The sequence below is a fragment of the Metopolophium dirhodum genome, chromosome 9 (genome assembly GCF_019925205.1).
Source record: "Metopolophium dirhodum isolate CAU chromosome 9, ASM1992520v1, whole genome shotgun sequence".
In the NCBI taxonomy this organism is placed as follows: Eukaryota; Metazoa; Arthropoda; class Insecta; order Hemiptera; family Aphididae; genus Metopolophium; species Metopolophium dirhodum.
This window is the reverse complement of record NC_083568.1, coordinates 3,719,971-3,777,298: the sequence shown is the minus strand read 5'-3', so window position 1 is coordinate 3,777,298 and position 57,328 is coordinate 3,719,971. Positions and strand designations below refer to the sequence as shown.

Here is a 57,328-nt window from a genome sequence, read left to right as displayed (position 1 = left end):
TCTTTGCATAATATTTAATATTTTCAAGCTATAGTTAAATAAATTATTTTGCCATTTTAACCTGAGGTTTTTATCATTATAACCCTGCCAATGTACATTAACGCGTAAGTGCACAACTGTCAAAATCATTAGGTTTTTTTATACTCAATTATAATTATTAAATATAAATTATAACTTATAGGCAATAGAATTATATAAAGTTATAACGTGTATGGTACATAAATGAATACTACTATAGAGTAGGTATATAATATACCATTGTCAGTTGTTAGGTACATAGTTAAATTGGTTTTTTTAATGCTCAATAAATGTAGAACATAATATATACATTAAACATGTTTTATTATTTTTATTCCTAGCTTAACACAGCATTATAATTCAATAATTATATTATAAAATAATTATTATGTTGAAATCACAATGTATCAGAATATATCTTCTCTACATCGTGTATGAAATTTATAAATATAGTAAAATTAAAATAGACTTCTTATTCCAATAATAAAGAAACTTATTCTGCATTCAAATAATGTATAGGTACTAGGTATTAGGTTAAAGGTACTACGTATTATTTGTTTCGTATACATTTTTTCATTTAAAATTTCAAAGAATGCTATGGGTATAAATGGTATAATGTGTAAACACTTATACATTTTCTATTTAACGTAATGAAATATGTAGTTTCTTGGTTACCACCAGCATTTGGTTGGTCTTATCAATGACCAGAAAAAGTAAACTCATGCAAGTGCACGAATGTTTTTGTTCTATTTATCAACTTATTTATATCATCAAAGAATACATTTTGTATTGTGTATCGAAACGCATTGTACGGGTTTGGTTATATTTTAAGTTATAACCAATTACCTACTACGTTATAGTTATTACTTATAATTAAGTATTTCAGTATTTGTCATAATAATATTATTAACATTGTTTATAGTATAATGTTAGCAGAATGAAAAATACATATAAATTGGTATTGTAGGTACAATATGTAGGTATATGATTATGATTTATGATACATTTTTTTTATAAAAACTGTATAAAAATTAGTTTAAATTAATAAATAAAACATAATTCGATAGGATTAGTATATAAATGAATATTATTCGGCACTTATATAATACATAATCTGATAATCAATATTATGATATTTTTTTCACCAAATATATTTTTGTCCGTTTTCAATTTAATTTTAATTTCTAATCCAATTAATAAATATCAAATACTATTTCCAATTTATTATATTATTTAACCGAAAACCCGTTCTTGCAAATGTACCTATATAGGTACTAACATACTTTTTAGGTTTCCTAAACTGCTCAAATTGAACAAAAAAAAAATCTTCATAGATACATATTATAGGTATAGGTGCAATATTTTAGTTGTCTTATAGACTATAGTTGACATAGTTTCAAGATTTCAGTACCTATATTATTTCACAATAAATCACTGTGAAACTTACATTATGGTCGATTAAATAATTGATAGTAAAACACGTTTAAATTTTAATCAACCAACTTCCTAAACGCAGAAGACCAGAATATTTTGTATAAATTGTTAAATGTTCTAGCAAACAATGAATGTAAGACCAATCTTTTTATGCTCAATAAAACCGTTAATCCGATTTTGATAACTATAAAGATAACTGCTGAAATTCAAACATTCCTTTTTCCTAGGTTGTTGTTAAAAAACTAAAATGGTTTCATACATGGATGTAACATATACAGGATGATTCATTAAGCGTAAAACACTCATTATCCCAAAAAGTATTAATGTTTTTGAAAATACTTTTTTACATAGTTTCAAGTTGTTAAAAAACAACGTTTTTATTAAAAAATTATATTTTTAATTATTTTTATCATTATAAATTTTTAAGTTTTTCACTTTTTTTTTTATTGATCCTTAAGGGCCCGGCATCTATGGCCATTAGCTGTAAGTAGAGTTGTATGTGATGGTGGTAAGGTTTTGAAGTGGTGAGTATTTACATTTTACAAATTTTGTCAAAATTTGAACGTTAAATGCTTATAAAAAAAAATTGTGCCTATGTATTTCAGTATTTTTCAACTACTATTGTAACAATATATGAGGAGCCTTGCATACAATTTTCACGCTTTTCTACCTTACAAATAAAATTTTATTGATATTTATAGAAAAAAAAACTAAAAAAACTAAAAAAATTGAGAACTGACAATGTCCGTAAGCAGATCAAAAAGAGTCAAATTATTTTCAAAATTTTATCACGTATAGAAAATGCTGATATAAACATTCAGTCAACATTTCATGTACCTACGGTCATTTGTTTTGAAGTAACACCAAAAACCAAAATCGAATTTCTCAAAAACAGATTTTGCGTAAAAATTCCCGTTTTTCTTTTGTTTTTCTTGTCGTTTTTGAAAACTACTGGGAAATTTTTACTTTTGACCCCCCCAAAGTACCAACTAGATTCACTTTCCTATCAGAAAAATACTGTTGAAGAAAATCCAAGAACTTTTACTGTCCTAAAAGGTGATGACAGACACAAAAAAAAACACACATCATTGTAAAATCAATACATTCATCGCTTCGCTCAGAATCTAAAATCGAATTTAGGGCAAGTAGTTTATGAGTTATAAGTATTTAAAGTTTATAGATAGGCGGAGTGGAGTGGTATGGGGTTACCCCGCAAAATGTTTGTCCACTACTCCGCTTGTCTAAACTTCAAATACTTATAAGTTATAACTCATAAGCTACTCGTCCTAAATTCGATTTTTATGTATCAAAATACTTAGAATAATATTCTGCTTTTGAGTATGAAATTAAAACTCTATGCTGTCATTCAAAAAAGTAAAAAACTTAAAAAATTATAAGGATAAAAAATATAATTTCTTAATAAAAACGTTGTTTTTTAAAAACTTGAAACTATGCATAAAAATATTTTCAAAAACATTAATACTTTTTGAGATAATGAGTGTTTACGCTTAATGAATCACCCTGTATAATATGTCCCAAACCATACAAATAATATGATAGAGATGCAAAAAATTCTAAAACATTTATTTTATTAATATCTAAATACCGTTCAAAATTTATATTTTTAGTAAAAACGAAAATGTTCTTATTCTATGCTTTACTGATAATATATATTCATATAGGTATTAAGTTTTAATTTTCAACTACGTTGATTCATATCTATAGAAAAATGTAATAAAGAGAATTAATTACAACAAAGTAAATACCTACATGTATTGCAATGAATAATAATTAGTTTCAATAACAGTGTATATTATACAAATACAATAATTATTTTTTCAAAGGAAAACTTCGACTGATGGTAATAACTAATAATAAATACATTTTCCGTGACACCATTTTCAAATACACGAGATGGCGTTTGACATCGAGTAATTAATCAAATTATCGATTTTTATTGTTGAGGTTATAGTTAAAAACTAACGCGTTGGAAATTGATTGAATGTCAACATAACTTAGACCAATGTGTTCTGAACTCTGAGACTATTGTAAATATAAACCTAAATTCTGTCAAGACATCAGTTACTACGCAGAGACCTTTGAAAATTGGGGTTAATTGAAATGTTTTGTTTGTTAAAACGTATCCTAACAAACAATTCAAAGATACAATTAATCATTATTTAAGTGTTTATACTATGGTTAATCATATATTAATACTTTATATTTTCTTTTTACTTGACGCCATGTGGAAGTTTATGGGTAGTAAAATTTCATATTTATAATATATACTTATAGAATTGAATTGAAATAGTGAGTGTATAAGAATAAAGGTATAAAGGTATGTAGGTACGCACAATTACATAGAACAGAATATATCGAATCGGAAATTAAATTAAAACTTTAAATAATTAAGTATTTATAATACTTGGCAGCTGGAAAAAAAATAATATTGGGATAGTGGATCATTCGATATATGGTATTGTGTCCCGATGGGGTGGTTGTAACTTGTAACTATTATAAAAATTAAAAGGTGAGATTGGATGGGACGTTAAAACGTGAGTGGTTTCTTGTGGGATAGGCTGACATCAAAATACTTGTGTAGAGACTATGACAATTTATTATAATACAATTAGGGGCATACGAATTACGAATAAATAAAAATGGGCATCAAAAATTCATTTCTGACTTCAATTCCACTAGAAAAACGCATTAAAACATTATATAACGTTGTAGTTAAAATAAAATTACTTATAACACGTTGTCTCAATAGTCAATAACAAGAATGTTGTTTTATGATGATTGTAGTTTTAAGTGTCTTATTTTCAATTCCTATTCAACAAAAAATTATTATTACATCGTAAACAGACTGTCAAAGAAAGAAACTTTTTAAGTATTCGTATACAAATATATATATAAATAAAACAACGATGAGAATGATTTTTATTTTAAATTACTGTTCACTACGGAATAATGGAAATAATATAAAATGTTAGTTTATATTGTTTTTGATAGTTTTAACAACAGTACAAAATAGTATTACTTTTATAAGTACTTATATAGTACGAAAATAAAACAAAAACTTAAGAACAGACAAATAATATTGTTGTTCCCCAGTAAAATATTTATTCTTATTGAACAAAAAGCTTTATTTTGATCACAAAAAAACTTTAAAAAAAATACATATTCTATTTGGACATAATTACTATATATTTAAATAATATATTGTCTATCTACTCGAACAGTTTTATTATGAAATAAAATTATCCATAACAGTTAAATCAGTGTTATACCTTAACCTATACTATAGGTAAAGATTTATAAGTATGAAATTAAAAACAATCCTTGCGTTATACCTTGTAATGGATGATAAAAACTAAGAATTATTGTACTAAATATGAATTTTCCAAAAAAAAAATATGATGACCTACACTTTTAATCCAACGGTAAAAAAATAACATACTCACTAAGTACATGTAGTTATGTACTAGTATAGATGGATAATAAAACGTAAATTGTACATTTAACCGTAGAAAATAAAAACAATTTTATACTCATCATTAAATAGTCCATTTATGTTGTTAAGTGATATAAAAAAACGAATACCCAAAAATACTAACAACGTCAGAATGATAATAATTCCTAAAAACATTTACCTCAATTAAATACAATAAAAATGTATACAACGAAACTTGAACGAAAATTTCACGTTAATATAAATCATTGTTCTGATAAAATATGTAAGTTTTATTTTAAAAAAAAAATTGTTGTTGACCATATTGTTCTACGTGGTTCCGATACATATCAGTTAAGTATTTAAATAATTTTTATTAGGCAGTTTGTTTATTTTATTGATATTTTGATATATTTTTATCTTTTATATAGGTGTACAAATTGGGAGTTACAGGCCCTAACCACACCACTGTGCAATTTCCAAACTTATTTTCAATGAATTCATGGGCCTTTGTGTATTATATACGCATGTACAACTTATATAGCTGTACTATTTTAGTGAAATCGATTAAATTACTTATTTGGAATTCAATAAGTCTAATACAATAATATAACTAAATGACCACATCCACCCCACTTTAGTTTACTTCCCTCCGTACTACTATTTGTATTGTCCATTGTTCAATGTCAATTACTAGATTTATCTTTAAATTAAATATTATAGTTTATAACTATAGTTTATAAATGCGTGTTCAATGGGTAATTATATATTCATCATAAATAAATGTTCTTGTTAAATTTATCGTCTAGTAATGTATTATTTTGTATTTAGCTATTTAATTGTCACGTTTATGAATGTGTTCATATTTTATCACGATAAATCTGTATAATATTGTGGTAACATGTGTGATTAATAATTAATAATCATATTGATTTAACTATTTAAATTTTAAGGCATGAAATATTATTTTTTTATTTTTTTTAACTGTATTTTAAGTAAAATATATTATATATATTTCAATCTATTTGGCACTAGGAAATTAAACTATTAAATTATATTAAGTAACTAGCTGATCCCGCGCACTTCGTTGCCCATTAAAAATTACAACCTCTAAAAAATATTGTGATTGTTCAACTACTTTTGTTTGTAACACGCTGCAGTAACTCAGCCACCTTCAACCTTGGTAGAAAATGTGCGAAAATTCAATTTGATGCATACTTGAAACTGATGTGCCCGATTAACCAATGGCAACCAATCAATAATAAATATATACTTTTTCTACTATTTATTTCTCCTATGACCATAAGCAAATATTTATAAACAAACATTTCCATCGTACTTTTCAAAATTCCTGTTTGAGCACCTCCCTGGGCTCCCATTGGTTAAGTTAGGTTTGGGCTCTCATTGGTCGTAGCGTGATGTTATATAGCCCATAGCCTTCCTCGATAAATGGACTATCGAACACAAAAATCATTCTTAACCAGTAGTTTCTGAGATTAGCACGTCTAAACAAACAAACTTTTCAGCTTTATAATATTAATAATATAGATATAGATTTAATATTTTAATACATACTTAACTTACAACATGCAACATTTAATCAGGTCATCTTGATTATGAGTTGCTTATAACAAATATTTTAAACGTATTTAAATTCCCAAGTTTTTTAACATTTATCTATTATATAAATTATAGAATTAGCGTATTCTACATAGATCAGATCAGTAAACAACTGTAGTAGTCTTATCTCTTATAGCATAGATGGACAGACTTTCTTTGTATCGTAGAAGGCGATACAATAACTATAGTGGTGACTGTAGAGGGGTATATAACTGTCAATCACAGAAAGCGGAATCTAAATCTTTGAACAATATAAAACTGGTCTGCGATTATATATAGTCCCAAAAGTCCCCATGTATCAATATGTTAATCTTATTTCAACTATTACACTACTATACTTCAACAGAATGTCACAAATTAATGAATATATAACCATCTAATACATTTTGTCCTTGTTTTTATTTATAAATAATATATTTTAATAATTCGTGTGTTAAAACTTATGTTCAACTAGTAATAATTATTCTCGACAACAATATTATCTGCAACAAATCTGTAGTATTCTTATACTTCACATTATAATCAGTAGTGTCATTTTGTTTAGATATTGGTGGTAGAAACTAGAAGATTGAATAAAAAAATAAATAATTGTTTACATCAGTAATTCTTCTCTAAACTATATCTATACCCTGATTCAATGCACAAAACAGCACACTAGAACGGTCAAATTTTAAAATCTTGTCTTACAAGCAGTACACTTTTGACATTGTTCGTCTTATAGACATACGTGAATACAACGTATACAAAATAAATCTTTAATTTATTTAAAACAGAAAACATTTTATACGTTGCCTGCAATAGTTTAACAATAGCCAATGTTATTATCATTGAAAATATTTTAATACAGGTAATAATATAGTAACGTAATAATTACCAGTCTTTTGCGCCGAATTTATTAAGTGCATTGTACAATAGTAATGAGCTCAATAAAATGCATAAAAACTTCGTGCTACGGACATTTCCCATACAAATTGGAATATTATTTTTGTAAAGATTTGTAGATCCCAACCATTGAGTCGTCTATGTATATTTAGGAATAGAACAAATAACTAATAAGTACTGAAGTGCGTATTGGTGAACCGCAGTAAGATATACTTACTAACAAACCCAATTTATCAGTAAAAATAGATACAATCACAACAATTGGGTGCCAAAATAAAATATACACAAGCATTATACATGTTGTCATTATATACAGCTATGCACAATAATCACATATGAAAAACACAAGTTTCATACATTAACTTAATTAATATGAAATATTCTAATATCGGAATAAATGTATAATAATTAATTGTTAATATAAATATTTAAAACAATAATTTAAAATCATATAGATGTGCTCTGCTATAATATAAACAATATTTAAATACATTAGTGAAAACAATTAAATAATCATAATATTTGGGATTTAGGATTATGTTATTACTTATTTAGAACAAAATAGTATAATATTTATATACCTCGCATGAAAATTGAATTATTTGATTCTTCGGTTTGATATTTTTTGGCCATACGCCACATTCCACTATAATTATGGATGCAGTAGTCATGAAAAGTATAGACGATTCAAAAAAATGAACATCAAATGGGTAGATATTTCGACCAGCCATCAGCACTGGGCAAGATGGTACTAGTAACGAAAATATAGTATACAAATTTGCAGTTATAATGATCAAACATAATTTTTTTAAAACTTGAACCGGTCCTTTATTTAAATGAAACGCCATTTAAAAATAAACAAATCGACAGGACGATAATATTATGATCTTTAAGGATTTATTGTCTTGTATAATAAAGTGTATAGTATTAAACGTTAATAATTAGTTAAAAAAAAATTAATAAACATTCGTAGCCGAAACAGTAACAAATAGAATTGTGCTTCATAATAATATGATATTAAGTAACATAATTTATGTTACCTTGGTGAATAGGTATAAATAAATATAATAAAATAATATTTTTTCAAATACATTCTACAGAGTACAGTATAAATATTTTTTTATCATTATATTATATTCTGGATGATAATATTACCTACTCATATAATTTGTCAATAATTATTATCTACAATAATATTGTACTTTTAAATTTGATACGGCGCATTATATAGGCAATTTAGCATCATATTTTCATCGCAGATTAAATATTGTAATTAATAAAAATTAAAAATACAAAAGAAATAATTCTATGTTGAAATATTGTCGTACCGTGTTTTATTCAGAGCTTAAAAACGTTATAATGAGTATTAATGATTTACCTAAAAAGTGTTGAAAATTTTAAACGTAATTAAAGCGGAATACGAAAGATTTGGAGTATCATTAAATAAAACTTAGGCAATTACTTTAAAAATATTTCACTTTTTAATATGAAATAAATCAAATTGAAAAAAATCTTAAATTTATATCTCTAACCATAAAATATTTTTGGATCATACTCATACATACAGTGAAGTAGTCATTATGATACCGGGGGGGGGGGGAGGAGAGGGGAGGGAGTAAGTATAAATTAAACTACATTTTTCACAGTTTTATATATAAATAATACATTTATTAGGGAGGAATGTCAATGGGAAAATGAGGGGGGGGGTGGTTAATCAACAAAAACGCCACTGCATACATAATATAACTACATACGTAATTTATAGAATATTGTTATAATATTATATTATAATTAGATATATTATGTTCTATAGCATATTATAAATATTTATGATTGTTAATTTTAAGTCTAAAATATGTGAAAATATTAAAAATAGTAAACTTATTAAACTGATTATTATAATCATAAATCGGATTTTAAAGAATTAGATAGTTATTTTATCTTATCTAATAAATACAACTAAAAGGATCTAGTGATCTACATACATAATAATATACATATAATATTATATTATAACAGTTAATTTAACAAACCCAATATTGTTTTCTAAACATAATCAAATTTGTTTTTTAAAAACCTTGAATATTCTTATAAGGTATAAACTATTTTGTTACATAAAATATATTCTAATTAATGATGATAACATACCAAAATATTAAAATATTTTTCAATTTACTACACACATAGGCTTTTACTGCTTTTAGTGATTTAAAATAATTATAAAAGTTACTTCACTAACTCAGTTACAGGGTAAGTGATAAGGGGGGATTTTATGTGTTACAACCCCAACAGGTTTTTTTTTGCTATAGAAAACTGTCAAAGCCCAAAAGTAACAGTTAAATTAATAAGTGTGTCCCCTGAAATCAGATGTATTTTAGGCCCTGGTGTATTCCAATTTGGAAACTACGCCGTAGGATATATTATTATAAAAATGTAAAATCAAAATAATATAATGTTAATTTTTAATCGTTTCAATTTTGCATCAACCTGTTTGTCCCAAGAAAAAATAAAATCTTGTTCATACTTGGAGTGAGTCGGAAAATTGAAATATTATCCAAAGTCGAATATGACAGTGCCATCTGGTCAAGCTGCATCAAGCTGTAGCCGTGCACGGTTAATAAAAGTAGTTCAGTAACTTTGAGGCTTTGACTACTATGTAAGCATATCGTACAAACAGTATACAAATTGAAACATCTCAATCATCTCATTAAAAAAACGTTTTTAGTAATTGTAATATAAAGGATTTTCTGCCCTAGACCACGATCTTAGAAGATATCCTAAGACCGGTTTCAAAACTATGTGATAAACTGATAATGTTGTGATAAATGATAAAAACACCGCTAACAGATAAACAAGTTAAATAAGTTTCAAATATTTTGAAATAAAATTTCTGTAGAGTTAATAGTATTATTACTTATTATAAATTAATAGTTAAAATATGCTTAATTATTGACCATAGTTATTGACTACTGTATGAGATTGAAAAAAGAATTCCGGTTCTGTATCGTTCAGTTATTTTTGTTTACATTTTTCAAACCTATCCGTCAACATTGAAAACTTAGTGCTTATTACGTATCTGTTGTTTTGGTTAACTGTGTTTTCTAGTTTTGATCATTCGAGTAAAGATTTTACTCTTGCATCTGATAGGAAAATGTCTGTGAAGGTGATTGATGGCAGTGTTTTAGAAGGTGTAAGTGGTAAAATTAAAATACTTAGGACTGTTCTTACAATGTCCGGTTAAAATTAACTGGCACTTACACGGCCGAATTCTGCCGGTTCTAAAATCTGTTATCAGTCAGTTAGCGTTAACCAACACTTTACCAGACATTGTAAGAACGGCCCTTAATTATTTTATACTAAGTATTTATAATTAGGTTTTAAGTTACTATCATTGATTATAAATACTAGTTTAATACTTTATAATCAATGTTAAGTAGTATTGTAGAATTTAAATTTTGACTAATTCTATTTTTTTAAATACCTATTATATTTGTGATATTTTAATAGGGAGGCCAAATTTTACGATTGTCTGTAGCATTTTCATGTCTTTTGGAGCAACCTATACTAATAAACAAAATAAGAGCAGGCCGATCTAATCCTGGTTTGAAACCTCAACATTTGGCTGGTAAGTGTAAATAATTAATTATATTCCTAAATCAAGTATATTAAAAATGTTTATAGGTTTTTTGTAATTTAAATCAATATATAAAAATAATTCTACTGTAGGAATCCAATTAGTTAAGCAGATGTGCAATGCGATTACAAATGGAGACCGGCAAAACTCTTGTGAATTAACATTCCAACCAAAAACACTAAAATTGGGAAATTTCAATTTGAATGTCAATTCCCAAACTGCTGCGTATGGCTATATAAATATTTTGAAATCAATTTGTAATTTTAACTGTTAATTTCATAGGAGTATTCCTTTGATGATACAGTCTGCTTTGCCTGTAGCAATATTTAGTAACCATAATTCCAGCATAACTATGAAAGGAGGAACTGATGTCAGCTTTGCCCCTTCAATGGATTATGTCAAAAAAGTAATACACAGTATTAACTATAACTTTTAACATAACATATTTATATTATTTAATTTTAATGTTATACATTTTTCATAATAGGTTTTATTTCCTATTTACAAACTATTTGGTGTTCATTGTGAAGCACTTATAAACAAACGGTAATGGGTCTTTTAGTAATTTTATTTAATAACATTACTTCCATTTAATTAATTTTTGATTATAGAGGATTTTACCCTAAAGGACGCGGAGAAGTAGTATTGACAGTAAATCCTGTTACTGAATATTTAAAGCCTATTGAAATTATTAACTTTGGAGGTCAACCGGCTATTAAAGGATTTGTATTTATATCTGGACCAAAACATCAAAATAACAAACATAACCAAGTATACAATATTATCTTAACATGATAATAACATTGATTATAAATACTAGTATTTATAATCAATGTTAACACATATTATGTATACATGACAGTTATTATGGTGGCTTAATGCTAAGCATTATTTAAACAATTAAGTCGTGGGGGCATACATGTTTAAGGCGGTGTTGGAGCGGTGGTCCTATGTTGAATTTGTAGTGCATTGATCCTCTTGACTTCTGAATAGACTTGAAAAAGCTACCGTTTATGATGGTCTCTGATATGGAAGATGCAATTTTGAGGTCTTTGTGAATATTTTGGTTTCTTACAAACTATGGAGCAATTGTTATTGTTCTTAAGATTTTGTTTTGAAATATTAGAAGATTCCTTAAGTGACTAAATACACATTTTCCTCAAATGGGATAAGTGTAAGTAATCAAAGGGTACAATATTTGCTTGTAAATATGTAAAGAACATTTTTTTTCCAAGGTTGATTTTCTGGTTAAAATAGGAAACTGCATTGCTAGGCTTTGATAAGCTTGCTGATGTGTAATGTAAACATTGTATTTTAAAAACTCTTCACTTTCTAAATAATTAATTTACTATTATGGTCATGATAAACTGATAATCATTTTTTAAAAAAAAACTATAGTACATTATTTTTAATTACTAAAAACATTTTAAAATATATGATTAAAAACAAATGATTAAGTTATTAAATTTAAATATATTTTAAACCTAATGAATTCTATACATGATTTTCACTTTCTTTTGGACTTTCCTACAACTGTAAAAACATAATCGAACCTAACATGTATAATTAATTCAAATCATCCAGTAGGCATAGATTAGTGGCACAGTAGCTTAAACTATTTTGTTGATGGACAAAAATCATTAACGATTGAATTCACGTGTTTCATATGGAATTTTAATTTGAAACTTATATAGTAAATTATTACAGAGCATATTTTTAACCTATTAGTAATATTTAGATAGTTCAAGATATAGCAACAGCTGTAAAAAACAAATTAAACCTGTCCGGTTATCATAAAATTACAATTGAAACTGAAGTTGGAGATTCAGATGGTTCTGGTGGAAGTTTAGTGTAACTATGAATTATAATATTGTATTATCTTTTCATTTTATAAATGTTATCTAATATATTTTTAGGCTGGTTGCCGATACTGGAACCTGCTTGATTGGTTCATCTGCTCTTTATGATATGAGAAAATCAACTATAAACAGTCTCACTGATGAAGCTTGTGACAAACTTTTATTAGATTTGGAAGTAAAATCATGTATTGACCCTAATGCTTTGGATAATGTAAATAAAACTTTTAATATAATTTAAATAAGTATAATATTTAGGGTTAATTTTTTATAAAACTATTAAATAATGAATTTTATTATAGCTCATTATTTTTATGGCACTTGCTAATGGAAAATCAAAAGTGAAGTGCCGAGAAATCACCCTGCACACTAAAACTGCAATTTATATTGCTGAGCAATTTACTGATGTGAGTTAAATTGCTGAATCATAGTCCTTACACTTAATAAATTAGTATTTATTTTATATGTTAATTAATGTAGTAAATTTATTTTTCCAGGCTAAATTTAGTATCAAACAAATGGAAGATGGTTTAAATGAAATCATCTGTGAAGGCATTGGATTAAAAACTGTCTAGTTCTTGATTTCATGAGAAAATTATTTAATTTAATTTAAAATCTACAAAATCTTCTAGAATACTTTTATAATTAAATACTAAATACAAATAAATAATATTTAAAATCATTAGTTGTTTTTATTCATGATTCTGGCTCGGAACTTTATGCGTTAAAAAACCATGAAATATATGCATACATATGAACTAAAAAAAGTGCAGAATAATATGGTATTATTTTTTTTTATAAAATATGTATTTATATGGGAATAAATTTGGAAAAAACTTAGTTATTCATTAAGTTATCCCTATGGGTTATATTTGATTCTTGAGGTAAAGGATATCCGGTATTTAATTTTTGAAAATTTGAATGCGTGATGGTGATTTTTTTTGTAGGTATTTATTTTACATTAGCTACAATTTTATCCGCAGTAGGTTCCAAATTGTATTGATACTTCCTACGAAACTGTATGGAGGCTATGAACTCTTCAACTCTTGGTAAGAATAATTTTTATTGAATAAATATTAAATAAGACTTGGCCTACCAAAACAAATTTACAGTTAATACTCGGTATAATATCAAATATTTGTTTGTTGCTGATTTGTAATAAATTATAAGCATAATATGCATTAATATGCTCAAAACCTCTAAGTGTGCAAAATCATATAAATTAAGTAAAATATACAAAAATAGGCAACATATATTTTTGTACTTCGATTGTATCATGTAACAAATTTGTATCAAAATCAGATTTTGAATATGCAGGCATGCAGATGCAGCTACCTAATAAACCTAATATATAGGTATTCAAATACATAGAGACATAGAGTTCCGAGCACTGTTTATGATTATACAGACTGTACTTAAGCATTTTGGAATTTAACATAGTACTGAGTTATTGCAATATAAGTAGGTGCCTTTATACTTGGTAATTTGTACAAAAAACATTATCAAGCATGAAATAATTACTTCAAAATTAATTGGTTTTTAGTATAATTTTTACCAATGTTTTAGATATTCTTCCAATATAATTTTGTTATGTAATGTTTGGGACTTTGAGTACCAAACAGTGGTGCGTTTGAGAGTGGTAATGTGGTATACTAGCATGAAAATTTAAAAGGGGCAATTATTGCTCTTTGGGTAAAATATTTTAGTGGTAGAAGTATAATTAAAATAATTAATTATGTAATACATTATTAATGTCTATACTCCGGTCCACGAGAGTCCGACCGTAAAAACGCGTCCGTCGCTGCGCATCGGCACGTCAGTGACGGATCCAGGGCTTAATTTAGGGAGGGGCATGGGGGGGGGGGGGCAAAAGTACAAAAAGTTCCAAAATTGGCTAAACACAGTGTAAAACAAAGGAAAACTACAGCGATTGGGGGGGGGGGAGAAATGCCCCCTTTGCCCTTCCCCTGGATCAGCCACTGCGGCACGTTGCCGAATAGCGGGAATGGCACGATGGTGGGAGAAAACAAACGTCGCGTATTATTACATCGATGCGCGGTTTACGGACTCTTGTGGGACGGAGTCATAGCACTGTCCACTTAAATGTTTGGAACAAATGAACAATGTTATAAACTTGTCGATATTTCTGGAACAAATGTTAATGAAATGTTTTACATTTTGGAACAATTTGGTAAAGCACCATTACGTATATAATATACATCAGAATCTGTGGTTGGATTTTAAATATAAAAACTTTTTTATTTAATATTTAGGGAGATAATATTTACAAATACTGCAACAAAAAAAAATTGTATTTTAAATGACGCAGAAAAATAGAAACCCTTCGTATACCTACCGTAATAATTTATTTATTCATCTGATGAAATCGGACGAGAGATCAGACGCAATTGATTGTATTGGTATACCGTATTACCGTATACATTATTGTTCCTTTGTTACAGGGGTAGTGGTTTGTGGTAGGTGGGTAGGTACTATTACAGGCTCACCGACCACCACCATTATTACATATCTACGAAAATTCGTTTGTACCCCTATTCATGTTTGTCGTTTGTGTAAATGTGTTATGACCTACAGGCTAGTAGCTACAAGTTACAACCTATACTATAATAATTAATACTCGTGTATTTACTATTTACGCAAATTGGACATATATTGCATATAATAATATACGATGTCCTCCTATGAATTATGTAAAATAATTAATAATAATATACTTGTAACAGTTGTAACTTGTAGCCTGTAGGTAATAGGTATAGGGTTACAATGTTACATATTATAGGTAATCTGTATAAGTTATAAATTATAATGTCAAATTGTCAAATAATATAGGTACAAACGTATATAATACAACAACTAATAGGTTTATATACACGATTTTAGATAATAAACTTGTTTCGATTTTATGCTATCATAGGTTATTACTATAAAGCACGCGCAATGTAGAGAAGATACCTATTATCTTCTTTACACCGTGCTCTAAAGGTGTTATATAACGATCATATTACTGTAGATTATACTTATTATAGATATATTTATATGATATGTTGCAAAAAAATTGCTCAGTATTTTTTTGACACTATATTGGTTAGGTTAGTTTATTACATAGTGCGTCTTTAAAAATGGATTTAATCAATACAATCCAAGGGCATACAATTTCATAGGTATACCCATAGGTATATACAACAATGCTGTTGTATACATGATATATCTACGGGTAGGTATACCTAATGGTCATACATATTATATAAATACATAAAGTAGCGTACTATATAGCGTATCTAATATCTATGATATTTTTATGGTGTGGGGGGGGGGGTTGGTGCTATAAGGTATAGTATTCTTGTATTCTGTATACTGATGGCAAGACTTTTTTTGGTCCACAAAATGAATGTGCTTAATATTACAACTTTAAAAACAACACTATTTAATATATGGCATAAATTCACCTTAGCTATATATCTTGCATTTTTTTTATTTAGATTTTAGCAGTGTTATTCCCCCATAATTATTAATAATAATATATTTGAAACCTCTTTAGAATATTATATGGAGGCAAGTTAGATGATTTTTATTACCTAGTAATTTTATGATAACTGGTTGATATCGCATCAGTGTTTTTTATTTTCGTCTCAAAATGGCTTATTTTGTTAAAAGTTCTTCGTTATTTTAAGGCAAGAATAATTAATTAATTCTTAACGAAAACTATTCTAATATATTTATATATTTCTGTAGTTTAGTATTATATATTATTATTACATTGATTAAGTATTAAATAGTTTAGGTTCAATTGAACATAATTAGTCTATCTGGGACATAATGAGACAAGTCATGCGAGGTTCTGTTAAAGTATTACCAAAATCTGGCCATGAAATAAAATATGTTTATGTTTATTATTATGTGTTTTTTTGTGAAATTCTTATAAATAAGTTCCTATGTTGATAAATTTGAAAAAAAATATCTGTTTGGCCTTTATAGTTTATATGGCTCATCCATATGTCTCATATTACCCCAAGGTGTGGTAAGATGGGACAAATTCGGTTTTATTTTACATAATTTTTTTGATTTTAATAATATTTAAAAATATTTTTTTTAGAATATTTTTAAAAACATTTAGAAAATAGTGTATATTATTTGACTATTTGACTAATGTGTGTGCAGTATATTTTGTGATATTATTACTACTAACGTAATTTATATATTATATAATATATTTATATTTATATTATTATATATTAGGTATATTTTTATAATTAAACAATTTGATATTTGAGCTAATTTTATTAGAAAGTAAAGTGTAATGTACTTATTTTTGGAAAAACGGATACATTTGAATATTTTGTCCTAGATTCATATTATTGGTAGGTTGTCAGGGTGTTGATTTTAAAATGAAAATTCGGTTAAGTTGACATTAGACACAATGAATACGAACCCTTATCAAAGTATATCCAACGCTATTAATTTTCTTTATCATTTAACATAGCCTCAACAAACGTATTTTATAATATAGGTAGGTGGTGATAAAACTAGTGATGATCATGTTTTCATTTTTAAAAATGTAGTTTTTGTTTCTACAATATTAATTGATTTTAATTTCATTCATTAATAGATTAGGTTTAAGTAAATATTTGTAACATGAAATATATTGGTTATATTAGATTAATGAGAACCGTACTAACCATTTGAGGTTTGAAATCAGTTATCATTTCATTTGAGTATTTATTACAAATAAGTGAAACCAAATTGGTACTACCAAATATATTAAAATGTCAGAAGAAACACGAATAAAATCTGAAAAAATAATCAGTATGGAACCAAACGCACTGCTTGAAAAATTGAAGCACTTTTTCCATCATCCGACCTTCAAAAGTGATTTACAGAAGAATGCCATTATTGCAATATTAAAGCGTAAGTGTATGATAATTATTATTTTTTGCTATTTGCATTGTTGGGTGAATTAATTTCAAAATGTAATACAGTTATATTACTTATTAGTTATTAAAATGTAATAACTAATAATTCAATGAGATTAATTTCATGCCACTTTTACATATCTTATACCTATTAAGTTTGATGTAGACCTACTACTTTTTTTAAAATTAAAATTTTCCTACATTCTACTTTTATAGGTATGAGTGGTATGACATTATAAATATTATAAGTACCTATTATAAACAAAAATAGCATGTAGATATTAATTTAATTTATAATAAATAGTACCCAGTGGCAAATCTAGGATTTTTTTGAGTGTGCTATGTTTATAATAAAGCTCTTTAAGTACCTATCATGAAATTAATGTAAGCTCTCATGACGCTGTGGTCTATCTCTACCAGCGGTGCCGAGGAAAGTAGATCCCAGTATGCATATCTAAGTACATATTATTGATTTTTTAATAAACGATGCTTTATGGGGGTTTAGTCATGTGTAAAAACAGATTTGGTCCTAATGTAGTGATGCCTCAAAGAAAAAAAAGGTACTTATCATGAACAACACAACTTTGGGGTGAAAACAAATTTAACCTATTTTTTGGCAGTAGTCTACAATTAATTTGTTTAGTTCTACATAATACCTGATATATAAGTAATTTATTATAAAAAAATAGTTCAATATGTGGAACGGTAGGTGCTTCAGCTCCCAAGCACCCAAAACAGTCATTGATAGTACCCAATTATAAACAAATAATAAATAATAATAGAATATTATATTATAAGTACTACTTATTCAAATTATTACTCTTAATCTATGTCCCACTCATGTGGGATAACAATTTACCCCAGTCAAACTTAATGTCCTTAAAATTGTTTTCTGGTCTCTAACGTGTTCTTATCATTCCGTACTTCCCATTAACTGACTTTAATTTTATAAAAAAATTATATATATAGCAGGTTTATTATACTGGGCTAAATTGTATAAGTGGTATTGGAAAAATGGAAACCACACGAGGGATCATAGGTTAAGAAGTAAATTTAATTAAAAATGTATTAGTTTACTAATGGGAAAAATAATTAACCATATGTTATCATCCAACACTAGTTGATTTAAAGTTTGACAATATGTTTTTTAAAGGAAAATTTGATGTATTTGTTTCAATGCCAACTGGATCTGGAAAGTCATTATGTTATCAACTACCTGCTGTACTCCATTCACCTAAAGTTACAATAGTTTTTTCTCCTCTTATAGCTCTAATGAAGGTACATATTATCTATTTTCTTAAATAAGTTTTGAGTGAAATAATAATTTTCTAATTTTTTTATAGGACCAAGTTGATCATTTAACACGTTTAAAAATTCGTGCTGAAACTATTAATTCAAAAATGACTGAATCTGAACGGAAACGTGTTATTAATGATTTATATTCTATACAAGTGTCTACTTCATTACTTTATGTGACCCCGGAACAAGCAGCTACTGACTTCTTTAAGGTTGGTAAAATTAATTTTGTTACAATTTAGGTACAATAATATTTTATAATAAAACTAAAATGATCTCAATATAATTTAATTTTCAGGGTTTATTATCCTATTTAGTACGAAAAAATAAATTGGCTTATATAGTGGTAGATGAAGCACACTGTGTAAGTCAATGGGGTCATGACTTCAGACCTGACTATTTGAAACTGGGAATGCTAAGGGAACTCTATCTTCATATTCCATGGATTGCACTTACAGCTACAGCTAGTGCCGATGTAGATGATAAAATTAAATACTTAATGAATTATATTAACTATTTGAAGTAATCTAAAATGTGTTTGTTTAGGTTGTTAAAGACATAATGACTGTACTATGCCTTAAAACTCCAGTCTCAAAGTTTACAACACCATGTTTTCGATCAAACTTATTTTATGATGTTATATTTGACGATTCTATTAAAAATTCCTATCAGCATTTGAAGGACTTTATTGATCAATGTTTATATGATGATTTAAATTGTTTGGAGGGTACTCCAAACATAAATCCGGTAAATATTTTTTAAAATGTATAGCAATTAAACTAAAGTATTGATAACAACTTAAATATTTTAGTTGACTCAACCGTGTGGTATAATATACTGTAGAACAAGAGAATTAACTGAAGAAATTGCCACAGTTCTTAGTCGAAAGGGTCTTTCAATTGCCCCTTATCATGCTGGTAAAAACATATTATAATTTAATTTATAAATTATATTAAACTGAAATAATCAGTATACTATTGTGGTTTAATATAGGGTTAAAGGATAAAGAACGACTTGCGGTGCAAGAAGCATTTATGAGTGGGCATATTCAAATTATAACAGCAACTGTAAGCTTTGGAATGGGAATTGATAAAGCAACTGTGAGGTTTGTCATACACTGGGGTATACCATCTAGCATTCCAGCGTATTATCAAGAGTCCGGTCGTGCTGGAAGAGATGGAAAATTAGCTCGATGTCGAATTTACCATTCAAAACAAGCGAAAAAATTCATTAGATTTTATTTTAAAATCTGCTATAACTCAAGCTAAGACTCAAGATAAACAAAAAAAAGCTAAAGGAAGTTATAGTATGTTTCTTAAGATGATACAGTTCTGTGAAAGTGTACAGTATGTTGTATTTTTTTTTAAGTTATTAAAGACTTAATTACTTATTTATGAATTTTAATAATTGTTTAAATATTTTTATTAATTTAGATGTAGACACGAGTTTTTTGCTGATTATTTTGGAGATACAAAACCCCAATGTATCGATAAATGTGATGTATGCTCAAATAAAGAAGCAGTAAAAATAGATTTAGATGTATTTATGTATGGAATAAATAACAGGAATCATACAATCGTATCAAATGAGCAACTAGTATCTAGTGATTTTTATGGAGGTGGACGCAATGCTGTTAATGAGTAAATTTTACACCCTACGCCATAGTTTTTAATCACTGTGCTAATCATTTAATTGTATAACTTTGTTTAGGGAAAATGAAGAGTATGCACGTGAGGGCGATAGAGAAGAGCACAAAAAGAATTTAGCATTAGAATTGGAAATAAAACGACAATTTGAAATTAGACGAGCTAATATACAAAATATTATTAAAGAAAATGAAGAATTGGTAAAAAATTCTAAAGTCAGGGCAGCTGCATCTACAATAAAAAAAGTTAATGGTTTGCAGCTATCAGTAAGTATCTTCTATCTTATTTATTATCAAACATTTTTAATTAAAATAATATAAAAAATGTAAATTGTGGCCATAACTTAAATTTAATGTACAGTTTTATAATAAATCATTTCGATTCTGAATTTATAAGAAAGTTAATCACAATCTAACTATATTTTAAATATAAAATTATCTATGTAAGTTTATATACCTAAAATGTTAATTAAAGTAATGTTCATTAGTAATAACTAATGTTTGCTATTTTTTTTTTATGCAATTTATTGGAGACCATTCTCAAATATTTTTTGATTTTTAAAACTATTTCAAAAGAAGATGTATTTAACAAAACTCTTGACCTAACTTTAATTTGAGGCTTGTCAATGAAAATTTGTCATTACTCATTTACCTAATATAGCCTTAATTTGTATCTACATACAATTTTATATTATTCCTCATACTGCTGATGATACCAACCAGTTCTTTCGGGAGTAGTATAAATGAAAAATTGCTGTTTTGTCGCTGTTTCTTATTTGTTGCCAAATTTTACATATTGAGTTTATTGCTGTTTTGTCTTATTTTTTGAAGTGAAATGAGTCATTTGTTGACTACGAGTGAAGAAGACTTTGGCATAGAATTAAGAACTTAATTATACATTATTTTTATGTCATCATGTCACTTAGATATGATTTTTTTTTAAATAAGGATAAATTATTTAGTTTACAATTTAATTATGGCCACAAGCTGTTAATACTATTGCTTTGGTTTGATATAATAATTAACATACATGTATGAATTTATTTCATTAAGGTAAGAGAAGAATTATTGAGGTTTATTGAAGAATACTTAGAGAAAAATATTGAAGCATGTTCTTTATTTGATTCAATAACAGAAATCACAAAAGATGATCTTCATAATATTGCAGTGGACTTAGAATATGAAGCGTTCACTAGTTCAAAAGTTGTAGCTGTCTACCGAAAAAAAATTGCTAAAACAGTTGAGTAAAACGAATACAGATTTAAATTATTAATCTTTTGAGAAATGAGTAATTTTCCCTATATTTTCAAAAACATTTTCATTGAACCACTAACCTAACCTAACCTCACCTGCATGACATTGTATAATATTATTCTTTTAAACTATTTATAATAAAATTAATTGGCTGGAAATAGGAGGCTGAACCTGTAATTTATGTACTTCTATCAGTTGTTCTATATAATTTTTTTTTGTATGTGGAAAATATTTTCCACTGTAATTTTATCACAACTTTTTAAATGCATATTTAACTTTTGATGGTATATAAATAATTACCTTTCTTAATTATTGAATAGATCTTTCTTATTTTAATTTCACATATTTTGCGAACAATTGGTAAAAATAAAAAAATATTAAACCACTGTCTAAATGTTAATTATAAAATGTATTTATTGCTATTTAAATATGGTATACCTATGAGATATTTTTATAAAGTAGTTAAAAATGTAAAATAGTTGATATTAATATATTATAGAGGAATAATTTTAAGTATTTATATAGTTCTAAGTTATTTTTATCAAAATTGTGCTGTTAGCTGAAAAATAGCATGAACAACTACTATATAATGTACTGTAAAATGGGTTTCCTTGGGACACTTTTGAACTTCAGATGAATACTGATCGTTAAGTTTTCAAAATATGATAATAATGGCAAGGACCAAAGATTCTGGTCTTGGCCTAGACTATAAGACCCATATGTTGTTTTTTTTTTTGATTTCCCCCTTTCCATTTTTTTTTTAAAAATAGGCTTGTCCCGAGTTACCCTTGATTTTTGCAAACTTGAGACAACTATTGTTTTAAATGAAAAAATCATGTTGAACTACACATATTTTAACTTAGGATGGATGTATTGTTAAAAAAGAACAGCTCTTAAAACATTACAATTTAAAATTTTTATAACATAATTTATTAACTTATTTTAGATTAAATATTGAAATTAATTTTTTTTTCTTTTTAAGATAAATTAGTCACTTTTTTCATTTAAAATTACATTAAAAATAAAATAAAACACTACTTGGTCAGTTTAAATTACTCTATAATACCACATAGTTTAATTTAAGGTATAAAATGATTTATAAGTACATAAAAGTACATGATTAAGTTACCATAAAAACTATTTTTTTTCCAGCATTTCATGATAACAGCAAAAATTACATATAATTAATAACAATGAAATATTGTATATAATTCACGAGTAGTTGCTGCAACTAATGTTGGAACCCACATTTACATTCAACTAATAGTAAGCTGTGTGTACACTAAGGTTTAACATGGTTTTATAACACATAATAATTTACTTATATATTTATGGACAGCAAGACGATCGTTGTGAAAGTGATAATAAATAAATGTGTGATTATACGGTAGTGATAAAAACATTTCTAGTGCTCAAATCTTATAATTTATAACACTATATCATTTGTATTAAAGTTACCTAAATGTCCCAAGTAAACCCATTTTACGGTAGATTTAGATTTTTTTTTAAATTGAAAAAATATATTTATATTTCATGATAATTTATTATTTAATGTTTGTAAATAATGTGTTATATATATTTTTTTAACTTTTATTGTAATGAACTCGGGTTCTTAAGATAATGCATTACCCATGAGTTTGTTGTCTCCGTCTTACAAACATATATGACAAATTTTCGTTCACTACAGATATGAGCATTTTTAATTTCTGATATATTATATACCCATTACCCATATTTTGATTTAAAAGTATTGAAAAATTGCCGACGCTTAAGTACAGATTAAGTTGTTACCTAAAAGTTTGATGGTAGATATATTCACTTTAATATCAAAACTACAGCACGGTATTGAAAATAGTGAACGAAAATTTTCCCTGTCTTAAGTATGTAAGACGGAGACAACAAATGCATGGGTAGTATCCTCTTAATATAATTAAAGCAAATTAAATTTTATATTGTCTTGTAGTATGAAGTAACATTAATCATTTTTCAAATGATGGCATTAAATATTTGTTTTTTGTTTATTTTAGGTATCTCTTATAAAGGCGGAAACAAGAGCATCAAACATCTTTGATAAAATTCAAAATTATACACGACCAGAGAAAATTAAAGAAGAATCCAAAGTTAATCCAAATAAAAATATAGAACTCCCACCTATAATTACAGCTTCAGATCTTATTCAAGCTCAAATAAAAAATAAAATGCCAGAGCCAAAAATCAAAAGAGGAATTAAACGAGATCATTTACAGCAGCAGTCAATTAAATCATTTGTACTTCCGACCACTACTAATTCTGTAACAGAGAACGAGGAATGCGCTACAAAAAAACCTAGAATTGAGAATACCGATAGTGACATGGAAATATCTTCAGATGATGAAGTTCATATTATAGAAAGTACTAATATAGACGAACCCCCCAAACTCCTCACTCAAACTTTACTAGAAGACTTATATCCCGATCAGCAAACAACCTGTTTATTTGAACCCAAATCCATTGAACCATTATATTATCAAACTACATCAACTAATATACAAGTACCAAAAATAGTTATGGCTTCCAACTTATTAAAAAGTGACCACGAATCTGGTTCAACATATGATTCATCTAAAAATTTTTTAAATGTTAAAAGTGACTATTTAACTATGAATAATATGCCACCAACTATACAAGACCAAAAAATTATTCTCACGCCTAATAATACATGTCCAAATAGTATGAAAATTAATGAAAATGGTTTATCACATGTTAATATCAGTAATATCAGTAATATCAAATCACAAATATCAGAAAAAAATGTTTCTGAAATGTTTAAGGAAATTTCAGAAATTCTTTCATCAGAAAATGAAAAAAATTTGAATATACAACTAAATAAATTTTCAATGCATCAAAAACAAATAGATATAAAACAACCATCAATCGAACATAGATTACCTGTTCAGCAAAATGTTGAAATATCTGCAACAAAGAATATGAGTAGTCTTTTTGGTGAAGATAGTGATGATGAAAGTAAAATAGCATTAGTTGATGTTAAAAAAAAATCCTTAGGTGTCCGACTTGGTATGTCAACAAATGTAAACAATACTTTTAAGACAAACAAAAATTCACAAGAGTCCATGAAAACAAACAAAAATAAGACTGACGATCCAAATAACAAGCAAAAAAAATTTGAATTGTCAAATCTGGTTGTAAAATTATTGAATCCTTACTACAAAAATAATTTATTTAAGACTAAAGAATTATTTAAATTCATGGCAAGACAAATTGTTCATAAATTATTGGAGTCTACTAGTCATCCAGGTAAATTAATATATTATAATATGCAACTAAGTGGCGTGTAATAGGGTCAAATGATACTCAAGCAACACTTTAAATATGGGTGGGTATTGTAAAAGTAAAATTAGTACATTTTATCGATAGGTATAACAATATTATGTGAGGTAGGCAGTGTTCGGATTAGATAAGTAGTTTTTTTGTCTAGATAAAAATAAAGATAATGCAACTGTAATGTATCTAGATAGAGATAAAAGATAACTTAACTCATATTTATCTAGATAAAGATAAATACTTTTTTATCTAGATAAAAAAAGTTACAATTTTTTTAAAAATAGGTTTTAAATGTAGGTATATTTTAGTTGGGCACTAGGAACATAATAATAATAATAATGATGTAAATAAAAATAATTATATTATTTATAAACCATAAACTTGGTTTGAAAATCTGTATAAATATTTAAATGCGTTTGTACAATTTCACGATTTTTATCAATAAAAAATGTATCTAGATGAATTCATTTAGATGAGTAAACAAATTATCTAAGATGAACGTTAAGATACCTTGTAACTATTTATTTAGATAAGATAAAAGATGAACAAATAATTATCTAGATAAGTCCGAACACTGGAGGTAGGTCATCTAAAATTATTTGAGTAACACCAATTTTTTTTTTTTGATACTCTCCACTGATGCAATTAAAAAAATAAGTAGTGTGTCCAAAAAACTTTTCATAATAAAAATGTTCACTAATGTTTTAAAGAAAATATGGAAACATTTACATTTAATAAATATAATAGTTAATAATAGCATTAACGTTTAAAAGGATTTACATTTTAAATCAAACAAATTATTATTTAAAAAAAAACACTGATACATATTTTGTTTGAATGCAAAGTTAATAGATATTTAAAAAAAATATATATATTTATAGTTAAGATTAATAGTTGATAAGTTATTTAAATATAGCCGACTTCATAAATTAATTATTTTTACATAAAAGATAATTTTTTTCAGAAGAGCAAAACGTCAAATTAATTATCAGAAAATTATTTCCAAAGGAACAGAAAATAAAAATTGAATCTGAAGATCAAATATTGAAGTTATTAAAATCAATTCCTTAATGTTTCATATTTCATATTTAATTTAATTTTATAAATTGTTATGATATTTTTGTTGAATAATGCGTGTTTGTTCCTTATTATTTTATTTCAGTAAGTGTTATCAGATTTAAGTGATAAAATTAAGTTTATTTTTATATATTTTTTAATTTAATTTTATTTTGCTGAAAAAAGACTTATATTAGTTATATTTAATTAATTTTTTTTGTAATGAAAAAGTTAATATGACGACTTTAAATATTTCTATCATTTTCTGAAATAAGTGTAATTTATTTATAAATTTGTAATATTATTTTGTGACTTTTGAAGTTTGAATAGTTGGTCATTATTTATGTAATATATCAAATTATACCTTAACATAGGTAAATTGGAAGTCCATTAATTATTTGATATTGGTAACATAGACTTTGACAGATTTAAACTTTTATACCTTAATATCCGTGTATTGACAGATTTTATAAAAATGAATATTGTGTGTGTTGTCTGTTATACAAGCAATATTATCATAGGTACAGTTAATTTTCATGATTTTTGATTTTCTATTTCAATCAATCAATCAATTTCATGATGAATAATAAGTTAATTTTTATCGTTTTAATTCTTCAATTTGTTCATTCTTCTTCTTTCTTCTACTAGGTCCATAGTCATATGAACTAATTTATAAGTGTGTGATTAGGTCCCTTAATATTATGCACAGGTGCAGTGGCGCCGACTTGCATTTCATTAGGTTGGGCCAAGTATAAAAATTAGTCTATTGCATCATAGTATCCTACTGTCTACTGATCAGCTGTCGTGTAATTAGTATATTTTTAAGATTTACTAAATAGAATGTCAATTTATATACCTGTCCACACAAGACCTAACCACCCAACACCCACCACCCTAATTAAAAAAAGGAGTGAACCGCCCCATAAAAGTACATGTTCGGCGCCACTGCACAGGTATCTCTTTCAAATAGTGTTAACTCTTGGCAAGCTATAGCATGGTAAATACTAAATGGTAATATGGTATGGAGGACGCGCAGTGCATATTATATTACAATGATTTATTATATGATTTAATGATACATTTCCAGTTCTACCGTCAAAATGTTCAAAAAAATATGGCCATTTATTAGAATGTATTAAGGAAATTATAGCCTGTCCAAATTAAAGACACAAGTTGTTTTAAAACCAATTTTATTGAAAAAAAAAAAATAGAAAATCGTGAGGTGGTTGGTAAAGTGCATTTGTTCTCCAGAAATAAATGTATTAATTATAGACATAACAAATGGTATGAAAGCAAGGATAGTTAATAAGCATACAAATTACAAAGTAACAATACTAACAAGTACTCTAAAAAAATTGCTGACTCATATTAATTAAATAAAAATAACTGAATGAACGTAGCTTATCTCCAAAGAGATTATTTTCTTAATTTGATTGAAAGTATCATCAGATTAAGCATGCTTAAAACACACATATTTAAAAAAAAAAATTTGAAAAAATCGCTTGGGAGCTAAACTGCATTCATGCCAAAATAACATTCCTATTATTGATGAACATCCTCGCTATTGAAAATTAATCTACCAACAAATTATTTTAAAAAAAAATGATTTAAACACTTATGTTTTTGATGGACACTGACGGTACTAAGCCACTAAGGCTCTACATATAATGGGCATGCTATGCCACCATTTGCGACTCATTTATCAATGATTAAAATGACAAAATAAAGTGGGGAAAATTCATATTCACATAACATTATTAGTCGCGAAATGGCTGCGTAGCATATCTAGTATATATAGTTCCCTAACGTCCCCGTACGTCTTTCAAGAGTTCAAATCTTCAGAAACTTCAGAAGTTCGGGACAAAATTTTAAATTTAAGCGATGAGCGCAGTTTGGCGCATTTTCTACGAAAAAAATCGCTCAAAAACGAGAACGACTCAGTGTTGCCAACTACGCGGACGTGAACTGAACTGAACGTTTCACTCGCATTCACTGCGGTCCTGACGGTTCAAGCATTTCAAACATAACCTGTAAATTGACGTATTCGATCTTTGTATTTCACAATTTCTCATTACGTTCACGTTGGGGACATCGAAAGGAAACTTGGATTTGGCGTTTCCAACGTTTCACCCTTCATCATGGTAAGTGAACTGATTTTATTAAACATCTAAGTGATAGTTATTGTTCGATTTGCCCAACGATTGGTCTCGGCTGAACGTCCGCGTAATGTCGATGACAAATTCGAAATGGCACAACGAACGAACGATTCGCCGTACTAAAAACTAATGTCACATGTGTTGTTGTTTTCAGTCGTCGAAGAAGACGTTCAAGATCAAGCAGAAGCTTGCTAAAAAGATGAAACAGAATCGTCCCATCCCCCAGTGGATTAGGATGAGGACTGGAAACACGATCAGGTATAATTTGCTATAATGTGTACCTACAGTATTAAATTTCTCCCTTAGTACTCGGGTTCTGCGACATAGGTATTTCCGCTTTTACTCTAGTCAATCGTTTAGTATATTGTTTCGTTGTTGATTATTTCGTTCCCTGTTTCATATCATTCTGTAATTGCTCATAAATAACCTGTCGTAGGTTTGGCACACGATCGGTATCGTGTTAGTGCCTTCGTCATTTCTGTTCTTAAAAATTATAAATTGAACAAGTAGTGCGACAAAGCCATGAGTGTTCCTCTAGTCATTTCCCATAGGTACAAATTAAATTACTTGTATTTGGTATGATTCTAATTGTCTATAATAAAAATCAAAAACTAATTGTTGATGGTAAAAAATAAAATAAAATAGTTACTACTTATTTTTATTAATTGTTATAATATTAATTATCATAGCGTTAAATAATATAAGTAACTAAATTTGTTTAAGCTATATAACGATAATTTGAATTACGATCAGTACCATGCGAGTGCGGTGTTAACATAATAGGTATGTTAGCAGACTGGCCATTATACCCACAAATAGATATTTACATAAAAAAGAATTATTTTGGAATATTATTTTAATAGGAGTACAAGGCACTAGTTTAAAAACTGTTTATTTGGTATAGGAACAAGTGGTTCTTATCAAGCAGACCACTGACACCGATACCTTTGACAGATTAAAGTTTTACCATAGACAATATTTGTTTTCTGTCGAGCGCCACATAGTATTTAAATTTTATAGGTTTTGAATTATTACAATGCTATAAGAGAACATGCCGGTTCCTGGCATCTAAAAGTCTGTTGGCTGACTAGGCTGTTATATTCCTTCTATGTAGTGAAATCTCACCGTCGGTTAGGTTATGTGACCGTCACAGTCACTGCTACGATCGCACTCCACTTATCGATAATTAGGGGGAGGAGTTGTGCAAAGCTGACAAATTTTTATTCATCATGCGGCATGTTCTCTGGTAGAATAGAGCCTTGATACAAAAATAATATATCAAGTTTTTGATGGTTTGGTATACCAGTTTTGTACCTATTATATTTCAAAATGATTTTTTTTTGTTATCTAATGGATTTTATATTTTGATTTGACAATATATTGACAAATTGAAGTTTCAAACCTCTAAAAGTATAGGTATTATTATATGCAATTTTACTCTTTAAATATTACTCTAACATTTTCTATTTTGTGCATAAGTCAAAGAGTAAACAAAATATAGTGCACTCAGATGGTCTTAACACAAAGTTGAATCTCACACGAATACAAGTTAAGACTTGTATGACTAAAAATATTATTATTTTCTTATATTTCTACTAGAAAAATGTCTTAAATGTTTTAAACATAAACCATATTTAATTCACTTGATAGTAATTACATCATTAGTGTTTAAAAATTAATGTTTTAGGGATAAAATTATTTATTAAAAACTTTTTTGTGAACTTCTGGGCCTGAAAAGTTATCAAAGTGGTAGTACCTATTAACCTAGTTTGAAATTTACATTTTTAATTGTAGTAGTTGATGTGAATAAATTAGGATGTGGTGTCTTAATTTATGTTCATATTTTGCAGTTATGTCATATATTTTGTTTGGTATAAGTATATATTATATGATAAGTTACACTTAGTAGGTGAACCTGTTAGGTTTACATTCCACCACATTTCCAATCAAAATGTTAGTAACATGTTAACTTACAAAGTTGAATATATTTATAGTGGAAACTCAACTTAATGGTGTAATTTTACTAAGTTATTGCTAGTATCTAAGTATTAAAAAAATATTTTTTAAAAGAAGAGGAACTCAATACCTATTTTTTTCTTGATTATATGTTAACATTGGTAGATAGTTTAGCATTACTACAATTGAACTGAACTTTTTGATTTTAATATTTTTTTTTTATATTTCAGATATAACGCCAAGAGGCGTCATTGGAGAAGAACTAAGTTGAAGTTGTAAGCTGTGCCGATACTGCTTGACCATTTCCGTGTGTACTTTGACTATTATTCTGATGGATAATAATTATGTACAATGTTTGATATTCAATAAAACTCCAAAATTTAACAAAATTATTTTTGTTTAATATTTAACTATTCACCTTACTTTGTACTTCATCAAAAACTGAAAAATATAGCTGAAAATTCTTATAGAACTGGTGTCTTGATTCTTAATTGAATTACAACATTGTGACTTATTCATTTTGGTTATACACTAATGTATTTTATTTAAAAGTTTAACATATTCATGCATATACACTGTCCGGTAAAAGTTAAGAACAGAGGAGTGTGATTTGCATTTGCGCATTCATCTAGGAAACATTTTTTGTGCACAGAATATTCTTTTGCAGCCTATAGTCTTTGTTGCATTGACGAGGAATGACTTTTTTCGCACTCCTGGATAGAGTATTCGAATGATTCAAACATTTTACTTACTAGTGATCTTTAGTTTTAGTAAAATAGTAAAGTACCTATGACCTTGCAATGGGTTTCATTATTAAACATGATAATATATATATTCATGTGGTAGGTAGTATTTTTTAAGACCAATAAAACTCATAATTTGCCTGTATTTTTTAAAGCTTATGTAAGGATTAAGTTTTTACTAATTCTGAATACTGTCATTAGGGAGTGACAAAAAGTACTACACTGTACATAATACTATTTAAGTATCACCATTCAACTAATTGAACTAAAAAATAATATTTACCACTAAATATTACATCAAACAAAAAGGTATTTTATTGTTTATTTTAACTTAACTTGGATCCAAAATGACTAATAATTAAAGACAGGATTTATATTCTCTTAAAATACTTAAAATATGATGCTAATATTCTCTAAAAAAACCTTCAAATATTCTCTTAAAAATTTAAAAAATATACAAAAATAATCAACAAACATTATTTGTTTTAATATGCGTTTTAAAATTTTTTTTTCGATATTATTTTAATAGTGAGGTATTATATAGGTATTAAAAGTTGCGTATTCTAATGGAATACTATTGCACTTTAGTGAGAGTTTGAAATGATAAAAAAAATTGTAAACGTTCAAAAAAAAAAATTTCTGGGTACTGTAATATTAAAATTAAAAATAAATACAAAATTGTTCTCACAATTTACGAAATATTCCAAAATATGCTTTAATGGGTTAAATATTCTCAAATATTCAAAAAAAACTTTTTTCTAAGCATTCAGAATTGAACAAGTCATCCACATTTTTTACTCTTATAAGACTGCATGGACCCAGTAACGATATGTAAAAACATATAAATCCAGTCTTTACTAATAATTAATTACTTAAACTTGAGTTAAATTTGTACTTACTTAGATAATTTTTATTTGTCCATCAAAAAGTGAATTGCTAATAATATTAATTCATTTTATATGATATTCCCTAGTTTATTAACTATTATTTGTGTGATTAACTTAATGATATATTGTTGGTGTTGGCGTGTTTTGTTGAACTTTTTTTGATAATGATAACTAAGAATATATATTTTAACCATAAATATAAATTACACTATTGGTCACCAGTAGTTTTTAGGAGTGGAGGTTGAGGGTTATTAAGCGTGTAATAATAAATTCTAACAAACTAGGTTGAAATTGACTGTTTGGACACTCTTGATCTATAATGCTATTTAAAAATTAAATTTTTTTAATTGTTTTTATCTATAGGTACCTTATAATCTAAATAATTAATTTGTTATTTTTTTATAATTTAATTTGTTTTATTATCTATCTATCATAGCAGGAATCTGATGAATTGATTAATTGTTTTTAGGTAGATATGTAACCTCTGAATGTAAAATTGAACTCTATAGGCACTGTTGATATTAAAAAGTCAAAAATATTTCTTAAACTTTAACAATATGTTTTTAAAAATGTTTATAGGCTTATATATAATGTGGTAATCATTACAACGATTTCTAAAATTTAAGATTATTATATTGTTTATATTATTTAAAATACAAAGATTGACGGTATAAATATTTAATATTTATATTATTATTTCCTAAGAGGATTTAATGGTCGACTGAAAATCAAAATATTATAATGTTATTGTTATATTAAATTTGCCTATAATAATAATGTTATAGTGAATTGTAAATGGAAATTTGACAAGTTATGACCTGACGATAGAATACATTCAGGAGCGCTGTCCGTCTGTGTTTATGCTTTATCCAAACGTGCAATATATTTTTTCAAGACGAAATTCTCATATTCCAATCTAATAAGAAACGCCGGAAGTCGTAATTTTCGATGCAGTTACCTACCAAAGTCGGATTACCGTATTTGTATACACTGTACGAAATAGATCGCAATGACAAGTCGTAGACTTGCTTAGTGACTACTGTCTACTTGTCACGTCTAGGAAACAGTATCTGTACTTAAGGGTGTCGGTGCCGGTTATTTATTAAGGAGTAAAATTTAGGCAATTCAATTCACATGCTGTATCGGCCTCGCGCGGAACGTGCTTGTGTGTGAGTATGTTAATCGATATTAGTGTGAGTGAGCTATAATTACACGCGCATACATTAGTCAGTAGTCAGAGATTCACTTCGATGACTATTATCGAAGCACTATTTTGATGAACAAAAATGATTTCACAGGAAAAACTCACGCCTCGTGTTGATATGTCGGATTTTTTTTTTACTTTAAATAGTAAAACAATACTTCGAAAAAGAACGCATTCAAATGCATGTTCCAGCTTCTATAATTATAATTTTCAAAATCGGGCTTTGATTTGACCTACAAAATGTCCTCTACTTTTAAATAAAAAAAAAAAAATTAACGAAATCCGACTTCTACAGTGAGTGACAGTTTTTCCTGTAAGATATGTTTTTGAACCAAAAAACGCGCCGACTCCGACCCCCTTAAATTGTATCTACATTCTACATGTTAAAATTTCTTCCTTATAACTTTTGAACACATTCATATTGTATACGTAAAATATTGCTTATTATACTTATTATGCCTAGCCCGTTTAAAAATAACATACCCTATTATTATCAAAGTCGCACATAAAACAAACTTCATTCGTTGCTTACCTCGATTCAGAATAGTCATTTTTTTCAGAAAGAGCGCGGATATCTTTTCAACCTTGTGTCCGGCAATCATAAAATAATAAAATAAAATATTTGTTTAACCATATACGCTAAATAAATAAGTAATAATGATTAAAATAATATTTTTTTATTGAACCGTGAGGTAACCTAATATAATAATAATATTATGTGCGTATAGTGTATACATTATTAATCCCTGGTTAACAACCAATTTCCAAACCACCTTAGCGGGTCGTTGGGTTGGATGTTGAACATTTCCGATAGACCTTTGGAAATCGTTGGCATCATGGCGTCTTTTATGTACTCCACCAAGTCGTCCTCGACGTCCGTGGTCGCATCCAATTTGACTGAAGTTATAAACACGACAAAGTCGTATAGTATTTTAATGATCGAATAAAATTATAAATTGTAGCACGTGATCATAATATTATAGTATCGTGCAGAAAATCGGTGCGTACTGTTTGGAAAAAAGTATTTGATTTCCCGTTCGGCCGCAGCTGGAGAATCGCTGCCGTGGAACGCGTTGGCCACCGGATCTGGTCCCTTTTCCGTGCCGTATATGGCTCGCAGACTGACCGGAAACAAACGTTTGGCCCGAGGAACGTCCGCCGGCCCGATCAACCGCTGCCATTCTTCGACGCAATTTCTTTTGGACAACACGTACACCACTACCGGGTCCCCGGACATGTGATCGACGAGTCTGGTAAAGTATGGCTCCAGCGCGTGCTCTGCGTAGAACTCCGCCGCCTGATCCCGGGACAAGCGCAACACTTCCTTCTATAAGACGACATATTATTGTGCGGGGGACTTAGTTATTTGTATTTCGAGGGATTTAAACGCGAGATATTGCGACTACATATCTAGGTAGTAACATAAAAGAATTTGTATGATAATATGAACTTTATGATGTTAAAAACAAAAATGAATTGATTGGTCTTATAGGTAGGTAATAATTTATGTACCTGCCTAACTAGTATAATGGGGCCAACATTTTCTTTTGACACTCGTTTTACATTTTATTTTATGTTCACAAATAAATACGTATTATGTTAAATTGTAAAACGATTAATGTTACGTAATAATGTAAAAATAAAAATACATAGTTTGTATATTAGGTACTTTGCATCTCAAGTATCGGCATTCGGCACCCCTTTATGGGACTTGGAATTTGGGCCCGGGGACGTCTGCCCTTTGAGCCGTCCCCCCTAAATTCACCACTGTCTATATGACAAGAATGCATGTGTTTGTGCACAAACCATTATGACGATAAATCCATTTTGTGCCATTACGCATTCCACCTTGTACATCAGCCGGGTGACTTCCGGTTTGATAATGGCCAACGTACATTGGAACGTCCGTTCGCCACCATCGTCGTCGTCGCCGTCGAACAACGGTACGTCGGAAAACAAGACCGGAAGCGATTCATGACCCGATACTTGACGGGACGCGCTTTCTTGTCGTCCTGCGCGGCTCGTGGAGCAAATCGACGACGATGGCGAAGACCGATCGCGTCCTGGCAGCGTTCTCGTACCCAGTGAGTCGTAGCTGTCTCCAAACATGACCGCGAATCGTCGGTTTTTCGTCCTTAAACGATTTGAACTTGATCATTAACCTGACGAAGAAGTTGCAAAATTTTTGTTTGTTGACCGATCGCTATGCGATGATGTAGTAGTCCGTTTCGAAATAAACAACGGCAACGTCACCTATGTTTGAGAATATTTTTAAATTTCAGATACGCATACAAAATGTATCCTTAGTATATAGTTAGTATAAACATTTTAATTAATAAAAAATACTTAGGCACGATTTTTTTTTACAAGTATTTTGATAAAATTCATCATAATTCAAATTTAAGACTCCTACGCTTTACCCACTTTTTTTTTAATTTATCTATAGTTGAACTGTCAGTTGTCGTAATGAGCGTAATTTGGATGATAGAAGTTTGCTGAAAACGACGCGTGAGTCACGGCGTGATGGTTTGTATTTTACTAGGTTTGTTCATTTTACGTTGTAGGAACGTTGCAGGGACGTTGTTGGAACGTTGCTGCGACGTTATAGAAATCATGACGGAGGCCGTTCGGAACACATGTAACAGGAGCGTATGCTGCGTGATCGTGATGGCCGCCGAACGAGTGGCTATAACTAGAGAGCCTATACATAATGCCGCCGCCGTCTGTCGCAATCACTGGCACCGTAATCGAAGAACGATAGCGAGTAGCGCGTGAGACCCTGGTACACGCGGAGCTCGCAACGTATACCCGGACACACACTTTTTACACTCCTATGTATCCACAGAATGTTGGGACAATGAGTTTTTCGAATTCTTTGTTTTTAACATTGAAATTAGTATCTACACTTACTTTTTTTTTTGCATTTTAACTTATTCATAGGCATCCTTGATTATTTTGAAAGTTTGTTTTTGAATACTTGGACAATTATTTTCATTTTTTTTTGGTGTTTAAACTGCATTTTTATCTAGTGCAATCGTAATTAGAAGTAAAATTAACTTAAAAAAAAAAGCTGGTAAGTAGTTGTCGCTGTACCTACAGTAGGTTACAAGTGGGTCAATGTATAATGGATTGTATTAAACTTGAATTCAATGATGTAATATCATTATGTTAGAAAAACGATTCTAAGCGGAGACGGTTTGTTAGTCTGGATTAGCCTGTAAGTTGAATTAATATTATAATTTTTTATTCGTTGCTATGGTTTACTATAAATATAGTGTTAGAAATTAAAATCTCATTTTTACCAGTTTTTCGTAATTTGTCGGTAGGTTTTCCCGTGGCATTAAATAACTATTGAGAAAATCGAAAAATGACTTCTCCAAAGTACTATCTTAGTATCTTGATCCAATTTGCTAAAATATAAAGTACCATATTATGTTGAAATCAAAGCATTCTTTCTGGTAGAAATTTTGTATGAAGGATAAAAAAAAAAAATAAACACCATTGTAAAACCACTAGTTTCTTCATTCCGTGCAGAATCTAAAATAACTACTCGAATTTTAAATTAGGTTTACAAACAAATACAATAAAAATGATCCATCAAATAATGTACAGTACGTAATATAGTGGGGGTGGGAGGGTTCTCATTTGAAAAACAGAAGTCGCCACAGACCACCGCTTAAGTAGTACAAAAAACTCAAGAGTTTGAAAATATTATGGTCTTTAGGTAGGTTAGGTTAGGTTAGGTACTATAATACCTATCTAAAAATTCCAAAAATTTGAATTTTAATAAACTCATTATTTAATGAACAATTGGGGGTGACAATGCTTGGTGAATCATCCTGTACATTATGGACATGGGCAGACTCAAATAAATAAATAAATCTCAAAATAACATAGGTTTTTAATATCATAAGTAATAATAATATTATAGTTGAGTACTAAAATGCTAAAATAAAATTATTCTGCATTTAAATATATTTTCAATGAATTTCATATTGCGGAAAATTGAAGGTAATTTCTCCTCACTTCGTATCATTAACCTAATGTCAAAATCAGATTCAATGCATAAAATCGACACATTTTAAATATTTACATGAATTAATGATGATCTCAAATACTTTTTTACACTTTTTAGAACAGAAAACTATCTTTTATTTCAGATCATCGATCTTGTATTTAAAGAAGTATAGTTTAGGTATAAATATTAAAATTATTCAATTTTGCTAAAGACAATGTAACGAGTGATTTATACTTTTATGTAATTAAATAAGTTGTTCTCAGTGGTGCACATCCCACATGTATTATATGGTGTCGTGGCCTCTTTATAGAACTATATTATATAAAATTATATATTTTTATATAAATATAATTATTTATGACTTTTGAGAAGGGTGGGTAGGTTCAAGGAGTTGAATTCGTCACAATGTTTTCAAAATATTCCGTGTGCCATTGATTCTTCTTAAAATTCGGTTTCTAAAATTAAAAAAAAAAATAATTAATTTATGTAATGATTTAAACTTATAAATTATTTTTAAAAATGTAATATAAATTATTAATAAATTGTAACATCTAATATAATATAATAATTTTGTAACATCTAATTTATTTTGGATAGGTATTTTAAAATTTGCCGCCTAATGCTTCATTTGCACCTATAGGTTGATGCGGTCCCGGATCGAGCCTAGAGTCGTGGGCATGCCTATGAATATAATATAGAGATTTCGAAAACGGGGAATTTAATAATATGTAATAATACGATGTGGGTATGTAATATAGTCACCCATCATCGTTGAATTGCATCGCCCAGAGCACACCGTAGCAATTAAACACGTTCGTACACGGGAGGGCGCGCGAGAGATGGAGAGAGAGAGAGAGAGAGAGAAAGAGACAAATAATAGGTTATACCATATATTGTGCACGTATATAGAGAGTTCGTTGAGTTGTCCAACCACCACCTCTACCTCCACCACCTATCAGTGTATATTATGCAAATTCTGTCGTAAATATGGAAATTATCGGGAATAATATGTGCAGCGAATATGTTCCATTAAAAATCGCGACGAGCAAAGTGAAATAATTGTTTTTGATATAGAGGAGCGCGTATAGAGGTATATACATATATTGTGTGCTAATAAAATCATATAGTACGACAACTCCGCACAGTGTATTGAAATTAAAATATAATTATTATAGGCATACGCATGTATATATTATTATTACACATTTTATATATAGTACTGCACGTGCGCGTATAAAACATTTTAATATTATGGACGTGTTTGGCCGCCGGTCATCGATCGATAACGCTCGCGACACCTATGTTTGATTGCCTTTGACGCGAGTAATGAAATCACTTTCCATTATATTATATACTGCTGCGCGACAGTTTGCCGTTATCAAATTTTCGGTATGTGCGATAAATATTAAACGCAAATTAATATTATACCCAACTACAATGTCCGCCGGGTGAATCGCGACACAGAGGTCCGGCACCCAGAATTCGATATTATTAACTCTGAATTTTTTTTTATAAAATTCAACATTTGTAACCACTTAGTCTTTACACGACTATTTATTGCATTTGCGGTGCCAGTATAACGATAGGCCAGCACACCGAAAGATAAAAATATGAATTTTGGTGGTAAGACTTGGTGGTTACAAACATTGGCGACATTTGATATTCAAACGTATTATAGTAACGATTAATAACTATTTTCATTCTATACGATCTACAGTAGGCATGTATGTTGTTAAATTGAATAAAATATTTAAAATACAACTATAGTCATCTTTGAACGTGGCTCTATGAATATGAAGTAACACACAAATGGATGAAAACTCTTTTAAAAGTGTATCTCTATATTCATGGGTAACGAATAACGATATTATTATTGTAGGGGCGATATTATTTGAGAAAATTACACATTTAATATATTTTATCTACCCATAACTCTCGGAACAATACTGTGGTTGGGGTTGAGAACGCCTCGTCGATATAAAAATATTATGAATATTGACCGTGAAGTGTTTAGTGACCAGACCACGTGGTCGTTTGTCACAGCAGTTCCGGTGTATACTGATCAGTGCGAACGTCGGTCGGAGGCCGTAAAAGCCTCAAAGTATCCCCCAACCCTTCCCACAAACCCTATCACTGACGATGTACTCTCCGTAGGCTTATCATCTTTCGGTCGGCAAGCTACGCCACCTCTCCACCCCCCAATAAGGGGGTTAAACTCCGACGTTTACGCTCGTTGAGCACCGCGAGTTTGCATACCGACCGAATTGACCGCCCCGTCGCGATATAATAGCGCTCCGGTCCGCAGCAGACAGGACGCGAAACCTCGTTACTTTTTACGGATTCCGGACCTGATTTTACGATACGACCGTAAACCGTTACGAACTGATTTGCCATATTGAAAAATCCCATTGAAAAGGAAAACCGACAAAAAAATAAATACGGGATCGGGGGTGCGGATTATGAGATCACCGGCACGATGTTTTCCGCTTTATTGTAATAATAATATATACCATAGTAGACGTATAGTATAATATGTATCACTGATTTATTTATGGATGAAAATAACGACCTTAGAAAAATAAAAATAACTACGGTAGTCGGTAGAATATTTATTGACCGGCGTGGCGTCCCGCTGAATTTTTTTTGTGTCCTTGTTCCGTTTCCGTGCCTTTCGCAGCAGAGTTCTGTTCGAATAACCGTGTGTTACGGACCTCGTACTTTTAATATTATAATATAGCAGTTTATAATGTGACCAGTAATCACACCTGGGAGTGGCACAGAGCTAACTAAATGTTGTCCAATATGAATATGACCTATGTAATATTATACATTGTCCTACAAGACCTATATTTCTCCGGACACACGTCCCACGCCAGCACCACCCATTTAAAAATCTTACAAGTGGTTTTACAAGTGATGATAAAATTGTCAAGAGATTTTCTTGTGTTACACACTTATCTAAAACTAACTGATTCTAAATTATTTGTAATATTTTGCGTTGAATACTTAAAATAGACTAATCAGTGAAGCGTTTGTGTTACATACTTACTCGTTCTTAACCATTTTTTGATTCACCGCATGCTTGCAGAAAAATGTGCTCACTGCTTGCGTACCTATATCCGTTTGTAGTAATTTTTACAAGTTAGGAAAAGTGTCTTTTTTCATGGTATTCCACAGCATAATGTCATTGAAAATAATATTATCTACGGTTGTGTGTTGTTAAGGAACGCGTTCTTAAGTTAATTGATTCCTTTTTAGAGGAACGAATGAAGGAATTAATTCCATTATTTTTTAAAGGAATAGGAACGTGAATTAAATCCTTATTTTTAAGAATAGGAACGTAAAAATTATAATTATACACACTATTGTAAATCTTAATATTAATATATTATTATCGAATATAAAATAGAAACAAATTATTAGTTGAAATGACAACATATAGGTTTAATGTTTATATATGTATATACCGAAATAATTTTCTTTAGAAATATGAAGTATAATAATATTTATGACAGGCAGTTTATTTATGGCATAAATTCTATTGAGGGATTTATAGGTATAATAGCTACGTCTATTTTATCATACAATTACACGCATCAAATGATTGTAAAAACTAAAAATAGAAGAACAAAACGTATGCGAGCGTTGGCCAACCAGTCAAACTAGTGCGAACTCGTCAAACATTTTCGGACAAATTATTTGCGCAAATTATTCGTGCAAAAGCCTATATTATATCGGGATTCGGGATTAATAAAATATTTAAAACGAGCGTAGTCCTGTTTTTTTTATAATATTCATATTCCACTACGCGTAACCGCGTACCACTCCACTACGATCATCAAAACTTTAAACACTTATAACTCATAAACTACTCGTCCTAAATTCAATTTTTATGTGTCGCGCGTACATACATAATAATATAATAGTAATATTACAATATAACTATAAAACACAAAGCCGATTCAGGTGCACGTATATTATATTGACGACCCGAACGGCGTTTACTACCGGAATAGCATATAGTACTATAAAATCGTATAGGTATACATTATGCGTATATATCGGTTTGCGCTTGCTGTGTATATGTATACGTCGTTTAATCTACGGCTCGTAAAACTAGACGAGCGTCGGTCGAGCACTAATCGCGATTTACGGCATTTAATCGAAATCCGAAAAGGACACGCTGTGGACCTCCGGTGTGTGGACAGACGGGAGAGAGAGAGAGAGAGAGAGGTCGCCCCTGCAATAACAGTAACAATATAAACGCCACTGCAGTCGGCCCCGACACGGTACGTTTGTTTTAATTGTTTTGGCCGCAATGGAATTATAAACACGGCAAAGGCGTTACGGTGCCGTTCCCTCTGCAAGTGCTTATAATATAATACATATATATATATAGTTATATTATATCGGACATAGTATAGGTATATATAGGATAGGTACATTATATTGAATTGCTGCGGGCGAAAATCGTATTGTCATTATTATAGGTATTGTTACCTATTATAATATTATAGTATTATACACTACGGTCTACGATACACACGACTGTATATAGTTTCGGAAGTGTATTTTATTTAAATTTTTTTTATCGCGACTACAGAGTTTTGAACAAAATCCGAAACATTATACGATTTGTACATCATCGATTCGAAATGTCACGCCGCACCGTCGACGCATACGTTGGCGTAATTCAATTTATTCAAACTATTTTACGAAATAATAATAGGAATAGTTATTACAAGTACCTATAGGAATTCTGTGGGTGCTTTGAAAAAAAAACTACTGTTGAAACAATGAAATGTATATCTTGTAATGGGACCTTTAAAAAACAACCGCCGGTGTTATATAATAGCTGGTATGTATAACTGTATAATTAAAACTAAAACATAATAATAAAAAATGTCGGTACCTATGTCGAATACAAAATATTTATTATAATTTATAAGACGACCTTCTTCGCTTTATATTTATAATACGAATATAATCCCAATAATGTTGTTATTTATTGTTAGTCAAAACAATAATATTGTGAAGTGGTAGATAGACTGAAAGAGATTTGGAAAGGAGTGAATAATAATATAAATAAATTAACCTTAGTAGGTCCTCAGATGGGTCGTAAATAGTAATCTTAATTAACATAATAAAGTGTAACCCAATCCGTGCCCGACGCTTTGTTGACCCAACAGAATATGACGGATGAAAACGTTTTGTGGATGAATAAATCAGACGAGAAGGAAAAAAAATAATAATAATGCTTCTCCTACAATTTCCTATTTTATTTTACACAACGATGACAGTGAATTCACATTAAAATAAAATATTAATATTCAGAACGTTTTGTAAATAAGTTACGAACAGAGAACGTTCAAAACCATCACACTATACAGAATTACGTTAGAGATAATTATTTATATAATTTATTCGCTATAATGAAACTTATTATTTAAACGTTTAGTATACTTTTATACAACATATTAATAAATGTTATGTCGCGTTTTAAAAGAATCGCGTTGGATGCTATTGTGAAATACGCACTCGCGATGATAACTCAATTCGGAATAATACAAGTACACTGCGGAGTATCGTACTTTTTACGAAATTCCATTTTGTTACTTCCTGTTTTATCCTCATGTACATATGTCCTCTATACATCTATATAATATATATACGCAAACAACAATGGCTGTATAAAAATAATAATATATTTGTACGACACCGGAGTCACGTGGACCGGAACCGCAGAACCGAAATCTTTTTAAGCGTTTGCCTTTGTGAAAATAAAGAACCAACTCGTTTTTTCCCTTTTAGTTTTTTGGCCCTCCGCTATCGGTGCGGTATCGGTGCAATATTGAATTTTTATTGCCGGAATCCATTAGCGATCCCTATTCATTCGCGTTGTTTTTTTGCACGGAATATATACGTAATATACTATATAACCCATAGCAGAGCAGTAATTCTTTACATAAAGAAAATCGTACGATATGCTAAACGACGAACGCTCGAGGGGCTGCTTCCAATTTTTTTTTTTTTTTGTTAAACGAAAAAAAAAACAATGCAAATTTATGAAGCATAACAAAAATATACATACGCAAAAATATATGCGTACACTGAGTGATTTGAGCGAGTACGAATTTATTTCTATTCAAAACACACCATCGATATCCGCTGTGTGGTAATCTTTTTTGTTATTTTATTAGGATTTTTTTAAATGTTTATAAAAACTCCAATATTTATTACAACAACAATAATTATACATAATTCATTTAATACAATGTATATTAATATATTATACTTTTCTTTGGATATTTTTTCTGTTGGACTCATTTTCCGTGGCTATTATTATCCATAGATTCCTGCAGTGCGTATATAATAATTATAATATAAATGTCGACATTCACCTGAACATAAATCAATCCGAAGTTCAAAATATTTTCACTACAAACGTAACTATATATTAGGTGGGTGGTGCTGCTGAGTGCCTGCTCACAAATGTTAAATTCTGTTACTTTATATTATTAAATATCATATTTGCTCATTGTACATAATGTTGTATAAATTGTAAATTACTTAAATAAATAATAAAAAAAAATACATTCATCGCTTCGCTCAGAATCTAAAAACTATATATTGGTTTTGGGTTTATAGATTTATGTTTGGAACACCTTATATCCCGGTCGTGTCCTCCCGTCCGTCCGTCAGTCCATTAGTTACTATCTTTACCAGTACATCGTTACGATTGTTGATATTAATTGAAAAGGTATTTATTTATTTTTTGTAGTTATCTACTGTACATAGGTACATTGTATATGAAATTACAATGTATTGTGTTGTATTAAAGTTTAGAAACCGGTAAATTAGCACACTTACCGAGTGAGATTTATCCTAAGTTGTTTAATTTTAAGTCACACGCCTATAAACGTATACAACAATAAATATTCGTAATTTTACGCATTTCCGATGTGATACCTAGCTATATAATTTAGTATAATGTGGCTGTATATTATAATATAAAGGCTGATTTACCTCTTTTTTTTTAAACAAGAAAGTTATTCAAAACCTGATTTTTGAACTTTTAAATATACTCTAAGACCATAATATTTTCAAATTCTTTAAATTTGTTGTACTACAATAACTTTAGCAAGTGATCAATATAAAATGTTTGTAAAATCAAATTACCTTTAATGAATTAAATAAATTTAATATAGTGGATACGTAGGATCTTAAATTTCCATATTATGACCATTAGCCATATCCAAAAATGATAGTCGAATAGCCTTGTCAATCGGTTGTTCTATTATATACTTAAATATTTTATCTTGAGGGTAAGGATTCGGGTAAAATAGCGATCCGATTATACCGTTGTTATCAAGAATTAATATTCCACCACATACTAAAAATAAAAGTATTTATTAAAGTTCAAGAATTAATGTTAAAATCAAGGAGGACATTGGACATGTATCATAATATAATATATCATTATTATTATTGTTTTCGAGTCTCATCAAAATCAGTAGGCAAGATCCTGCAATCTCAATTAGTGTACATATAGGCAGTACAAATTAGTTTTCAATAAAACTAATAACAATTAGTCGATACTATAATATTATATTTAATATTATATAGATTTACTGGATAATTATTTAAACAATAACCACGCATTGTGTATACGTATGATGGTTGGAATCTGAAAATAAGGACGTACGTCTCCGGCTGCGGCAGTATTCAAATACTGTGTCATAATGCTACAGAATATCTATAATAATAATGCTACAACAGACTGTCAAAGGGCTTTTCTTGTCGTCATTTGGCGCCGATTCGTGTATTGTACATGCAGGCGTACAGTAAACAAACACGAGAAAAAAATCTTTCGCCGGTGCACCGATACACGAGGGATTTCCTATTACCATCGTTATGTCCGTCTTACGGTTGTATATCAAAGGAAAGAATGCGAACGACAAACGATCAGGGAGGGTTTAAGGAGATTTGGCAGAGTCGTTGCATAAATAAGTATTACAGTGGCGACGCTGTCCCGCGAATTGCCATAACTGCTGCAGCAGTTCCGAATTACCCGGTTTCTTTTCCAGGACGTTTGATACGGTTTCTAGGGCCAAGGCGATTCCATGTCGTGTATGCAAATGGCCCGCGGCGCAGGCCAGAGGGGGGGGGGGGGACACTTAAAGGAGAAAAAAATCCTTAAGCCCGTTATATTAGGCAAATCCGCGTTCGTTTGGCCGCCGGAACCGTATACACGAGTTTTACATTTTTTTTTTATTATTGTTATTATTATTTATTCGCGTCTGTGCCCGCCGCATGTATGAGGTATTTAGGTGTTCTTTTATGGCTCTCGCGGCTTATATTCCCCGCGAAAAGTTATTCGTTTTGATTAAATTTTATTGTCCGCACAAGTCGTTTTGACCGATCCGAACGATAAAAACAACAACAACAAATCCGCTCGTTATTATATTACGTTGCGCGCGTATATTTAGATGATATGTATATATTATATAATAATAATAATAATAATAATATATCTACATTCGTATAGCCCCCTTAAGCGATCTCCTCTCTTCGTCGCCGGGGATCTTTTCCTCGCAGATTGAGCAGGCCATGGTTCATATTTATAATTTGTTCTGTGCAGCGAAGTCCCGTCGCAATTCAATTAAAACCCGCGCGGAGTGCATTCGCAGAGTGCATTCGCGGAGTGCATTCGCGTGCAGTTTACGTCATATAATTCGATTGCATAATACGCGCGCGTCTGTGATCGCATAGTGCAACGCTCCCTCTATGCACCGCCGGGGGAACGGTTTTAATACGATTTAGATTGCGAATAGTGCATAGTCATCGGACTCGCTGACGTTGTCCGATCAATAACCGTTATTGCAGCCTCGTGGCTCGTTCCTAGTCACTCGTCGTCGTCATAGCGATCATATAATAATAGCGCCAGTGCGACGACATTATTTCGAAAATTGAAAACCATTAAGATTTGCATAAGAATCGAGAACGCGGGCGAATGTCGATGCGATTTGTCCCCCCGAAACGGTTGTTTTTACAAATTAGGACTGTTTGGCCGCGAAAGGTTCGGGAGAGGGGGCGACCGTTATCGGCATAATACACGCCATGTTGCCATCGTCTTCCAAAAGCGAAATGTTTAATAATAATATTATGTGTACAAAAGTCACAAATTGCTTCGGCCGAGATTGGGAGAACAATTTATGTCCCTAACGAACCTGGGTGACTCGGAATTGAAACGGAAACGCATTTGTTTTTATATTTTTCGGTCTTTAGCATCCGCACGAAAGTTTCTATTCTATTATTTATATAATCGACTTCATTATTATTTTGAATTCCGCCCCGAAATAATCGTAATACTGCAAACGCCGCGAAGAAAATAACATATAAATGGTTAATTGAAAATGAACACGTGTGTGTGCTTGAAGAATAATATAAACATATTGTACAACACTATACAGGATCTATATATATACATACGTCGAGTCTTAGTTTGATTTATATGTAATTGGATCCAAGGGCGAAGACATCATATTTACAACTTATAATAATATAACTTATAGGTACGCGATAAATGATTTAAATTAATGTACTACCTACTATAATTTCGTCGCACGTACACGCACATCACGAATAATAATTGATAAAATTATACGAGATGGGTAAATGTGAGGAGAAAAATCCAAGTGACTTTTGAAGTAAAATAATAGGATCTGTATCCTTAATTTATTCCGAGGAGTACTCTCGCGAGAAAACTCGATTCATTATAATATTACGAAAACGTGACCCTTACAACAATTTTATTTTAATAATCCGTTACACTTTTCCGTTTCGATGTTTTACCCTCTTCGAATGAATCTGTTAACGAGCGACTATTTGTTACTCTTTTAATTAGCGAAAGTTTCTTTTTATTAAATAAAAAGAGTAATATAATAATCATCTGACTGTTTGTATCGACTGAGATTTTTTTTTGTTGTTCGCGAATTACACCGACCCGTGACATTCCAATTAATCGGCTACGGTAATTCTTACTGAAGTAATACATATATATATATTTTTTCATTTTTTTCCACCCTTATAGTCTCATTAATTTTCCCCATTTATTTCGAAGATATTAACTCAATTCATCAGACCTGATGTCCGCCGCTCAGTCCCTATATTTTGACTCATATTTTCCACGTCACTTTGTTGTATTTTATTTCCAAATTTATTTTTGCGCTCCCGAGACATTAGTTACTTTCGTTGTGCACGAACATTGCACATAAAAAAATAAAACGGTTTACAGAAGATTATTAATCATATATAAACCACTATTGGTTTTTTAAATTTAGTTTTATATATATAACAATTCAACGAATTTTAACAAATACCATGTACAATATTCACTCGTACACTGTTATTAGGTAGTAGGTACATATTTTCAGAATTTGCATCTTATTTAAATACTTTTTAATTTGATAAGACAGTCTTATATTGCATCTAAGTCCTAAATTACATTAAAAGAAACTATGTACCTTAATTATTACAAATATTATAAATATTCATTGGGTCAATACGATATTATATTTCAACTAGTCGAGTATCTACAATATAGTTAATAATAATATTATAATTGTTAATTAAATAATTTCAAATCTAAACACACCCTTTTTATTTAATATAAGGTATCAGGAAACTGCTGGTGATATTAACTCAAACGTATAGATAAGTCACCCATATAATAGACTAATTCAAAGTTCTTTGTTATATATTATAATGTTACTCATAAGTTTTATTGCGTTTTTCGAGACCATAAAAAATGTAATAAACATTATTCAGAGTATTGTGTGCTTACTGCTTACTCTGGCACTCGGCGGGCCCATAGTTTTACGCTTGTCCCCATGTACATGATCACCGGTGGTATTACACTAATTAAAAGTATTATTTTTTCATCCAATTTTTTTTTCTCTGGTTGTAAAAGGGAATTAAGTAGTGTGTGTGACCCTCTTCCATACAGTTTTTATAACCAGAAGCTTTTAAATATTAATCCGTCGGTATTTACGTCAGCTGCGTGGTGATTTTACGACCGCAACACAAGCGTATTATGGACGAACAAAATCGGAGAAAAACCTCTGGTCTCGTAAAAAACTAATTTTGAAGAATCAAGACAAACGAAAAAACTTTTTTAACGGTCCAAAATCAGTTCAAGAAGTTTTTTAATATCTTCTAATATGATAAATTATATATTATATTAGTATAATGAAATCAAATACACAACAATACAATTTTGTAACGCGACGTCAATATAATATAATATTAGGTATTATTATTGTCGTCACGACGCAACGGTAGGTACTTATACACTTTGTGATGAAAAAAAACTATCGTTTTTGGATTATAGTATAAGTAATATATTATGGCTAAATCAATAAGTACTGTTTGGCGGTTAATTAGTTGTACCGCTTCAAATACTTATTACGCTTTTTTTTAATCTGATTGTTACACGCATACACATCATCGAATTATACACAAGCCGACAATGTTAATCCGAGCAAAATCGATGAACGTCCCGGGACAGTTAATTATTGCGGTTACACGGGACTTGATTAGATTAATTTTTTTCCGTAGATTGTATAATTGCATTCAGTACGTTTTTCGGAATAGTAATTTTCGAAAAAAAAATATCTACATTTGATATTAGTTTTGCTGCTAATTACACGAACATAACAAATATGAAATAACAATGATAAAAAAGTCAATCACTGAGTTTTTGTATTATATGAAACTAATAATTATATTAGAAGTAATAGATAATAATTAATAGGTAATTATATTTTAAATAAAACGCATTGTTTTAAATTGCACTTGTGGATAGTGTTTTTGTTTATTATTAGAAGTTTAAAATTGGTTCATATTTATGTAGGTACACGTAAATATTATCAAACATGGAAGTATTTTATCAAATAAAAATCAGTCAAAACTTTAAATAATGAAAACATGCATTTAGCGTAAGCCATACAACATTCATTAAGCAATATTGTTGGATTTGTGAATGTTGTAATTTTTTAAAAAACTAAACAGAAAAAATTGTGTCGAACAAAACACGGTAATCATGGTATTTTTTTTGGAAATTTTCATACTACATTTTATACATAATATAGTAGGCATATAATATATAAACACAGATTCGTTTGGATCGTGTTTAATTTATGCAATTATTATTATTATTATGACAATAATGAAATTTAAAACGAAATCAATATAATATGCGTCCAGTCTATGCGTCCTGCTGCTGTAGTCTACGGGTCACGTTTCTGCAAATGCAAGTGAAACGGTTTTCCCCGAGTTTCCAATCACAATGCGAGCAGTGCACTAATTAGCATATACACAACCCCACTGCAGCAAAACAGAATTAACGAGGTTATTCCGGTCCGAATGGCAAACTGACGTGATATTTTTTAAAATATAAAATAAAATACGTCTGAATCAATTTGGTGTCCATGTGCAGCAGGCCGGATTTAATTATCGACTGCGTGCAGGGATACGCGGGAAACATGACGAATGCCGAGTATAAAACGAATTTAATTTAAAGGTTTTCCGACCATAAAAAAGGTCGAAAGTATTTTATATATTATTATTATTACAAAGGATATAAGCTCGCGTTTATTCCAGTGGATTTCCAGCGTGCATTCAGATGGACATTTACATCACGCACACGGACCTACACACTGATTGTTTTCAATAATTAATTGCCTTTACGGTTTTTACGTGGAGTTTTGTTCAAACTACAGAGAAATTCCGATAAACGCACATCGGTACGGTAGGTAGGTATCTGGTATATAGATCTACTTAACAAGACGGTGAAGTGGTTACGGCCGTTACTTCAATATTATAAAAGAACGCTTTTCGAAGCTATTGACCGGTAAACAGACGTGTGGTACTCGAAACGTTATTATGATATACATAATATATTATACATACGCCATATTATTATATACATTACTCGGGGTTTTTTTTAGTGCATCACTTATCATATTAATTGCCGAGCAAATATAAAACGTATAGGTACACTCGTCCGTGTATATAATATTATAATGACTAATAAATAATAATATTGTAAAACGAACGGACACAACTCTCCGACAGTTATTTTTTTAATTACTGCACTGCACTACAACACGTGTTTGAGAACATTAAATAGGTAATAAATTATTATACTAAATTATTAAAAAGTGAAGATAGTTTTTTTTTTTTATAAATAACTCGTATATTGATTAATGATAATGGTACCTACGTTGTTAAATAGTTATGATATGCTCTTAGAAAATGTTGTAATAAATGTTGTAATGTATTAAACACCCATCTACATAAATCGCGCGACTAATGTTGTCGATAAAATTCCCTCATATTATGTACGTGTATAGTTTTGTATTCAATTAAAAACATTTTATATCGAATAGCTGGCACACTTTATACCAAGTAAATGTTTGCTCTACTCGCAGAGTAATAATAAGACAGCTATTTAACTAAACTGTAAACGTGTATATAATATGTATGTAATATTACCCATTCGTTTAATACTTTAATATGAAGGACAATGTGGTTGACAATCCGAAATACTATATTAAATAATATTATTAATACCTATATTATCATGATTATGACATTATGTACTTATGTGTTTAGAGGAATAATAATTATATATAATTTTGTATTTACATACTCAATTATTAGGTACATACTAATATACTATACGTACCTACCTAAAATGTGTATTACTGTTGCTCACATACATTAAAATGCAAACATAGGATGGTATAGGACATTGGTAATATTATTATAGTCGGTAATGACATTTCAACATATGGTCTGTTGGCCGATTCTAAATTAAACTATCATAGTACCCACTATCCGATGTCATAAAACTTCTTTTAAAAAAATTATAATTTTTTTTTTGTATAAACCACACGATAGTATAGAATTCAAGAGCACGCGGAAACAATGTAATTTAATTTATGATATCCTTAATAGTTCCCATTTATTCACACAGGAAGAAGCCCGGAGCCGTTCAACCCCACATTAATTCCAATCTATAATAATTATTAACGTAGGTAGGTACCTATATATCTGAACAGGTGTTGGCAATATAAAACACATAAATTTTACTCAGTTTTTTCAACATCCGAAAAATATACGTGAAGTTTTAGCGCGTTCTCAAAAGTAGCCTCCGGGGATTAAATCGTGGGAATATTGTTCACCCCTAATGACTTGCGTGTCCTTAGACCATTTAAGGCAAAATATACAAATCAAACTGTTGAACACGTCGTTAGTCGACGCGATGAAAATAATATTCTGATAAATATAGTATATTGTAATATATATTTACGATTTTTTTTCCATCATGACGGTTACTGGCTTACTGCCGTTTTTTTTTTAGTTTCATTTTAAATTAATAAATAATATGATACGTAAGAAATGTGGAAAAAGTCAGTAGGTGTATAATTACCAAATGTGTTACATTATCCGTTTTAATTGAGATTTTGTACAATTTTTTAATAACAATATTAATCGTTTTAATCTCACAATTCGTTATTATACCTTCTTATATAATATTATTTATATAAAATATTACATATTTTTGTTAAAAATATCATTTTTTGGAGATTGGGGTTCGGACGAAATTTTAAGAGCAAAACAAATAAATTTAAAATTCGTATTCATCTCGTGCCAATTTAAAAGAATCATAATTATTAATTTTATACATGTTTAAAAGTTATAGGATTGTTTTGTACAACTCGGAAACCCAAACAAAATAAAAAAAAAGGCGGGTAAGTGGATGTTGCTCTGCCGTACAGTAGGTTACAAGTGGGTCACTGCAATGGATGGTGTTAAATTTGAATTCAATGATATAATATCATTGTATAAGGAAAACGGTTCTGAGCGAAAACGGTCAGTCAGCCTATGATATTACCAAGTATATTTGATGATATTATTGTGAATAAAGTAATTTATATAATATAACCTATTTACGTGGAGCCTTTGTTTTAAATTTTCAATCCTTAGCTATAAAAGTTGAACATTTTATAAATTTTTAACTACAAAATAATTATTATATTTTTAAATTTGATAAATTTGTACTTTAAATACTTATAAAAAAAAATTGTGCTTTGTGCCTAAAAATGTATTTTTAATATTTTTCAACTGCTATTGTAACAATATATCAGGAGCCTTGCATTAAATTTTCACGCTTTTTTACACCATAAATAAAATGTTATTGATATTTATAGAAAAAAAAACTAAAAAAATTGAAAACTGACAATGTCCGTAAACAGCTCAAAAAGAGTCAAAATATTTTCAAAATTTTATGGTGTATAGAAAATGCTAATATAAACATTCAGTGAAATTTTCAAGTATCTACAGTCCTTCGTTTTTTAATTACAATAAAATAAGAAAATTGTTACATGAGAAATCGAGTGAATATCAAATGTTGTAAAAATATAAATTTCAGACACTCATAAAAATTAAAATTAAGTTTCTTGTATACATTTTTTTTTTGATAAAGGTAGACAAACTTATAAGTAATCTTATATTATATTTTCAAATCTTCGATTTAAAAAGAAAAATTTTTATGAATTCTCAACTCAAAATAATTTGCTAATTTTCGTGATTTTTCCGTATTTTGTCAAGATTTGAACTTATACCAACTAAAAACTGTGACTAAGGATTTTTAATTTTTTTCATCTGCCGTTGAAACAATAACCTAGGAGGCTTCTATTAAAATTTCAAGCTATTTTACTTAACAGATGAAATTTTATTGATATTTGTAGAAAAAAAAACTAAAAAAAATGGAAATTGACAATGTCCGTAAACAGCTCAAAATAATTCAAAATATTTGAAAATAATATCAAAACTAAATTTTGCGTAAAAATTCCCGTTTTTCCTTAATTTTTTTTTGTTTTTCACGTCGCTTTTTCTTAATTTTACTTTTGACCCCCCAAAGTACCAACTAGATTCACTTTCCTATCAGAAAAGTTACTGTTGAAGAAAATCTAAGCATTTTTACTGTCCTAAAAGGTGATGACAGACACAAAAATGAAAAAATAAAAAATAAAAAATAAAAAATACAGTATAATATACTGCATCTAAAAAATATTTCAATTTTACCTATAAATTACAATATAAATACAAACAATTTTGTTTTAGATTGAATTTTTGAAAGAATTTTAAGTCAAAGATTTCTGTAGAAAATTAACAAGTCTCCCGTAAGCAAATAAAAAAAAAAATTTAAACTTGACAATGTATAATATTATCTATATTGTATTTACGGAATATTTTAATTTTATTTCATGCTTTTGCCTATAGTTTTGTTTTCAAATATTTATGAAATATAGTTAAGTACTAGTGTAGTTATGTCATAATATGTATTAATATATAGATATACTGATATTTATTACGAGTACCATTTAAAACCAATACTCTTAATTGTTGGTCTGGTGAAGTATATTTTTCCATAATTTATTTATCCACTAAACAATAAATTATCGAGAAAATGAAATAGTGTAATTGCCAAAATTAATGTATTTTTCTTGGGGCCTAAAACGACTCCATGTAATGACCAGAGAACAAACCGCGATTTTTTTCCTTCCCAGTAATTGATAGGTTGAGAACATTTGAAATCTGCGCAGTATAAACCGATTTGTCATACTTTTATTGTGCTCGAAAGATGAAAAGTCGCCTCCACTTTCGGCCCAAGATCAAAACTCGCAGATATAAATAACGACAGCAATAATACATAGAAATATATATAATATATTGTGTTTTCTGTGTACAAATTGCTATCACAAATTCCTCTTGTGGTTCCCGGTCGATTAGACACATTTCGGCGTACGCTTAAAGAACAAGAACAACTACGCGAAGAGAACGAATAAGATCGGTGGTATAAAAATAAAAGAAAAACGAATATTATGTCATCAAAAAAAAATACGAGGGTCTCCTTCCGTAATGACTAGCATTCATCAACCAGTGCTGTTGATCATTATTATATACGTAGTATTTGTCCTTTTTGTGTTCGCGGAGGTGGAAATAGTGTCTACCCGGGAAAACAATTTTCTTCGAACATTTTTCTCGTGGAAAACCCGGAAACGTTTCCGCCGAAGTATGTCCAATCAATCCCTTGGGTCAGAGCGGGGAGTATAATGTCGGACTTCCCGTCGAGAGGCTTTTAACTTGGAAACGCCTAATGGCATTTGTCAAACATAATAACCGCACATAAGAAAAGAAATAGCGAGAAAACGAAAAACTTATTATTATTGTATGTGTCCAAACTCGAGAAAACTCAAAACCATAAGTATAAAAAAACAATCGTTTCACAAGATTTATCAGAGGTGATTAATTAATTTATGTGTGGCAGTAGCTATAGTTATATAGATTTTAAAGACCTAAAGGCTATATAGTTGGTATATATACACCTATACTTACTAGTTACTATAACAGTATATATACCAGCTATATAGCCTTTAGGTCTTTAAAATCATTTACCAAGGTAAAAATGTTTCAGTTTTTTTATAACGATTTAATGTTTAGGTATTATTTGAACTGCTATTATTATTATTTACCTGATTTTGACATTATCAACATGAAAAATATTTTATGTTTTTATACAATTTGAATAAATAACTCGTTTTAATAAAATGGTGATACATTTTTAACTGTTTAAATTAGTAATATATCACGTATAATTAACGGACGCTAAATTAATAATATATTATAAGTTTTCCAATTTTATGAAAACTAAACATTTTTCAATAGGTATAGCTGATGTACTTATATTTTTAACTTGACAACATTTTTGTAGTCCAAAATATAGGTACACAATGTTAATATTTTAAATGGAAAATTGAAAACTTGTTTGTTTTTTAAACATTGAAACCCATACGGATTGTAGTATTTATTTACGCATATGACCAATTAGAAATTTATTATTAAGAAACAACTACATGAAAAAATTGATTTTACCTCTTTTTATATGGGTTTAGGGTCATAGATCTTTGATAAATCTGATCGGTGTCCGTGTGCATCCGTTTAATGTGTACCGTCAAACTGCCAATTGCAGACAACGACTTGTCGCATATTATACATCGCACACGTACGTTTTTTCGACAGTATGCATCCGCTTGTGTACGTTAAAATTCCTAGTTTGACTGAACGACCTCACAGTATCACACGGGTAAGGTTTACCGCTAGTGATGTGTCCGTCAGTCTGTTGCTATAAGTAAATAATTTATTTGTTTTTCGTACAATGAGATTCGAGTACCCCAATGAAAAAAGAAATAACACGATTTTACGATTTTATTTTTCAATTTGGTGTTACTGTTTTTCTGGATTTCCAACGAAGCTGATTGTAGTATAAATCAACCAAAGACGTTCTATATAATAAGATTCATTTACAACATTAATTACTGCCGTCTTCGTGGAAATCCAGAAAACTAGAAATACCACATTGAAAAAAAAATTCGTCAAATCGAGTTACTTCCCTTTTCATTGGGGGATTCGAATTATTATTTGGTTATATCATCATAGATGGCCCATGTCGCTGTTCGACTAATACTCGATTACGACGTACTTACTAATAGAATTTCAGGTTTGACGATCGGTTATTAAGTTTTAACAATTATTGTATGATAATAGTTTGATGAATAATACGCATAACAATTATATTGCTTCTGAATGAATAATAATATATTAATTTATTGAATATATGATTTATTATTTAGTTTGGTAATTATGCTTTTTAAAAAAATATGCATTTTTAATTTTGTTTTTTCATAATATAATATTGTATAAATATGCGAATAAACATATTTTATGTTGTCAGAAATGACAACACTGCTATGATGATGATGGCTGTGACCACTCCACCCAACCCCGCCAACCATCAATGCTCCGTTTATGAGTATAAGGTCCCATAGTTACAATACCATTCTGTTTATGATCGATTAGAATTTATTGACTTCGCCAGATTTTTAAGCCAGTACTTGTGTTGTGTTAATTTTTAAACTTTAAGTTGTGTATAACATTATAAAGTTATATTGTTCAAATTTATTTATTACTATACATTGTATTGTTCTATTGGGCTCCAAGCCCGTTAATAAATAAATATACTATATAGGTACACCTATAAACAAAAAAAAATAAGGAAGTCAAAAATATACATATTGTGAAGATAAGTATAGTTATTGTTATTTTATTTTGAGTTATAGTCTGTACGTAAACAATAGGTTACTTAGTAAAGTTATTATGTCAATTTATCATGTTATTAAAGAAATACATAATAGCTGGAAGTACCTATATACGGTGTATTAATACTGGTAAAGATCAACTTAAGTAATAAATGGGCTGTCTAAGTATAAATACTTCCCAAAGGTATAGTTTATCATAAAGACTTGCAACATAGTTTTGACCCGTAGCAATATGTATAAAATTGCCATTGTTTTTTTTATCCGTGTGGTATTTTTCAAAACTCAGCATGCAAGACATAATAAATGAAAAGGGTCGTGTTCAAATTTATGAAAGTAAAATAGGATGCAGGGGGATGATGTAAAGTAAAACGGGGTTATGGAATATGTACAAACTTCATAAATCACGTGACTGACATCGCCTTGAGCAGGGTATATAGTGATTGTTTAAACAAAATACTGATAATATGATGAGGTAAACGGAAAGTTTGGTTTACAGTTTAAACTATGAAATTGAATGTACTCGAAAGCATAACAAAATATTTAAAGTTATTAATCTAAAAAAGAATGAAACCGACAGTTGAAAAGCTGATATCATATAATAATGAATAATTAAAAACATATTAATTAAAAAAATACTTTTAAATTTTTGGTACAAAAACCAATTAAATTTGTACTGGCTTGAATTTTGGTCGTAGTTAGTAATATGTGAAGAATCAAAATAATGTTATGAAGGTATT

The 57,328-nt window shown here is 29.2% G+C and overlaps 4 protein-coding genes and 1 long non-coding RNA gene across 5 annotated transcripts; 3 read left to right on the top strand and 2 right to left on the bottom strand.

The window, feature by feature from the left end:
* The first annotated feature begins 10,250 nt into the window (after positions 1-10,250).
* On the top strand, positions 10,251-13,577 carry LOC132952050 (RNA 3'-terminal phosphate cyclase). Its single transcript, XM_061024177.1, has 10 exons — positions 10,251-10,595; positions 10,913-11,030; positions 11,132-11,264; positions 11,322-11,445; positions 11,527-11,585; positions 11,651-11,810; positions 12,778-12,890; positions 12,956-13,109; positions 13,198-13,302; positions 13,393-13,577. Exons 1-10 carry the CDS (start codon positions 10,557-10,559, stop codon positions 13,468-13,470), a joined length of 1,083 nt encoding a protein of 360 aa, XP_060880160.1. The 5' UTR covers positions 10,251-10,556; the 3' UTR covers positions 13,471-13,577.
* A 3,849-nt stretch (positions 13,578-17,426) lies between these two features.
* LOC132952551 (ATP-dependent DNA helicase Q5-like) lies at positions 17,427-26,788 on the top strand. Its single transcript, XM_061024876.1, is given in 13 exon segments — positions 17,427-17,821; positions 18,980-19,104; positions 19,170-19,334; positions 19,421-19,597; positions 19,669-19,869; positions 19,934-20,039; positions 20,116-20,342; positions 20,344-20,468; positions 20,556-20,762; positions 20,833-21,034; positions 21,821-22,006; positions 24,049-25,315; positions 26,307-26,788. Coding segments are annotated over 13 exon segments (3,237 nt in total). The 5' UTR covers positions 17,427-17,679; the 3' UTR covers positions 26,414-26,788.
* A 1,591-nt stretch (positions 26,789-28,379) lies between these two features.
* On the top strand, positions 28,380-30,899 carry LOC132952787 (large ribosomal subunit protein eL39). Its single transcript, XM_061025214.1, has 3 exons — positions 28,380-28,539; positions 28,709-28,812; positions 30,741-30,899. The coding sequence occupies exons 1-3, from the start codon at positions 28,537-28,539 to the stop codon at positions 30,787-30,789; spliced, it is 156 nt and encodes a 51-aa protein (XP_060881197.1). The 5' UTR covers positions 28,380-28,536; the 3' UTR covers positions 30,790-30,899.
* Positions 30,900-34,081: 3,182 nt separating this feature from the next.
* On the bottom strand, positions 34,082-36,145 carry LOC132952881 (uncharacterized). The gene is given in 5 exon segments (XM_061025367.1): positions 34,082-34,241; positions 34,353-34,671; positions 35,151-35,462; positions 35,464-35,597; positions 35,769-36,145. Coding segments are annotated over 4 exon segments (828 nt in total). The 5' UTR covers positions 35,503-35,597; positions 35,769-36,145; the 3' UTR covers positions 34,082-34,083.
* A 108-nt stretch (positions 36,146-36,253) lies between these two features.
* LOC132951804 (uncharacterized) lies at positions 36,254-36,764 on the bottom strand. Its single transcript, XR_009665419.1, has 3 exons — positions 36,647-36,764; positions 36,442-36,559; positions 36,254-36,369 (listed from the first exon to the last, which is right to left on the bottom strand). It is a non-coding gene; the product is annotated as an uncharacterized LOC132951804 (long non-coding RNA).
* Positions 36,765-57,328: the final 20,564 nt, after the last annotated feature.

What these genes read in the sequence shown, in the direction of transcription:
- LOC132952050 (XM_061024177.1), top strand. Translation starts at nt 10,557, where the DNA reads ATGTCTGTGAAGGTGATTGATGGCAGTGTTTTAGAAGGT. An exon ending in CAATGGATTATGTCAAAAAA is followed by an intron (nt 11,446 to 11,526) that starts GTAATACACAGT and finishes TTTTCATAATAG; the next exon opens with GTTTTATTTCCTATTTACAA. An exon ending in GGTTCTGGTGGAAGTTTAGT is followed by an intron (nt 12,891 to 12,955) that starts GTAACTATGAAT and finishes ATATATTTTTAG; the next exon opens with GCTGGTTGCCGATACTGGAA.
- LOC132952787 (XM_061025214.1), top strand. An exon ending in AGGACTGGAAACACGATCAG is followed by an intron (nt 28,813 to 30,740) that starts GTATAATTTGCT and finishes TTTATATTTCAG; the next exon opens with ATATAACGCCAAGAGGCGTC.